The sequence below is a fragment of the Rutidosis leptorrhynchoides genome, chromosome 1 (assembly GCF_046630445.1).
Source record: "Rutidosis leptorrhynchoides isolate AG116_Rl617_1_P2 chromosome 1, CSIRO_AGI_Rlap_v1, whole genome shotgun sequence".
Taxonomy (NCBI): Eukaryota; Viridiplantae; Streptophyta; class Magnoliopsida; order Asterales; family Asteraceae; genus Rutidosis; species Rutidosis leptorrhynchoides.
In genome coordinates, this window is record NC_092333.1 from 63,823,940 (window position 1) to 63,896,028 (window position 72,089).

The 72,089-nt window shown below is 31.8% G+C and overlaps 2 protein-coding genes, 1 long non-coding RNA gene and 1 other non-coding gene across 4 annotated transcripts; 3 read left to right on the top strand and 1 right to left on the bottom strand.

Annotated features, from left to right (window-relative positions):
• Positions 1-432: 432 nt before the first annotated feature.
• Positions 433-31,168, bottom strand: LOC139860906 (uncharacterized). Its single transcript, XM_071849363.1, has 4 exons — positions 30,935-31,168; positions 1,678-1,765; positions 1,516-1,604; positions 433-1,082 (listed from the first exon to the last, which is right to left on the bottom strand). Exons 1-4 carry the CDS (start codon positions 31,038-31,040, stop codon positions 769-771), a joined length of 597 nt encoding a protein of 198 aa, XP_071705464.1. The 5' UTR covers positions 31,041-31,168; the 3' UTR covers positions 433-768.
• A 788-nt stretch (positions 31,169-31,956) lies between these two features.
• Positions 31,957-33,368, top strand: LOC139860922 (uncharacterized). Its single transcript, XR_011763552.1, has 3 exons — positions 31,957-32,179; positions 32,897-32,958; positions 33,125-33,368. It is a non-coding gene; the product is annotated as an uncharacterized lncRNA (long non-coding RNA).
• Positions 33,369-38,792: 5,424 nt separating this feature from the next.
• LOC139876673 (uncharacterized) lies at positions 38,793-39,353 on the top strand. The gene is made up of 2 exons (XM_071864071.1): positions 38,793-39,027; positions 39,217-39,353. The coding sequence occupies exons 1-2, from the start codon at positions 38,793-38,795 to the stop codon at positions 39,351-39,353; spliced, it is 372 nt and encodes a 123-aa protein (XP_071720172.1).
• A 17,228-nt stretch (positions 39,354-56,581) lies between these two features.
• Positions 56,582-56,688, top strand: LOC139887096 (small nucleolar RNA R71). Its single transcript, XR_011772942.1, has one exon. It is a non-coding gene; the product is annotated as a small nucleolar RNA R71 (small nucleolar RNA).
• Positions 56,689-72,089: the final 15,401 nt, after the last annotated feature.

The following is a 72,089-nucleotide window of genomic DNA, read 5'->3' on the forward strand; positions in this document are numbered from 1 at the left end:
TTTGCTATAATTCGGTGTCGCTTTTCTCAACAGTATTAACCATCCATGTTTTGCGGAACCCATTTTGGACAGAAAATCAACATAAGCACATACTGTCAACCAGACCTATGTAGACCAAGTCAGTTGTGCTAACCTAACCTATTGCTAGTAGCTTGATGACATATTTTTTTTCTTTTAAAACTAACATAAAGATACATCAGTAGGATATTAGAGCTACTGTTGTACCCATTTAGAGATAGAGCTGTAAGTTACATTATTTCAGCATTAATAAACCTTATAGTATTATCATTATTCATTATCATGTTATGTCTAGTGACTTGATAGTGGCGTGTTGTTTTGACTTGTTTTGTTTCGGGGTGTAGTACTCTGCTGTATCCGCTGTGCTTAACTTGTATTATTCTTTTATTATTTTTTAATAATATTCATCGGGGTAACCCATTACCCAAAAAACTTATTCATTATCATAATTACAACTTACAAGAATGATTATATTACAATTACAATACTAATAATTAACATAATTACAAGGAATGTTATGTATGGATGGTGTTGCTGTTATTTTCCCACGAGAACTTGTTCGCCTGTGTACACTACAATGAGGCTGGGTACTTTGTGAACTCCATTTGTCCACACTAATGACGCTCGTTCTATTGTGTAATGATTCAATTTTTTCCCCAGACAGTCACCTCAAATTCTTTCTTTTGGTTAACTGCCGAGAACTGTAGAACACTTAGATTAACTCTAATTTGAAGCTTCGAGTCGGTTCTTTCAACAGAGGCAACATAGGTTAACTTTGGTGGACCCACATTGATCACGTTCCTCGGGAAAGACACGGAAAACGAATATTTGGTATATGTTATCTGAATTGCGAGTATAGTTGATCTCTCTAAAATTCAACCTCAACGGGAAAGTAGTAGCATTTGCGGCTCCTGCAGTTCGTGATATGTTGCACCATATTTGTAAGTAGTCTTCAACAGATATCTCATAAACAAGGCCTGGATCTGTTGCCTTTGTGGGATCTATCTGCCCAGACCCAAATGAAAACTCGGCTTCAGACTTACAACCGTCACTGAATGCCCATACTATCACATACAAAATGAAACTTGCTTATCAGATTTGACTAATAAATGAAGTATCTTGATATGAAATTACCCAAAAAAAGACATCATTTTTTTTTCTTTCTGTTTCAATAGTTTATTACTGAATAAATGTTGCAATATCTGAAAATTATTTTCTTAGACATTTCAAAGAATCCTAGTCAGTCTATTCTCACAAATTTTATGTGGAAACTGTCGAAAAATCCACCAAAGTTACAACTAAACCTTAAGTTGCGAACGTATAAGCTTTATCTCGTGACCATTTGCACAAATCTATAAGTGATAATTAAATTCATACACAAGTTTTGTGTCAACCCCAAAGCATATCAAAGACGAGTTTCATTATAAATAACACAATAATAAAGTAACAAAACAACCAACATGCAATAATAAACCTTAATTACATTACAAAACATACTTGCCAACTTGGAATGTTCTTCGTAAGATTTGCAACAAAGTCGTTGAAGCTTCTTTTGTAGCTCCTTACGAGTGATTTTTTTTGCAAATGTAAATGATTTTTACATATTAGTAAAACCGAAAAAAATTTGGTGCACATTTTGAAATTCAAATCGTAGCACACCTGGGATGAACAATTTGTTTTATAATGTCAGCGTGATAGAGTGACGGTGAGTATCCGCCTTCAGGGATCCTATATAAACAATATAAACCTACAAAAGTGAAATATGCTGCTGCCGGTTAGCTCTTATATACTCCATAATATACTATATTGGGTACAGGATATGGCCCATACAATATTGACGCCTATACAAATATACAATATTGATTTGTGTGTCATTTTAACATAAGTACTCGTATCACTTTCTGCTATGGGATCTCTACTAATAGAGGCGGAGCCACATAATGTTTTCTGGTAGCCTGTTCCCCCATTCAACCTAGCAGCCCAACCCAACATCAAGTAAATTTCGGATCTTATTTAAGTATAACCAGCCCAAGTTATATAGCGACACCAGCTGTCCAGCTCAGCCATAGAGTGACACCAACCCAAGCCCAATATATATATATATATATATATATATATATATATATATATATATATATATATATATATATATATATATATATATATATATATATATATATATATGATGTTATGCGAGGTGTATATAAAATAGCTTTATTTTTACAACTAAATACTATTAAATACGATACAATTTTACACAAGATATTTATTTATTTATAGAATGGATATACTTAAACCTTGCTACAACACTTATAGGCAGTGTACCTAATCGTACAGTAGTGTAGTTTTTAGTAAGTCCGGTTCGTTCCACAGGAAAAATCTTTAAACAAAGCTTAACGCTATATTAGTTTTAATTTATAAAAATACAAATATATATAAGTAATATTATTATTATAAAGGGGGTTTTTACCGTTTAATGACCGGTTTGTCGATTTTAAAACTTAGTCGCAGATAAAACCTAATGTAAAATATTAAAAATAAATATAACTTAATTTAAAGCGTAAAGTAAATAACGATAATGAAATTGCGATAAATAAAAGTGCAATTAAATATAAAATAAAGGAAATTAAATATGAAATAAAATAATTATGCTTATTTAAACTTCCGTAATCATGATGTTTGACGTGTTGATTTTAGTTTTATGCCCATGGGTTAATTGTCCTTTGTCCTGGATTATTTAATATGTCCGTCTGGTTTTTGTCCATAACAGTCCATCAGTCATAAATATAAAGTGCGAGTGTCCTCGTCAAATTATCCTTATACCCGAAGTTAAATATTCCAACTAATTGGGGACTTAAACTGTAACAAGATTTTAATACTTTGTTTAATAATTATACCAGGTTATCCACTGCGTGTAACTCAAGGTTTTAATACTTTGTTATCAATTATGCCAAGTGTCCTTGTACATAATTTCACCCCTGTTTTAATAATTCCATAGACTATTAATCCATTCCCGTGTCCGGTTAAATGAACGATTATTCGTACATATAAATATCCCGCCCATCGTGTCCGATCGAGTGTATATGGTTATTTATAGGGACGTCCAATTATAAATCTTTATATTAAAATTAACAAACTATCATTTATTTAAACAAATATAAAACCCATTAATAGCCCATAGTCTAATTTCCACAAGTGTCATTCTTTTGTCCAAACCCCAATTATGGTATAAAGCCCAATTACCCAAATTTAAATATTTTTAGCCCAACATCATGATTACTTCGGATTAAATAAGCATAATAATAACTTAGCTACGAGACATTAATGTAAAAAGGTTGAACATAACTTACAATGATTAAAAATAGCGTAGCGTTACACGGACAGAATTTCGACTTACACCCTTACAACATTCGCTAACATACCCTTATTATTAGAAATTAAAATTAAAATTAAAATATAAATATAAATATAAATATAAATATAAATATAAATATATATATATATAAATATAAATATATATATATATATATATATATATATATATATATATATATATATATATATATATATATATATATATATATATATATATATACGTTTACATATAGATAGAGAGATTTAGGATATTTAAAACGGATCAAATGCGTTGGCTTTTATAGGCAGTTTCAGAATTTGGGGCTCCGCGAGTCGCGGCCCCTTTGCTCTTAGAACTCCGCGAGTCGCGGAGAGATCGGATCCAGCTCACACCTTTTGGATCTTTGTTTGCCGACGGATTTTAATAATATAAATATATAATTTATATAATTAATTATATATTATATTTATATACATAATTAATTTGTAACTTTCGGTCCGTTGCGTCGAGCGTTGAGAGTTGACTCATGTCCCGGTTCCGGATTTTCGAACGTCCTTGCGTACAATTTAATATCTTGTACTTTGCGTTTTGAATCTTGTACTCTTGTAATTTCGAGACGTTTCTTATCAATAATTGGAACCTCTTTGATTGTATTTTGTACTTTTGAGCTTTTTGGTCGTTTGCGTCTTCAATTCGTCGAATCTGTCTTTTGTCTTCACCTTTTATTATTTAAACGAATATCACTTGTAAATAGAACAATTGCAACTAAAAGCTTGTCTTTCTTGAGGGATACTGCTATGAAATATATGTTCGTTTTTAACATTATCAAATATTTCCACACTTGAGCGTTGCTTGTCCTCAAGCAATATAGTCTTGAAATACTAGAATCACTTCTTTATTCTTCACACTTTGTACATCAGTGATTTCTTTACAGCGGTATAAACAATGGTAATAACGATGTGGTATAGAGTCTCACATGACTTATGAAAATTTAGATCCATTAAGGAAATTGGATCTTTATGAAAACATTTGATCTTTTGAAAATTAAATCTAGCTTTTACCCTAGATAAGTTTTCTGGAATAACCATTCACCGGTGTTTGCAAAATATTTTTGTGGGTTTGGTGGGTTTCAGATTTGAAAATTTTAGCTCAAAACTTGTGGTTTTGTGTCACCGACTTGCTAACCTTGTATTGGGAAAGCAACACGTCCAGTATACTTGCTCCGTATATTACCTTTCGGCAAACTACCGTCCGGTTGTAAAGGAAAGCGTTGAAAGGCAATGTCCCCTGACATGCTTTTAATTATGGTCTATAACGTGTCGGACGCAATTACTATCCTTTGTAGGAGCAATAGTAAAGCTCACCCTTATGGTTTTTCGGTCTGGCACAAGGTCCTGTCTTTGACCATGCTATGCAACCACCGTTCTTACGGTTGACACCCGATTTGGTTCAGGTGACCTAATGAATTCCAGGTGAATTCCTAGGATTTTACGTTCAATGGTAATGAACGCATTGAAAATAGGTTTTCAGAAAACAAATCGGTTTTAATTTTATCAAAATATTTTCTCGTTCAAGCTCGAGTTTAGATATCATCGAATTCCATGAGTTTGAATTCTCAATCTCTAAGGTCAATCTCTAGGATTGAGTAATATCAGTCTTAAAAGCTGATTTTTGATCTTTTAAGGAGATTATCCTTTCTGGGGATCTGATTCATTAGTCTTATCCAGCTAATTTGCACGGCGTCCTCCCCATTTTACAAGACAGATCCTCTCATGGTTAGGATAAGTCTGACCACTTGGTGACCCTGTTTGAGGCTGAGGTCCGTGGATTTCCTGCTGATTTTAGATATGACTTTTCTAGATTTTTCGTCAACCTACAGCTGGTCTGGACGACAACTTCATGACCTAAATCAAGAAGCGCGTTTCTTTTTCGGAAGACTTTACTTCCTTTAAATGATAGAATTGATTCATCGTGTAGATCCATCTTTCTTTCAGTAAATCGGGTAAAACTTTTTAGTTTAGTCCAAAGCAAAAGTATTTTCAGTTATTTGTTACAGAAATATGTGACATATGTTTAAAATAACTTGGTAAATTTTCCCACACTTGGCTTTTATTTTCCTTTTTATTGTCCTCTATTCCATTTTAAATGAATTCTAACATTTTGGTTTGTTTCTCAATTTATGTCCTTTCCGAGGTAACAATAATTTCGGTGTTAACACCTAGTTTTATCGTTCATAAATATGTATAAACATGATTTTGAGTTCATTTAATTGAAAATTTTGAAAATTTTTACTAGAATTGGGTAGTCAGTATATAAGACTAGGGCTGTTCTTTATTATCAGAGATCACTAGATTCTAATACAACTACTGCTTTACTAGTATTTCTAATGGTAACCAAATTTTTACTAGAATTGGGTAGTCAGTATATAAGACTATGGCTGTTCTTTATTATCAGAGAGCACTAGATTCTAATACAACTACTGCTTCACTAGTATTTCTAATGGTAACCAAGTGTATAAAGTAAAAATTTTAAATTCCGAAAGAATTTAACCCCTTCCCACACTTAAGATCTAGCAATGCCCTCATTTGCAAGAAATCAGTAACAATTTAAATTATTGAGGGTGATTAGCGTAGAAAAATGATTAAATTTTACCAAAGTTTCCAAACATATTGTTGTTTGTGTTGAATGATAAATGGTGCACATCATTTGTTCATTCCGTCTTGTTGTTACATCACATTTATTTTTCATCTTGTCGTCAAAATTAGTAGCTTTTGCTGAACTTAATGCCAGTCTTTAAAAATGCGTTGTTTTACCCTGTTGTGTACATAAGATAAACTGCAAACATATATACATATTTTTGAAGTTTGGTATATTACCCCACATTCAAAAATTATTAAAATCTAATAATAAAAGTTAGAAAATTATAAAAACTATTACAATATCAACATAAGTGCTAAATGTAGTAACATTACAAAAATAAAATAAATAAAACTAAATAAACTAGGGTTGTTATTGATACCAGTAGGGGTTCCATGCATAACCGTATGTATTATAAAATGCTTCAGCTGGGTTATAAGTAGGATACGGTGGTTGGATTTCTATAGACCAGGGAGGAAATACAGGCTTTGGAGTAGGAATATAGTTTATACCTACATGTTGGCAATGAGCTATGATGTGATTTTGATGAACTTGCCAATCTTCAAATGCTCGATGTCTAGCATTTTCATACTCTTGTGAAGCTATAAACCTTTGCATTTCTGTCATTTCATTTCCCCCTCCCACATTGTTGGAAGCTTCAACGAGCCCAACACACCCACTATAGAGGACCTAGACTATACTAGACTCACTACACCAACACTTTGACGTTGGTTAGCCTTTAATTTTATAAATCCTTAGTGCACAATGTACTTAGGCGGCAGAGCCGACCATATAATAAGAACAACAAAAGTGCACTAAGAACTTAAACACAAACTAAGGCTTGATCGGGAAACTTAACAAAAACACTTATATTAAATTACAATTACAATATTACTTACAAGCTTTCTCTTCTCTACTTTCGCTAACTCACACTCTTCTTCTCTTCTTCACAACTCACTTCTTATTTCACTCTCGCAACTTCACACCTTACACAAATGAATCACCCACCTATATTTATACTACTCCATGGAAGTTTCTAGAAACTAGATATTTCCATGGATATATATAAATATCTAGATATTTTTATACATATAAATATCTAGATATTTCTTACACACATAAATATCTAGATTTTTCCTTACATTTTAATATCTAGATATTTTTCATATACATATTAATATCTAGATATTTTACCCATATACATTAACTAATTCCATATTATTCTAAATTTGCATTGTATTTTAACACTCCCCCTCAATGCAAATTTTCTTCCAACGATGTCTTGCAGACCATTCCAAGTGCTTCTCTGAATTTTGTAAACTTCGGTTTACTTAGGCTCTTGGTGAATATATCTGCAACCTGTTCATCTGTCTTTGTTGGCATCATCTTGATCTCCCCTTCAAGGATCTTCTCGCGAACATAGTGATAGTGCACTTCTATATGTTTTGTTCTCGCATGAAAGACTGGATTTTCTGCTAGACGTATAGCTGATAAGTTATCGCAGAAAAGCTTTACTTGATAATCTGTTGATTGATGAAGATCTTCCATTAGCTGCTTCAACCAAGTAATTTCTTGTGTTGCTGATGCTGCCGATCGATATTCTGCTTCGGTGCTTGATAAGGATACAGTTGGTTGTCTCTTGCTGCACCATGATATTACTCCCGATCCAAGACTAAACATGTATCCAGTTGTTGATCGTCGTGTATCATAGTCTCCAGCATAATCGGCGTCATAATATCCAGTCACGTGACATTCTTTTGTTCTCTTGTATAAAATACCAAAGTTAATAGTGCCTTTAACATACCTTAAGATGCGTCGTACAACATCAAGGTGAGGCTTCTTCGGATTGCTCATGTATCGACTAACCACTCCAACTGCATAAGATATGTCTGGCCGGTTTAGTGTGAGATAAATAAGACTTCCGACCATCTTTCGATACATGGTAACATCTTGAAGACTTTTTCCTTCATCTGCTCGTAGTTTTGTATTCGGATCCATCGGAGTTGAGATAGGTTTGCAATTAAGCATTCCGTACTTTTGTAAAAGATCTCGCGCATATTTCTGTTGTCCCAGAAATAATCCTTCTCTTTTCTGCTCTATTTCGAGTCCAAGAAAATGTTTGAGTTCTCCAAGCTCCTTTATATGAAATCTGATAGACAGATTCTCTCTTGTTCTTTGGATCTCCTCATAGTGATCTCCCGTGATGATTAAGTCATCCACATATACTAGCACTATGGCTAGTTTTCCTTGATCTTGTTTCACAAATAAACTAGAATCTGAAGTAGCAACTGTGAAACCACTTTGTACTAAGAACTCGCCAATCTTCCCGTACCAAGCTCTTGGAGCCTGCTTCAAGCTGTATAGTGCTTTCTTTAATTTGCAGACATGGTCAGGATGTGACTTGTTCTCAAAGCCTCTTGGTTGCTCCATATAAATTTCTTTGTCAAGTTCTCCATGTAAGAAAGCGTTCTTGACATCCATCTGCCACAGCTTCCAAGATTTGCTAGCGGCTAAAGCTAGTAGAGCTCGAATTGTTGTGATCTTCGCCACTGGACTAAACGTTTCTTCATAATCCAGCCCATATTGTTGAGAAAAACCTCTAGCAACAAGTCGAGCTTTATACCTTTCAATGGAGCCATCTGATCGAGTCTTCACCTTGTAAACCCATTTACAAGATATTGGTTTTACATCTTTTGGCTTTGGAACTAAACTCCATGTCTGGTTTTCTTTTAGTGCATTAATTTCTTCTTCCATCGCTTTCTGCCATTCTTGACTTTGTGCTGCTTCTTCATAAGTGGAAGGCTCAATAGGTATTGATTCATCCACATGAGCAGCATTGGCATACCTCGGATTAGGTTGCCTCGGCCTTGTTGATCTCCGTAATTCTTGCACATGCTCCTCGGCATCCATTTGGCTTGGACGAACCTCTTCGAATGTAGATTGATGTACCCCAGTTTTCCATGGACTCGTTTCCTTAGAGTACGATCCATCTCCTTCTTTAATTGGATCCGCTATGTGCTCTTTATGTTCTTCTTTCTCTTCTGGAACTTCTTCTAATCCATGAGATTCTGGAAGCTCTATCTTTTGAGGTGACCACCATGAAGAAGCTTCATCAAATACCACATTTCTTGAAGTATGACACTTCCCAGTATTTGGATCACAACATCTCCATCCTTTTCTTGATTCATAATAACCGACAAAAATGCACTGAATTGCCTTCTTATCAAATTTGCTTCGTAGATGATCTGGTACGAAGACGTAGCATACACATCCAAAAACCTTGAGATGCTTGACGGTTGGCTTGATCTTCCATAATCTTTCATATGGTGAAATATATCCCAACTTTGTTTGTGGGAGTCTGTTAATCACGTATGAAGCCGTCCTCATACATTCGGCCCAAAATTTTCCTGGTACATTCTTACCATGAAGCATACTTCGACAGGTTTCAGCAAGATGACGATTCTTACGTTCTGCCACTCCATTCTGTTGTGGAGTATTAGGGCAAGTTAATTGCCTTATGATCTTGTGCTTCTTAAGATAGATATTGAACTCGGTTGATAAATATTCTCCTCCATTATCTGTGCGTAAGCATCGAATCTTAGTATTGAGCTCACTTTCTACCTTGTTCTTGAACTCTTTAAACTTCAGAAAAGTCTCCGACTTCTCGATCATAAAGTAAACCCACACATATCTTGAGAAGTCATCAATGAATGTCACCATATATTTCATACCTCCAAGTGATGTTTGTTTCACTGGGCCGAAAACATCTGAGTGTATGAGCTCTAGTGGTGTCTTGGACTGATGCGCTGACTCCTTGAATGGCAATTGGTGAGCTTTGCCAAATTGACATCCAGCACATATTGTATCTGTTCGGATATCAATTTGAGGAAGCCCATTTACTATGCGTTTTACCATCATCTCCTTTAACTTGTTGTAGCCCACATGCCCAAGACGTTCATGCCAAAGATCAGCCGTCTCATTCTTTCGAGTCTTATCCACATATGCTGTTTCAGCAGATAGTACATAGACCGACTCTATTCTTCTTCCTTGCATAATTGGATTGCCAACCACCTTCACTCTCTTGAATACGGACACATCTTCTAGTCCAAAGAGCACATAGTTCCCTTCTGCTGTCAATTGTGGTACTGACAGTAAATTCTTCTTTAGGCCAGGGACAAGATACACCTTCTCGAGTTGGAGCTTATGAGAGCCTCCTTCATTTAAAATTATTGTCTTTCCAATGTGAGAAATAGATAACCTTGAATTGTCGGCTGTCAACGACTCTCTTTCCTTTGTAATCCTCCATTTCTTGCAGCTTTGTCCCATCGTTGGTCATATGATTTGAGCACCCAGAATCGATGATCCAATCATCTTTGTAGTTTATTTTTGACTTTAAAGTTGTTGTAAGAGCTTAATCATCTATGTCAGCTTCAACAAAGAGTCCAGCTTCTGCATCCCATGTTTCTACATTAATGGTTGCTTCGAATGTGACATCTTTCTTCTCATCTCTTGCAGCGGCCACATTTCCTTCGAAAGTTCGCCTTCTGGGGAATCTACAATCTCGAACAAAATGACCCTTCTTGCCACAATTGAAGCATTCACCATTCTTTCTCTTATCATTTTGCCCGTATTGTTGGCGATGATCTCTTCTTCCTTGTTGAGCTCCCCGAGCTCCCCCTGAAGTGTTGCCTTTTGACTTTGGGTGACTCTTCCATCTATATGTCTGACTTTCTTTCATCGCATCTTGTCTTCGAGATGTTGCTTTCTTCTTATTAGTGAAGAGTGCATCTTCTCCGTCTTTTATGGTTACTTCATTCATCTGCTTGGCTAATGCCTCTTGATTAGCCAATAAATTCTCCAGCTCTATTAATGATGGTTGAGTAGGCCATCCTCTCACAGCGGCTATAAATCCATTATACTCGGACCTTAAGCCGTGGATGATAATTCTCTTCATCCTTGCATCACTCACTTTCTCTTCAGGAGCAAGTTGAGATATCTCACGACAAATAGATTTCACCTTGGTGAAATACAGAGAAATAGATAGACTTCCTTGTGAGATACCTGCGAGCTCATTTTCCAAGAGCTGGAGGCGTGCTTCATTCTTCTTTGAAAATAACTTTTCAAAAGTTTCCCAAGCTGCCTTTGGTGTTTTCTCGTCACGGATGTGCTCCAATAGATCCTCCTCGATTGTAGTCTTCAATATAAATAAAGCCTTCCCGGCCTTGATGTTCCATTTTCTCAAGGCTTCGGCATTTTCTTTCGGTGGAGGCGTTGTGTCACTGCCAGCAACTATTTCCCATAAATCCTGTCCTTGTAGGTAGGATTCTATACAAGTCCGCCAATAACCATAGTTGTGGTTATTGAGACTCTTGATACCACTGCTCGTACTTGCAAGATCTGCCATCATGACGTTCAACGTCTAATAAGCTTGGTCCCTGACCGATGAGCTTTCACAGTTCCTAACTGTGCTCCGACAGAATCTCCCTTAGAGCCTTGGTGAAAACAAGTCGATGTAAACGTCCAACGTTTACCGATTTCCTCCACTAGAAATGATCCCGAACGACCCGCTCTGATACCAGTTGTTGGAAGCTTCAACGAGCCCAACACACCCACTATAGAGGACCTAGACTATACTAGACTCACTACACCAACACTTTGACGTTGGTTAGCCTTTAATTTTATAAATCCTTAGTGCACAATGTACTTAGGCGACAGTGTCGACCATATATCTTTAGGCGGTATAACCGACCATGTATTACTTAGGCGGCAGAGCCGACCATATAATAAGAACAACAAAAGTGCACTAAGAACTTAAACACAAACTAAGGCTTGATCGGGAAACTTAACAAAAACACTTATATTAAATTACAATTACAATATTACTTACAAGCTTTCTCTTCTCTACTTTCGCTAACTCACACTCTTCTTCTCTTCTTCACAACTCACTTCTTATTTCACTCTCACAACTTCACACCTTACACAAATGAATCACCCACCTATATTTATACTACTCCATGGAAGTTTCTAGAAACTAGATATTTCCATGGATATATATAAATATCTAGATATTTTTATACATATAAATATCGAGATATTTCTTACACACATAAATATCTAGATTTTTCCTTACATTTTAATATCTAGATATTTTTCATATACATATTAATATCTAGATATTTTACCCATATACATTAACTAATTCCATATTATTCTAAATTTGCATTGTATTTTAACACACATTACCTGGCTGTTGATTTCTTTCAACCTGTGGATGTCTTTCATTATATTGTACTGCGGCGTTATTTCGCCTCTTCAAAACCTTAGCACCATGATATACATTTAAACCAATTGTATCGTGGGGTTCTGGTTCTTCGATTAATAATCCCCCCGACTTATATTCACATCGAGATACTCAGCAATTAATGTAATAAATATACCACCTCCTATTATACTGTGCGGTCTCATCCCCCTAACCATAGCCGATAAATAATAACCCACACAATAAAGTATACTTACAGCGCTTTGTGGGTCTCGAATACACATGTGGTAAAATAAATCTTGTTCATTTACCTTTTCCTTAATTTTACCTCGTTGTGTAATCGAGTTCGCTAGAAACCTGTGAATTACTCTTAACTCAGCTCTATCTATATTCGTATAAGAGTAATTTCCCCTTTTAAATCGGTGATGGCTAGTCATTTGACTCCATACACCATGCGTATCAAAATTTTCATCAATCTTCCTACCATTTAATATCAACCCTTGACAATCGGCAGATGCTAGCTCCTCAGGCGTATATATACGTAAGGCCTGAGCCATGTCTAGTAGAGACATGTGGCGCATCGAACCTCCTAAAAAAAAATCTAATAAAAGTTCGATCGGTTAAAGTAGCTACCCGATCATTTATTTCTATACTACACAATAATTCTTCACACCATACTTTATCAATAATTCTTCACACCATATTTGAGTTGAATGCTTATGAACTTGGCGAATATTTTCGTATATGCTTATTTGAAAAAGTGTAGATTTGATAAAAATATGAAAATAAGCATAAGTTTGATATAAACTGAACATGTCATTGTAATTATTTTGATTGATGATTTTGCTGACGCTAATGCATATTTGGATGCACAAAAATTGTGTTTGATGTGCTTTGCAGACTGAAATGGGCGAATCTTCATCCCAAGCTCGCATTGCTCCTCCTGAGAATGCGGAACAACAGGATGTTGATAACTATTACAAACAAGATATACCTCATCCAGTTATGACATTTTCAGATATGCACGTGGAAGATTTGCACCCGAACTTGAGATTAGACAGACGTTGGATAGATTATCCAAAATACCAAAGGAGCTTGCACACTCTTCATTCTAAAGCTGTTGAAGTACCTAGGGTAATAGAATGGGAACCGTTAAAAGCTGTAGGATTGGCCGAACGGATTAGAGAATTACTTACACATAGGTATGGTAATTCTACTTTTAACAATTGGGTACGATTATTCAACATGCGTAGACCTGTATATAAAGTATGGTGTGAAGAATAATTGTGTAGTATAGAAATAAATGATCGGGTAGCTACTTTAACCGATCGAACTTTTATTAGATTTTTGTTAGGAGGTTCGATGCGCCACATGTCTCTACTAGACATGGCTCAGGCCTTACGTATATATACGCCTGAGGAGCTAGCATCTGCCGATTGTCAAGGGTTGATATTAAATGGTAGGAAGATTGATGAAAATTTTGATACACATGGTGTATGGAGTCAAATGACTAGCCATCACCAATTTAAAGGGAGAAATTACTCTTATACGGATATAGATAGAGCTGAGTTAAGAGTAATTCACAGGTTTCTAGCGAACTCGATTACACAGCGAGGTAAAAATAAGGAAAAGGTAAATGAGCAAGATTTATTTTACCACATGTGTATGTGTATTCGAGACCCACAAAGCGCTGTAAGTATACCTTATTGTATGGGTTATTATTTATCGGCTATGGTTAGGGGGATGAGACCGCACAGTATAATAAGAGGTGGTATATTTATTACATTAATTGCTGAGTATCTCGATGTGGATATAAGTCGGGGGGATTATTAATCGAAGAACCAGAACCCCACGATACAATTGGTTTAAATGTATATCATGGTGCTAAGGTTTTGAAGAGGCGAAATAACGCCGCAGTACAATATAATGGAAGACATCCACAGGTTGAAAGAAATCAACAGCCAGGTAATGTGGGAGGGGAAAATGAAATGACAGAAATGCAAAGGTTTATAGCTTCACAAGAGTATGAAAATGCTAGACATCGAGCATTTGAAGATTGGCAAGTTCATCAAAATCACATCATAGCTCATTGCCAACATGTAGGTAGAAACTATATTCCTACTCCAAAGCCTGTATTTCCTCCCTGGTCTATAGAAATCCAACCACCGTATCCTACTTATAACCCTGCTGAAGCATTTTATAACACATACGGTTATGCATAGAACCCCTACTGGTATCAGTAACAACCCTAGTTTATTTAATTTTATTTATTTTATTTTTGTAATGTTACTACATTTAGCACTTATGTTGATATTGTAATAGTTTTTATAATTTTCTAACTTTTATTATTAGATTTTAATAATTTTTGAATGTGGGGTAATATACCAAACTTCAAAAATATGTATATATGTTTGCAATTTATCTTATGTACACAACAGGGTAAAACAACGCATTTCAAAGACTGGCATTAAGTTCAGCAAAAGCTACTAATTTTGACGACAAGATGAAAAATAAATGTGATGTAACAACAAGACGGAATGAACAAATGATGTGCACCATTTATCATTCAACACAAACAACAATATGTTTGGAAACTTTGATAAAATTTAATCATTTTTCTACGCTAATCACCCTCAATAATTTAAATTGTTACTGATTTCTTGCAAATGAGGGCATTGCAAGATGTTAAGTGTGGGAAGGGGTTAAATTCTTTCGGATTTTAAAATTTTTACTTTATACACTTGGTTACCATTAGAAATATTAGTCAAGCAGTAGTTGTATTAGAATCTAGTGCTCTCTGATAATAAAGAACAGCCCTAGTCTTATATACTGACTACCCAATTCTAGTAAAATTTTTCAAAATTTTCAATTAAATGAACTCAAAATCATGTTTATACATATTTATGAACGATAAAATTAGGTGCTAACACCGAAATTATTGTTACCTCGGAAAGGACATAAATTGAGAAACAAACCAAAATGTTAGAATTCATTTAAAATGAAATAGAGGACAATAAAAAGGAAAATAAAAGCCAAGTGTGGGAAAATTTACCAAGTTATTTTAAACATATGTCACATATTTCTGTAACAAATAACTGAAAATACTTTTGCTTTGGACTAACTAAAAAGTTTTACCCGATTTACTGAAAGAAAGATGGATCTACACGATGAATCAATTCAATCATTTAAAGGAAGTAAAGTCTTCCGAAAAAGAAACACGCTTCTTGATTTAGGTCATGAAGTTGTCGTCCAGACCAGCTGTAGGTTGACGAAAAATCTAGAAAAGTCATCTCTAAAATCAGCAGGAAATCCACGGACCTCAGCATCAAACAGGGTCACCAAGTGGTCAGACTTATCCTAACCATGAGAGGATCTGTCTTGTAAAATAGGGAGGACGCCGTGCAAATTAGCTGGATAAGACTAATGAATCAGATTCCCAGAAAGGATAATCTCCTTAAAAGATCAAAAATCAGCTTTTAAGACTGATATTACTCAATCCTAGAGATTGACCTTAAAGATTGAGAATTCAAACTCATGGAATTCGATATCTAAACTCGAGCTTGAACGAGAAAATATTTTGATCAAATTAAAACCGATTTATTTTCTGAAAACCTATTTTCAATGCGTTCATTACCATTGAACGTAAAATCCTAGGAATTCACCTGGAATTCATTAGGTCACCTGAACCAAATCGGGTGTCAACCGTAAGAACGGTGGTTGCATAGCATGGTCAAAGACAGGACCTTGTGCCAGACCGAAAAACCATAAGGGTGAGCTTTACTATTGCTCCTACAAAGGATAGTAATTGCGTCCGACACGTTATAGACCATAATTAAAAGCATATCAGGGGACATTGCCTTTCAACGCTTTCCTTTACAACCGGACGGTAGTTTGCCGAAAGGTAATATATGGAGCAAGTATACTGGACGTGTTGCTTTCCCAATACAAGGTTAGCAAGTAGGTGACACAAAACCACAAGTTTTGAGCTAAAATTTTCAAATCTGAAACCCACCAAACCCACAAAAATATTTTGCAAACACCGGTGAATGGTTATTCCAGAAAACTTATCTAGGGTAAAAGCTAGATTTAATTTTCAAAAGATCAAATGTTTTCATAAAGATCCAATTTCCTTAATGGATCTAAATTTTCATAAGTCATGTGAGACTCTAAACCACATCGCTACTACCATTGTTTATACCGCCGTAAAGAAATCACTGATGTACAAAGTGTGAAGAATAAAGAAGTGATTCTAGTATTTCAAGACTATATTGCTTGAGGACAAGCAACGCTCAAGTGTGGGAATATTTGATAATGTTAAAAACGAACATATATTTCATAGCAGTATCCCTCAAGAAAGACAAGCTTTTAGTTGCAATTGTTCTATTTACAAGTAATATTCGTTTAAATAATAAAAGGTGAAGACAAAAGACAGATTCGACGAATTGAAGACGCAAACGACCAAAAAGCTCAAATGTACAAAATACAATCAAAGAGGTTCCAATTATTGATAAGAAACGTCTCGAAATTACAAGAGTACAAGATTCAAAACGCAAAGTACAAGATATTAAATTGTACGCAAGGACGTTCGAAAATCCGGAACCGGGACATGAGTCAACTCTCAACGCTCGACGCAACGGACCGAAAGTTACAAATTAATTATGTATATAAATATAATATAATATATAATTAATTATATAAATTATATATTTATATTATATTTATATTATTAAAATCCGTCGGCAAACAAAGATCCAAAAGGTGTGAGCTGGATCCGATCTCTCCACGACTCGCGGAGCCCCAAATTCTGAAACTGCCTATAAAAGCCAACGCATTTGATCCGTTTTAAATATCCTAAATCTCTCTATCTATATGTAAACGTATATATATATATATTTAAATTTTAATTTTAATTTTAATTTTAAATTTTAATTTCTAATAATAAGGGTATGTTAGCGAATGTTGTAAGGGTGTAAGTCGAAATTATGTCTGTGTAACGCTACGCTATTTTTAATCATTGTAAGTTATGTTCAACCTTTTTACATTAATGCCTCGTAGCTAAGTTATTATTATACTTATTTAATCCGAAGTAATCATGATGTTGGGCTAAAAATATTTAAATTTGGGTAATTGGGCTTTATACCATAATTGGTGTTTGGACAAAAGAACGACACTTGTGAAAATTAGACCATGGGCTATTAATGGGCTTTATATTTGTTTAACTAAATGATAGTTTGTTAATTTTAATATAAAGATTTATAATTGGACGTCCCTATAAATAACCATATACACTCGATCGGACACGATGGGCGGGATATTTATATGTACGAATAATCGTTCATTTAACCGAACACGGGAATGGATTAATAGTCTATGGAATTATTAAAACAGGGGTGAAATTATGTACAAGACACTTGGCATAATTGATAACAAAGTATTAAAACCTTGGGTTACACGCAGTCGATAACCTGGTGTAATTATTAAACAAAGTATTAAAATCTTGTTACAGTTTAAGTCCCCAATTAGTTGGAATATTTAATTTCGGGTATAAGGATAATTTGACGAGGACACTCGCACTTTATATTTATGACTGATGGACTGTTATGGACAAAAACCAGACGGACATATTAAATAATCCAGGACAAAGGACAATTAATCCATGGGCATAAAACTAAAATCAACACGTCAAACATCATGATTACGGAAGTTTAAATAAGCATAATTATTTTATTTCATATTTAATTTCCTTTATTTTATATTTAATTGCACTTTTATTTATCGCACTTTTATTTATTGTTATTGTATTTAATTGCACTTTTAATTATCGTACTTTTTAATTATTGCAAGTTTATTTTATCGCACTTTTATTTATCGCAATTTTATTATCGTTATTTACTTTACGCTTTAAATTAAGTTATATTTATTTTTAATATTTTACATTAGATTTTAACTGCGACTAAGTTTTAAAATCGACAAACCGGTCATTAAACGGTAAAAACCCCCCCTTTATAATAATAATATTACTTATATATATATTTGTATTTTTAGAAATTAAAACTAATATAGCGTTAAGCTTTGTTTAAAGATTTTCCCTGTGGAACGAACCGGACTTACTAAAAACTACACTACTGTACGATTAGGTACACTGTCTATAAGTGTTGTAGCAAGGTTTAAGTATATCCATTCTATAAATAAATAAATATCTTGTGTAAAATTGTATCGTATTTAATAGTATTTAGTTGTAAAAATAAAGCTATTTTATATACACCTCGCATAACATCAAGTATTTTCGGATTAAATGGTGTTTAGGTGTAGAAATTTACCGTTTTCCTTGAGTAATTCCTTGATAGCATCCTTCTCAACATGATTTTGTGAAAGATTTGATGAAAAATGGTGAAAAAATACGATTTTTGTGTGTGTTTTTGGGTGTATTTTCGCATTTTTTGAGTTTGGTTGTGTGTAAACTGATCTGTTCGTCTATTTATATATTTTTTTCTGGAATTTGCAGACTCCGTGAGTTGCGGTACTTACCTCTTTCAAACTCCGAGAGTCGCGGCTCTCTTTTTTTTTTTATAATCCTTAACTTATAAAACAAATATAAAATAAATTTAAAATTTTGTTTTCCTTGGTTTTTAGGACGAGGTCGTTTCGGAACGGTGTCCTAGGCCGTCCCTCGGCAAAATTTTAAATTTTGTCATTCTTTAAGCGTCGTTTTAAAAGCAAAGATTTTTGAGTTTTTTAATTTTTTTTTTTTTTTGCATACATTAAGTCAATAAGATTAAAAATAATGATAATAAAATTTCTCGTCCCGCCCTCGGGTAAAGCAATTTCAGCTCAACGGCCTAGTCTTCAACTTACGACGAATTTTAAAATATCATATTTTTAACTTAATGAAATAAAGTAAATTTTTATTTTTAAATTCACACAAACTTAAATTTAAAATGCATAAAATTCAAAATTAATATTAAATATTAAAAATTAAAAATGCATTATATCATTGATATTTTTATACATTAATTTTATAAACTTATATTGAATATTAATTTATAAAATATTTAAAAACTTAAAGATATTTATTTAAAAAGATTTATAATATTAATTTAATATTTATATATTAATTTCAAAATAAGGTAAAAATAAAATTAAAAATCTTTTTGGTCTTTTATCCCACTTTAATTAATCAAATATTATCAAAAATATACGCCCCTCTTTTCGGTAAAGTAATTTCGGTTCATTGACCTAATTTAACTCATGACGAATTTTTGAAATATTTTGGGTTGATTGATTAAAGATATTTATACCTTAAGAATAAACGTTAAATTTCGCAGTGATGTAATAAATTTTTGAATGATATCAATAATTTCGGTCGCAAGACCTAATTTTATAGAATACCAATTTAATACTTTATAGCGAACAAATTAGCGTTTATTATCAAAAGGTTAAAAATAAAAATAAAAATAAAAACTGTACAGACTTACCTGTGAGATAGTATTCTTAGTGATATGCTCTAGCCCACTCATAAGATAGTCGGACTAATTGATTTTCCACGGCTACATAGGCGTAACCTCGAGCATTCAGTGTTTTTTCTTCTAAACATATGAACGGTCCATCTCTGCATAAAGTAACAAATTCGGTGTTTGAATAGGTTTGATTATTTGAACATTTACCTTCGTGTGATCATTTTCCGCATTTGTGACATTTTTCAAGGTGTCGTGCTCTTCTTTTCGCTGCGGATTTTGATTTTCCTTTACCAAATTTTAATTTATTATTTTCGCATCTGGATTCTTTTCTTACTCCGTCCAATTTTTCTCTGATTACTGATACCAGTTCACTCGGAAGTGTGTCATTATTACGTTTAGTAATCAAAGCGTGTAGCATTAGACCATGGTTTAGTTCACAGGAAGTCTTCATTTCGTAAAAACCTAAAAAAAATAAAAATTCAGAATGGGGGGAGAAGACTAGTTCTTTAGGGTCTACTAGGGAAAGACCATTCGGGTTCCATTTTCGAGAACTACACGAAAACAGAAAATCTAACTCTAACAGAAATACATATTATCTTTTAAAGACTTGATTCTCCCCACACTTAGTTAGCTGTGGTATCGAAATTGTGATTAACTTCATTGTCAATTTCCATCGGACTATCTATGTAATGTTCAACTCTGTGACCATTAACCTTAAATTCAATCCCATTTGAATTTATTAATTCTACTGTTCCGAATGGGAAAACTCTTTTGACTATGAATGGTCCAGACCATCTTGATTTCAATTTTCCAGGAAATAGCTTGAATCGTGAATTGAAAAGAAGAACTCTGTCTCCTTCTTTAAATTCTTTTGAACTTCTGATTCTTTTATCATGCCATTTCTTCGTTCTTTCCTTATAGATTAACGAATTTTCGTATGCTTTTTGTCTTAATTCTTCTAATTCGTTTAGTTGACTTAACCGTAGACGTCCAGCTTCATGTAAGTCAAGATTACATGTCTTCAAAGCCCAAAATGCTTTGCGTTCAATTTCTACTGGAAGATGACATGCTTTTCCATAAACGAGTCTAAAAGGTGTGCTTCCAATTGGAGTTTTGTAGGCTGTTCTAAAAGCCCAGAGTGCATCCTCCAACTTAATGGACCATTCCTTCAGATTTGATCCTACGGTTTTCTCTAAAATACGTTTTAAAGCTCGGTTGATATTTTCAACTTGTCCACTTGTCTGTGGATGATATGCGGTGGAGATTTTATGAGTTACTCCATATCTTTTAAGAACTTTCTCAAGTTGATTATTACAAAAATGAGTTCCCCGATCACTTATTAAAGCTTTCGGTGTTCCAAACCTTGCATAAAGACGTTTTAAAAAGTTGACTACAACTCGTGCATCGTTAGTTGGGAGAGCTTGTGCTTCCGCCCATTTAGATACATAATCAATGGCAACGAGAATGTAAAGATTATTATGAGATTTTGGAAATGGACCCATAAAGTCAATACCCCAAATGTCAAATACTTCACATACTTGAATGACATTTTGTGGCATTTCATCACGTTGACTTATTTTTCCGGCCCTTTGACAAGCATCACAGGATTTGCAAAGAAGGTGTGCGTCTTTGTAAATTGTAGGCCAATAGAATCCAGTATCGTAAACTTTTCTTTCTGTGAGTTGAGGCCCATAATGCCCTCTTGTTGGTCCTGTGTGACAATGGTTTAAGATTTTACTAGCTTCATCTCCGAATACACATCGGCGTATTATTCCATCGGGACAACTTTTAAACAAATGTGGATCTTCCCAGAAATAGTGTTTTATATCACTAAAGAATTTCTTTCGTTTTTGGTACGATAATCCTTTTTCAAGGAATCCACATACTAAGTAGTTTGCATAGTCTGCAAACCATGGAATTTCATTATAATCTATCTTCAATAGATATTCATCAGGAAAGTTGTCTTGTATAGCCGATTCATTTAGAACTTCTAATTCAGGATTTTCAAGACGAGAAAGATGATCAGCGGCGAGATTTTCTGCTCCTCTTTTATCTCGGATTTCAATATCAAACTCTTGTAAGAGTAAGATCCAACGGATTAATCGTGGTTTGGCATCTTGTTTCGAAAATAGGTATCTAAGAGCAGAATGGTCGGTATAGACCACCGTTTTAGCTAGAACGAGATATGATCGAAATTTGTCAAAAGCAAAGACAATAGCAAGGAGTTCTTTTTCAGTAGTTGTGTAATTCGTTTGTGCTCCTTGTAACGTCTTACTAGCATAATATATAGGTTGAAATCGTTTTTCAATCCTTTGTCCTAAAACGGCTCCCATTGCAAAATCACTTGCATCGCACATTAGTTCAAACGGTAGATTCCAATTTGGAGTTATCATGATCGGCGCATTAGTGAGTTTCTCTTTAAGAATATTAAAAGATTTGATACATTCATCTGAAAAGATGAATGGAGCATCCTTTTCTAGGAGTTTATTCATAGGAGTGGCAATTTTAGAAAAATCTTTTATGAAACGTCGGTAAAAACCGGCATGCCCTAGAAAACTCCTAACTCCTCTAACATTGGTGGGATGTGGAAGTTTAGCAATTACATCTACTTTAGCTCTATCCACTTCAATTCCTTCCTTTGAGATTTTATGACCAAGAACGATGCCTTCTTTAACCATGAAATGGCATTTCTCCCAATTAACAACTAGATTTGATTGTTCGTATCTAATAAGCATTCGTTCAAGATTAGCTAGACATGTTTCAAAAGTATCACCGAAGACTGAAAAGTCATCCATGAAAACTTCCATGCATTCTTCTATCATGTCATGAAAAATCGCCATCATGCACCTTTGAAAGGTTGCAGGGGCATTGCAAAATCCAAATGGCATGCGTTTGTAAGCAAAAGTACCATAAGGGCATGTGAATGTGGTTTTCTCTTGGTCTTCGGGTGCTATTGGAATTTGAAAATATCCGGAAAAACCATCAAGAAAACAATAGTAACTATTTCCGGCTAATCTTTCCAACATTTGATCAATAAAAGGTAAGGGAAAGTGATCTTTTCTGGTGGCGTCATTTAATTTTCTATAATCAATACAAACACGCCATCATGTTACAGTCCTAGTAGGAATAAGCTCATTTTTTTCATTTGTGATGACAGTCATGCCACCCTTCTTAGGTACGCATTGAACTGGGCTTACCCATGGACTATCAGAAATTGGATAAATTAAACCTGCATCTAGCAGATTAATAATTTCTTTCTCAACAACATCTTGCATATAAGGATTTAGTCTTAGTTGGCGTTGCACATACGTTTTATGACCTTCTTCCATAAGGAATTTATGTATGCAATACGAAGGACTTATTCCTTTAATATCATGAATCTTCCATGCAATAGCTGGTTTATGAGCTTTCAACACAGAAATGAGTTGTGATTTCTCATTTTCAGTAAGAGAAGACGATATTATTACAGGCAATTCAGATTCACCATGTAAATAAGCGTATTCCAAATGGTTTGGAAGTGGCTTTAACTCTAATGTCGGAAGTTCTTCTATCGATGATTTATATCGATATCTGTCTTCTTCTTTTAGCATTTGAATTTCTTCTGTTGTTGGTTCATATCCATTAGCCATTAGTGTAGCTAACATTTCAGTTTCATCAATTGGTTCAGTTCCTTCTCCTAAAGAACATTCTCCTGTTCCTTGTAATTCTGGAAATTCTTCTAATAATTCTGCATGTGAATCTATAGTTTGAATATAATAGCATGTATCATCTGCAGATTGCGGTTGTTGCATTGCTCTATCAACTGAAAAGGTAACACTCTCATCCTCTATACTTAGGGTCAGTTTCTTACCGAACACGTCTATCATTTCTTTAGCCGTGTGTAAGAATGGTCTTCCTAATATGAGAGGAACTTGAGAATCTTCTTCCATATCCAGAACAACAAAATCTACTGGAAATACTAAAGTACCAACTTTAACTAGCATGTTCTCCATTATCCCTCTAGGATATTTTATTGATCGATCGGCTAGTTGTATGCTTATTCTTGTTGGTTTCAATTCTCCAAGGTCTGGTTTAGTGTATAGTGAATATGGCATTAAATTTATACTAGCACCTAAGTCTGTCAATGCTTCTATTGAACTAAGACTACCAAGAAAACATGGAATTGTGAAACTTCCTGGATCAGATAATTTTTCTGGTATCTAATTCAACAGCACTGCAGAACAATTAGCATTCATAGTTACGGCCGAGAGTTCTTCCATTTTCTTTCTATTTGAGATTAGATCTTTCAAGAATTTAGCATATCTAGGTATTCCTGAAATTACATCAATGAAAGAAAGATTTACATTTATCTGTTTAAACATATCCAAGAATTTGGATTGCTCGGCTTTAAGTTTCTCTTTTTTCATTTTACTCGGGTAAGGAAGTGGTGGTTGGTATGGTTTAACATAAGGTTTAGCCTTAACTGTGTTATCTTCATTAACCTTTTCAACTACCGGTTCTTTTTCCTTATCTTGTTCAGGTTGTTGTTCTTGTGGAGTAGGAATAGCTTCATCAGAAATTACAGGTATTTCAGGTGGTTTAAGTGTTGTACCACTTCTTGTGGTAATGGCTTTAGTTGTTTCATTCTGGGGGTTAGCATTTGTATCACTAGGTAAACTTCCCGATTTTCTTTCACCTATTAACCTTGCTAGGTTACTTACTTCTTGTTCTAAATTTTGAATAGAAGCTTGTTGATTTCTAAATGCTTGAGCATTTTGTTCATTGGTTTGTTTCTGAGATGTGAAAAACTGCGTTTGAGTTTCAACTAGCTTCGTCATCATATCTTCTAAATTCGGCTTTTTATCATCGGTTTGTGGTGGTTTGTTTTGAAAATTAGGTCTTTGCTGATTGTAAGTATTATTGGATACTTGTTGATTGTTTGGACCTTGTTGGTTGTTGTATGGAACATTTCGGTTATAATTCTGGTTTTGATTGTAAATCGGTCTTGTCGGTTGATAATTATTTCCAGGCCTTTGGTTTATGTATGAAATATTCTCTCTTTGTTCCATTGTTAGTTTAATACTGAGACAATCTTTTGTCAAATGTGGTCCTCCACACTACTCAAAACTAATTCGTATTGAGTGGATATCTTTAGTCATCTTTTCCATTCGTCTCTCGACAGTATCTATCTTTGCGAAAATGGAATCTAAGTCATGGCTAGAATCGGCTCTAGCTGCTTTAGATGATCTAACGATATCTTTTTCTTGGTTCCACTCATGTGAGTGGGAAGCAGTGTTATCAATAATTTTGTAAGCATCAGTTTCTGTTTTCTTCATAATAGAACCACCAGCTGCTATATCGATGTCTTTCCTTGTAGTGATGTCGCATCCTTGGTAGAATATTTGTACTATTTGACAGGTGTCTAAACCATGTTGCGGACATCCTCTTAATAACTTTCCAAATCTTGTCTACGCCTCATATAGAGTTTCATTTGGCTTCTGTGTGAACGTAACAATTTCTCCTTGAAGTCTTACAGCTTTAGATGCCGGAAAGAATTGTTTAAGAAATTTTTCAACTAAAACATCCCATGTATCAATCGCCCCTTTAGGTAACGATTCCAACCAATCTTTGGCTTCTCCCTTTAAAGTCCAGGGAAATAACATGAGATATATCTGTTCATCCTCAACTTCTCTTATTTTAAATAGTGTGCAGATCCTATTAAAGGTACGAAGATGTTCATTTGGATCTTCCTTCGGCGCACCACTAAATTGGCATTGATTAGTCACCATATGTAGAATTTGTCCTTTGATTTCATAATCTGGCGCATTAATGTCAGGATGAGAAATTGCGTGACCTTGGCCAGTGCGTTTAGCTCTCATTCGATCTTCCATACTTAGAGGTTCCAGATTTTCCATGATCGAATTGTTGAATCTGAATCACTAGAGGATTCTGATTTAATGGTTCGTTCCTCAACAATCTCTGTTTGAATGATTGGTGGTTCCGGAGGAAAGATTAGTGGTTCAGGATCTATGAATTGTCCCTGAATATTCTCCGGATTCTCAATTGTGAGATCGGGTTCAAAAAATGGATTATCGGAAATTTGAATTGGAGTAACTGGTCGACTGGATGACGATTCTAAAGGAAAATCAACGGCGATAGGTGGTGAACGTACAAAAGGTGGTGAACGTACAAAAGGTGGTGAACGTCTTGCTCGGTGCATTCACTGAATATCCTATTAGTTTTTAAAAGGAAAGAAAAATTATATAAGTTATCCAATTAATAGACTTTTCTGATTTTGCCCACGTTTCGAATAGCCAAAAGATGCAGCAGAGGGGCAGGATTCGTTTGGTCTCAATATAATTGAGTACTGTTTGGCTCCAATAACCCGGTCCACGTACAAATCCAACTATTACTACGAACCAAGAAATTTTGATGTCTATTAATTTAACCACTTAAAATAAATTTTCGTAATTTTAAGAAGTTTTAGATAAGAAATAGAGAAAATTCTAAGTCCTAAAAACTAGAAGAGCGAGAAATAAGAAAGAAAAAGAGCGCGTCGGAAAAGGTCGAAAAAGAAAAGGGTTGAAAAAAAAAGGCGTCGAAAAATAAGAAAGAAAAAGAGTGATTTATAAAACTTAAAAACACTCGACTAACCCAACCTTATTATTATCACTAACTTAAAATTAAAATTGCAAATTGAGATTACTAATTGGAGTGATAATTGATACATAGGTAAAAAGGCGTCGAAAAATAAAAATAAGAAAGTAGCGTGTTGAAACTTAAAAAGGAACTAAAAACTAAGAATTAAAAGTTGCGTCTAAAAATATTAAAGCTTACAAGTAAAACTATATCCCAAATGGCAATATCTTAAAAAGGAACTAAAAACTTAGAACGGCGTCGCAAAATTCTAAAGCACCTAGATCTTAGTCCAAAGAAAAAGCACTTAAGGGATTTTACGGCAAAGCCTAAAAATCTAGAAATAAAATTAACTATGGCAAAAACTATATCTTAAAACTAAATACGAACGAAAAATACAAATATTACGCTAAAAACAAATAAAAAGGGACAAAAAATAAAAATAAACTAAAAGTTGTAAAAATTACAATTTTTATAAAAATATTATTTTTATATTATTTATTTAATAAAACTATTAATTTTATAACTTATTTAAACTAATTAAACAAAATAATAATAAAAACTAATTACTAATTAAATTAATACACTAACTTAATTAGGGTTATAATAAAAAAATAATAATAATAATTACTCCGTATTTAATGCTGTTAGGGTTTCTGTGTGACCTGTCTGGGCGGCTCCGCGAGTCATGGTGAACCCAGTTCAATACCTCCGCAAGTCGCGGAGATTGCAGGTTCAAAAGAGACAGGTCAAGTTTCGACAGATTCAGTTTTTATTATATTTTTTTTATATTTTTCTGTTTTATATTTTCTGTTTTAATAATTAACTAAAATATTTATATAAATTAAATAAAAACTTATGTTTTAAAAATAAAAATAAAAATAGAAATACTTTATAATTTTATAAAAATCTTAAAAATAGATTTTTATATATATTTTTTCAGTTTTTAATTTTTTATATTTTTTTAATATTTAAAAAGTATATATTTTACAAAAACTAATTAAAACTTAATAAAAAATTTTTTTATGTGTGTGGCGTTTCGCTTCGGCGTTCCCCGGCAGCGGCGCCAAAAATACTTGATGTTATGCGAGGTGTATATAAAATAGCTTTATTTTTACAACTAAATACTATTAAATACGATACAATTTTACACAAGATATTTATTTATTTATAGAATGGATATACTTAAACCTTGCTACAACACTTATAGGCAGTGTACCTAATCGTACAGTAGTGTAGTTTTTAGTAAGTCCGGTTCGTTCCACAAGGAAAATCTTTAAACAAAGCTTAACGCTATATTAGTTTTAATTTATAAAAATACAAATATATATAAGTAATATTATTATTATAAAGGGGGTTTTTACCGTTTAATGACCGGTTTGTCGATTTTAAAACTTAGTCGCAGTTAAAACCTAATGTAAAATATTAAAAATAAATATAACTTAATTTAAAGCGTAAAGTAAATAACGATAATGAAATTGCGATAAATAAAAGTGCAATTAAATATAAAATAAAGGAAATTAAATATGAAATAAAATAATTATGCTTATTTAAACTTCCGTAATCATGATGTTTGACGTGTTGATTTTAGTTTTATGCCCATGGGTTAATTGTCCTTTGTCCTGGATTATTTAATATGTCTGTCTGGTTTTTGTCCATAACAGTCCATCAGTCATAAATATAAAGTGCGAGTGTCCTCGTCAAATTACCCTTATACCCGAAGTTAAATATTCCAACTAATTGGGGACTTAAACTGTAACAAGATTTTAATACGTTGTTTAATAATTACACCAGGTTATCGACTGCGTGTAACCTAAGGTTTTAATACTTTGTTATCAATTATGCCAAGTGTCCTTGTACATAATTTCACCCCTGTTTTAATAATTCCATAGACTATTAATCCATTCCCGTGTCCGGTTAAATGAACGATTATTCGTACATATAAATATCCCGCCCATCGTGTCCGATCGAGTGTATATGGTTATTTATAGGGACGTCCAATTATAAATCTTTATATTAAAATTAATAAACTATCATTTATTAAACAAATATAAAGCCCATTAATAGCCCATAGTCTAATTTTCACAAATGTCGTTCTTTTGTCCAAACCCCAATTATGATATAAAGCCCAATTACCCAAATTTAAATATTTTTAGCCAATCATGATTACTTCGGATTAAATAAGCATAATAATAACTTAGCTACAAGACATTAATGTAAAAAGGTTGAACATAACTTACAATGATTAAAAATAGTGTAGCGTTACACGGACAGAATTTCGACTTACACCCTTACAACATTCGCTAACATACCCTTATTATTAGAAATTAAAATTAAAATTAAAATTAAAATTAAATATATATATATATATATATATATATATATATATATATATATATATATATATATATATATATATATATATATATATATATATATATATATATATATATATATATATATATATATATATATATATATATACGTTTACATATAGATAGAGAGATTTAGGATATTTAAAACGGATCAAATGCGTTGGCTTTTATAGGCAGTTTCAGAATTTGGGGCTCCGCGAGTCGTAGCCCCTTTGGTCTTAGAACTCCGCGAGTCGCGGAGAGATCGGATCCAGCTCACAGCTTTTGGATCTTTGTTTGCCGACGGATTTTAATAATATAAATATAATATAAATATATAATTTATATAATTAATTATATATTATATTATATTATATTATATTTATATACATAATTAATTTGTAACTTTCGGTCCGTTGCGTCGAGCGTTGAGAGTTCATGTCCCGGTTCCGGATTTTCGAACGTCCTTGCGTACAATTTAATATCTTGTAGTTTGCGTTTTGAATCTTGTACTCTTGTAATTTCGAGACGTTTCTTATCAATAATTGGAACCTCTTTGATTGTATTTTGTACTTTTGAGCTTTTTGGTCGTTTGCGTCTTCAATTCGTCGAATCTGTCTTTTGTCTTCACCTTTTATTATTTAAACGAATATCACTTGTAAATAGAACAATTGCAACTAAAAGCTTGTCTTTCTTGAGGGATAATGCTATGAAATATATGTTCGTTTTTAGCATTATATAATTATATATATATATATATATATATATATATATATATATATATATATATATATATATATATATATATATATATGGTGAGGATCCATGGAGAACCAAAGGTAGTAGAGAACCCACGGAACTCGTGCAGATTGAGTCAATCTCCTGCAGATTGACAATTTTTTTTTTTGCAGATTGACTTTATTTTTTCTGTGCAGATATGACTTTTTTTTTGTGCAGATTGACTTTTTTTGCAGTTTTTTTTTTGCATATTGACTTTTTTTCCCTGTGAAGATTGACTTATTTTGTGCAGATTGAGTCAATTTTCGTGCAGGTTGATTTTTTTTTCTGTGCAGATTGACTTTTTTAGTGTAGATTGAGTCAATCTGCGTTCAGATTGACTTTTTCTGAGGTTTTTTTTTTTTTTTTTGTAGATTGACTTTTATTTTGTGCAGATTGACTTTTATTTGGTTACGTCCCCATTGATCATGCTCATATATATATATATATATATATATATATATATATATATATATATATATATATATATATATATATATATATATATATATATATATATATATATATATATATATATATATATAGAGAGAGAGAAACGATCGGTTGTTTTCGATTTTGGCTTTTAGATTTCATTCTTATCAACATTCTTAAACAATTGTTTTCAATCCGTCTTTGAGATTTTCATGATTATCGATCTATCAAGTTTGCATTCCTAAATTTCATTTATCATTATACACAATCTAATATATTAACCTTAAGAATTTTTAAGTTTTATGCTTAATTTATCTCAATAATTATAGTTCATAATAAATACTCAGTATGTTTTATGTTATGTATTTGTAAATTTTACTCAATTTCCATTTGTAATATAGAGTTGCAAGGCACGATACAAAGCTTTGTAATTTTTTTTAGAAAATCTATTATTAAAATTTGATAACTTTTACGGAATACTACCTTTAGATAAACAAAAAAAAAATAGTATAATATTTTAACGATTATATATAAATCCAAATGTTTATTATTGCTATTACTATTGCTATTCTACGCCTATTATACTCTTCATATTTCTGTAGTTCTATGTATATAACATTTTTTTTTTTGGCAAAAAAAAAAAAGAAATTAAATATATGAATCCTTTCATCAAAAAGATGAAGGATAAAAGTTACAAAACCCAGGGAGTATAAAAAAACCCCTATTAAACATAACAAAAAGATACATCTTGTAGCATACTGGACTAAACAACAGCTCTTGATACCCTAGTATGGTACCTTTTTTTTTACATGATACTTTAAGAAGAAAGTTTTTTGTTTTTTTAGAGTTTATCATTTTAACCTGTAAAATCTTACTTTAATGTATCAAACTCTTAAACATCACAACGAACGTTTGTAATGAACAAGAATTAAACAAACAACAAACTCAAATTATAGTAAGAAATTTCAAAATCAACAAAAAGAAAATAAATACTCAATATATGCATATTTTTAAGACGTTATATTAATACCTGTTTTAAAGTTCAAGAGCACGTCATAATTGATTGCTATTATAACTGAATGATGTTGGATCATATACCATTGAAGATTTACTTTATGGATCTTTATATATCTCATGTTTATAGGAGTAAGATTGCAGTAGAGACAATCAAAGTTGAAACTAAAAATGAAAAGTGTTGCACTAAATGGTTAAAGGTAAGAGGTTATAAAGTGAAAATTTAGGATGGATGATTTGGTTTGTGATATAGAATGTGAAAATTTAAGATGTTGATTTGGTAGGTGATATATAAAGTGAAAATTTAAGAGGTGAAAGATGAAAGATGAAGGTGAAACTTAAAGTGAAAATGAGAATTGTTGTACAAGTAGATAACAATAATAGAGATGGTATGGGACCTACTAAAAATTATTGTAGTCAATGGTCAAATCTGTGTGTTGTGTCACTGGGGGACTCACTGAAAATGAGAATTTGTGATACACAAAAGATGTCGTTCAGTCTTCTTAAAAAGATGTGTTTAATACTTTAATGGTGTTTTAACTAAAAATGAAAAAAATTATGTTATACTCCCTATATATATATATATATATATATATATATATATATATATATATATATATATATATATATATATATAGATTTTTCTTACGAGTATTATTTTAGTTATTAAGTTACTATTAGGACGAACGAGCGGGGAGATGTTATGCGAGTTGTTATGAAAAACGATTTTATATCCTCTATATTACTAATCCGGTAGACTAATTCCACGTGTCAACCAGACAGTCCACCAGAGCATTTATCTGTTTTCTCATTCATCGTACAATTAAAATTATTTTCCCTCTAATTTTCACGGGCTGCCACGTGTCTCAAGTAATTAACCTCTAAATACACCTTAATAAAAAATAAATAAAAAAAAAGCCAGGTTAATCGGTCGTTCTCTTCCACAACAAAAATACGAAACCCTAATTTGTAAACTGAATCAATGATCAATAACAATTAATTAATGGATATCGTCTGCTAATTGTTTTCCGATTTACTTTCAACACCCGATACTCCAAATTGATCGCAAATCGTTTGCCAGATTTTGTTCAATTTATTCCCAAATTACGATACCCAAAAACGAAAAATTGAAGTTCAAAAGTTCGTGGAGTTCAAGATGATATCTTTTAATTTAATTACAATAGAATCAAAAAACGAATAATTGGTATTCAAGATTTAATCACTATTTCTTCTGTTCAGCGACTGAACCACTTCATGGCTGGTATGCTTTTAATCTTTTTCGTATTTGTTTTATGTTTACCAGTTATAATTTTTTAATTTTCTAAATGTTTTGTGTTAATCAGTTACTTGCTATGGTGGTTCAATACAATAATTATTCACGTATTATTAGTCCATCTGATTATTCATGTTTTTGATAATGTGAAATGTGATTAAGGATATGCAAATGATTAATTTTTTTTTTTTTTTGTGATTTTATTGTTATATTTGAATATTTCGTAATTAAAGGTTAGAAAAAAATGTTATTCCTATCAAATATTTGAATATCAAATTCGTTATGTGTTTGGTATTTTTTTTTTTACAATAATGATTTATAAACGGAAATAAAATCAGTTACGATTAGGATAAACTTATTTTGAATTTCAAATCCCAATTACAGTTGTGTTTCCGCGTTTTCCATGTCTCCAGAATTCCGAAAAAAATTAGATTTTATCAACTGAATCCCTATTAATTAGCAATCATGTGTTACTCTCCTAATTTTAGTGTCGACAGTTTTCTTTTTTTGCATATATATATCCTTCGAACCCTACTAAGTTTCTCACAATTTTACAAATCGAGTTTCACGTTAATACTCTCACATTCTCATTCTCATTCTCAATAGTCCACAATAACATGACTACCAACTTGCAATTGATTAAGGCACTCAGCCCAAAAAAACCATTTGTAAACATCTGGGTTAAACTGCTATATATGGAGACAGTTACAATCAAGAATTTTGATCAAGGCAGATCTTTTCTGGACTTAATTGTATGCGATGATGAGGTATTCATCATTTATTTTACAACTAAAGGTTAAACAAATACGTAGTATAATTCTATAACTTTGTCTTGCACCATCATAAGCATTATATGCTGATATATATGTTTATTTCTCTTGAACTGAGTATATTCCCATTTAGTTTACAAGATTTTTATCATCTTCGCATCAGGGTGAACGTATTGGTGTAACTATCAAACATATTTTGAAGCCAAAATATGAGAATGTTTTGAAAGAACAAAATCATTACATACTAAAAAGTGCATTTGTCAACAATAATCCATTTAAAGGAAGGACCACACATTGGACCCATGATTCAAAGCTGATGATCAATGACAAAAAGGTTGTCATGCCACTAGAAACAAATGACTGAAATGGTCATCATGGTTTCAAATTTCTGCCTTTTGCTGATCTACTACCTGATAAAATAAGTCAAGGAAAAACTGCAGGTACTAATATTGTTAGGATGAATTTTTGACCTACCATAAATTTCATTTAACACTTATGTATACTTTATTTGTACTTTTTTTTTCCAGATTTGATTGGAATGGTTGTAAAATACAGCGAAGACAAAAAATATGGTGATGGTTGAATAAACGTTTCTAATGAACTATACAATATAAACGAATGAGTCCCCGTGCAACGCACGGGCTCATAAATCTAGTATTATATAATAAGCATAGTTTCGGTAGTAAAAATGATCCGTGCATTGCTACTGAAATCGTTTACAACAAATATAGTTCTGTTATACAAATTAAGCAATGTTGCGATAGTTTATAATTAAATTTACATATCTAATATTGACACAAACCTTTAACAATTGAAAATTTCTTTAACAATTGAAAATTTTTGTCAAAGGAAAAGATATAAAAGTGCATGCATATTTCTAACACATGCGTTTCTCTCTCATCTCTTTTCTTTTTCTATTTTCTTTTTTTCCTATTCACAACTTCTAACAATTTTCATTTTCATTTTCATTTTCATTTTCAATAAGTATATCAGGCTCCTCCAATGAATAGTAAGCCGAGCCCTGAGCCGATGAGCAGTAAACTGAGCCGTACCACTGAGCCGATGAACAGTACCCGGAGCCGATGAACGGTATTTTGTTTAATATTTTTTCCCCTTTTTTATTCGTGTTTTGGCCAACGAAGTGGCAGACCTTTTTTCTAGTTCTTAAAACAATTGGTACTCTGTATCCAGGGGCGGAGGGAGAGGGGGTCAAGTGGGGTCAGCCGCCCCCGACGATTTCAAAATTTTAGTGTAAATTTTTTCGGTTTTTCGATTTTGCCCCAGGTGAAAAAAATTTTTGCCCCAAACCCTTCATATTTTGCCCCAAAACCTTCATATTTTACCCTAAAACCTTCGTATTTTGCTCAAAAGCCTCTAAATTTTGCTCAAAAAACTCTATATTTTGTCAAAAAAAAAAAATTCCTTACGTTTTAAATTTTTTTTTGCCCCCGGTGAAAATTTTTTCTGGATCCGCCACTGTCTGTATCTCTAAAAAACTATCATGGTCTATTATGCATGGTCAAAACAAATAGACCAAATGACTCAAACCTTAAAAAAACGACGGATTTGAAACAACCGTCTAGCGAGCACTGCTCAATTATAATTATCATATGAAAATAATTCCTTACAACAGAAATATTAATAAAAGATGCAAAACATATAAAAGTAACAATACCACAAATTTTAATTTCAACCGATCGATTACAATACATTCAATCCAAGTCCATAATTCGCACACGTTTTCTTGTTATGACCACTTTGGCGGCAATTCGGCAAATCACACATCTACTCAACTGATCTGGATCACGATTATCCATCTTTGCGAGTCTTCTTTTTCACTTCTCAGCAAAACTACTAGTCTCATAGATAACAACATTTGGTGGAGGTTGTATACTTGTATGCTTGGGCCAGCCATATAAATATCTTTATAGTTAAGAATAAATTTGTGAAATTACATAGCAGATTAACTAAACTATTCTATGTTATAAATAATTAACTAGTTCATTGACCCGTAAATTCACGGGTTTGACTAATAATCTACATTATAATTTTAGTGTCATTGACCCGTTAATTAATATTTATTACACCGTATTTGGTTAAAAATTTAAATATTTATAATATATATAGTTTATTATAAAATGTTTATACTATTTGTGACTCTAGATGGAATATCTCGTGGTACACAACCATACTAATGTATAGCATTATGCTTGATTACATAATATTTCCTTTGTGCATATTTGTGTTAAGACATTTGGTTTAAGTGACTCTAACTCTACAACAGATATACACACATGAAAGTAGGGGATAATAACTACTATTCAGAACCAATTCTTATCCCTAACATATGCATTTAATTATGGTCAAGGTTTTTTCCATTATATATTATATATCTGATATCTGATTCATAATAGTATTGTTTAAAAATATTTGTACCAAAAATTATATAAAGAAAACAAATTGCATATCTTAAGCAAAATTCTCACATACTACAGTATCAAAGTATTAACGCTCCAACAAATTGACCAAATCAAAACATTGAATTTTTTTTTATATTAGTACTTAGAACATACACCATCACCACCATTACCACATTATTAGTGTAACAGGCTCAATACTTGTATAGTATATGTCTATGTACATATTATCACATACAAAAATATTATAAAGCTAAAGTAACACACACCCTTGTGGCCACAACTTAAAACATACAACTTACACCCAGTAAGCTTTTATATGTGCATAAATACTTTTGCTAGCTTGCAAAGCCATAAAACCCAATTAGTCCAATAAATTGTTACCGTTGGACACAAAGTAGTTCCTGAAAAAAGAAAAAAATAATAGGCATTCAGAACTTCATTTTCATTATACACCTTATTCTAATAGCAATAGTGACAAATTCAGTTTCAAAAACATCAAATCAAGATTTAATAAACAACCTCTATGCAAGCAGCAAAAAAAAAAGAAAAAAAGAAAAGAAAAGAAACTGAAAGTATCTATAGTGTCAAGCAATATATAGTTGGCAAAAGAACTAAGTGTAACTTAGAGTCATTGATAGTATAATGATTTAGGTTACCTGAAGGTGCACCAAAAGTAACTCATTAAATGCGTTTCATGAACTCAACCTTAACTTCAGCATGCTTATACACTTTTTTATATAATGGTTGATATCCTAGACCAAAATTCATCCTTGAAATTACTTAGAATAACTCATTGCATCAGAATATCGGATAAACATTAATCATACATAAGGCGCCTACCCTCAACATTATACAAATTATATCACGATTTAGCATTACTTTAATACTAAGCTTTATTTTTTATAGATCCAAGTAATCAAACGCAAGGCACTTCTAATTAATCGCTACTATGATTTACTTAATCTACTACTATTAAACACACACAATGTTGTCATTAGCATATTAGCATATTGACATTTGATATATATATATATATACACATAACAGAGTCATAACAGAGTCTATGTATACAAAATTAGTAGGCGAAAAAGATATGCAGTCATAATTTGAACAACGTATAATAGTTTAAATATACAAAATAACATAAATCCATACAAAACAGAATCCATGTATAACCCATATTTTACTATTATCCAGTTAACTAACAAATTAGTTATGACAACATAAATCTTAAATCACTTGACTTGTTTATTAGTAAATGAGTCAAGATACCTGGAACTATATAAACTTAAACACTTTTCAACTTAAAAAAATCGCCAAACTTTTCATTGCCTGCACTCACCATCATAATTTACATCAAACACCACATAAATAACAATTGAAACTTAAGATGAATTAATCAAAATTTATTGAAGAGAAACCCTAAAATAAACCACTGAAACCATACACTAACAAAACTGAATTTGAAACTCACAGCTTTCATTTCCATATCAGTGCTGAATCCTACAAAGGCCATATCACCTTTAACCATAACATTACATAAGAAAGTTATATAAAGTAAGATATTCATAGTCAATGTAAACAAAAAAAAAAACATTTTAAATTACCTTGAATATTTCCTTACGATTCTGATTCTTAATCTACAAAAATCTACTTAAGAAAACAAAATCGACAGAGTTTAAAACCCTAATTGCAATCAATAGAGTTTAATTAAAACGTCACCTGATGTGTGAAGATCTCGCCTTCCAAGCTATGAAAAACACCTTCAATTATAAAATGAATTGGTTAAAACCCTAACTTAGTTTCAAAATTAAAACGTCACCTGATAAGAAAATTGGAAAAGATTAGTTGATTTTGATGAAAATTTCTTTGTTGAACACTTTGTATAACGAACCAGAGTTTACAATATTACCTTCTGAATCGGGAGACATCTTGATTTAATACCGCATTCTAATTGAATCTGAAACAAAATTATACCGTCAAGAATACATCAAGATGTAGAAAGCAACAAAAACCTTAAAGACATAAAAGAAGCACTCACATAATGACTTACAAATGGTACCTGAATGAATATTTTCTAGTGGTACAATTCGAATGAAGAATAAGTGATTGGAGAAAGAATAAAACTAATGAAGTTGTTCATCTACCTCTAAATCGAGTTTACATAGTAATAAACAGTTGTAGAAAGCTTCTCCTAGAAGCTGTTTATAATCAAAATTAAATAAAAAAATAAAAATAGAGGTGTACTCTGTAAGCTTCGTGAAGTTATTTTAAATTCTAATTCAATTCAATACTATTATTAAATTATTAAAAGCATGACATCATCAGATTTATTTTTAAAGGCATGTTACAACTTCGAAAGAACATGTTACAACTCTTAAAAGCAAACGATGACCTGAGCGTAAACTCCCTATTATATAAGATATAAATAGATAAATAGATTGAGGTATATGAATTTTGCTGATCACATTTAATATATATTTGTTCTTTTATTCGCTGAAAAAACAAAACTGTCTGCAAATGAATTCCGCGGGCTTTTAAAGCTAAAATTCCTTTGAAGTAATAAAATACGGAATAAGATCTAATTAGCTAAATGGGATACAGATAAATACGTAGTACAGTAGTACGTAGTAGATGGTTAAATTCATTTAAAAAGAAAGAGAAGAAAGTACGCGAGAATAAAAACAAAATAGGAGAGATAGGATGCGAATAGGAATAGGATTTAAAAAGATACACACTTTTTTACATGCAAATAAAAATTAGCACAAAATGGTAATTGGCTCCAATAATAGAGATGGTAGGTTTCATTGTGGGACCTACTAAAAATTATTGTAGTCAATGATCAAATCCATGTGTTTTGTTATGGGGGATCCACTGGAAATTTTGTGATACATAAAAGATGTCATTCATCTTCTTAAAAAAATCTGTTGAATGTTTTTAAGTAAAAATGATGAAATGATGTTATACTCCATATATATAGATTCTTATAACGAGTATTATTTTAGTTATTAAGTTATTATTAGGACAAACGAGCGGAGAGATGTCATGCGAGTTGCTATAGAAAACGATTTATATTAATATAGTTTCAATAGTAAAAATGATTTGTACATTACGATTGAAAATCGTTTACAATCATATATAGTTTCACTATACACATTAACATTGCCAGTTATTGAAGTGTGGTGTCAATTGACACCAATGAAAAAAAAATTTAGAACATTTAATTGAATAGATTTACACATTAGAAATTTGTATTTTTAAAATTTGACCCAACCCTTTTAGAGCTTAAGGAAACAAATTTAAGCGGCTAAGAACATTGGATCAATTACATAAAAAAGCCTACGATTCAAACTATTTAAAGTAGACTTCGAAAAAGCCTACGATTCTGTTAATTGGGAATATATTTTATTTATGCTTTCGTCTCTTGATTTTGGTGATAAGTGGTGTTCTTGGATTAAGGGTTGCCCGTTCTTAGCTAAGACTTCGGTTTTGGTTAATGGTAGCCCGTCTCGTGAGTTTACGCTTAAAAGGGGTTTGAGACAGGGTGACCCGTTGAGTCCTTATTTATTCATCACTGTTATGGAAGGCATTCACCTTGCTTTCGATCGAGCTATGGATATCGGTTTTATTCGCAGGATTAAAATTGGTATGAATGACATTCATTTATCTCATTTTATTTATGCCGATGATGTCATTATTTTTTCAGATTAGAGAGCTATTGAATTGAATCGAATCCTTTTAATTTTGGAAATTTTTCACCGAGTTTCCGGATTAAAATTAAATGTGTCTAAGTCCCATGTTTTCGGTATTGGTGTGGAGGATCATGAGATTTCAGATTTGGCCACGGTTGCGGGGGCTCGGATGGGTACGTTTCCTACTACGTATCTTGGTATTCCTATAGGCTCGAACATGAACAAAATCGCTAATTGGGACTCTTTATGTGATAAGCTGCGATCAAAACTATCCACTTGAAAAGCGAGTCTGATTTCATCGGGAGGTAGATTAACTTTGTAAAGTCGGTTATGGGAAGTCTCGGGATTTATTTCATGTCTTTATTTAAATGTCCCGAGACTATTCTTAAACATCTTGAATCGATTCGGGCTAGATCCTTTTAGGGTGGTAACACATCTTCAAAAAAATTGCCATGGGTTAAGTGGGATAAAATTCTTGCTCCTTTCGATAAAGGTGGACTTAATGTCGGGAGTCTTAAAGCTTTAAACCTTGCTCTTCTTTGTAAGTGGAGATGGAGATACTTATCTAAACCGAATGACATGTGGGTAAAGGTAATTAAATCATTAAATCCTTACATGGCGATTTTTTTGAAAAGACGATGTTCACGAGTAATAGTATTTGGAATAATATTGTTACGTGTTGTTTTAAATGTTCCCATAATAATTTGTTATCGGTTGATACGTTTAAAATGGTCGTTGGGAATGGTTCTTTGATTAATTTTTGGCATGATTTATGGATTGGTAGTGAGCCTCTTTCGTCACGTTTCAATAGACTTTATCACTTAGATTCCGAACCGAACGGATCTATTGCTAGTAAAGTCGAAAACGGTTCTTGGAAGTTCAAATGGGTGCGTGATATATCTGTTGGCCGATCTAACCAGCAGCTCACGGTTCTCTTGGGGGTGTTCGGTACGCTTATGCTTAACAGTAACATTGATGCATGGTCGTGTAGTATTACCAAGGATGGTAATATTACTGTTAAAGAAGCTAGGGAACGAATAGATCGTAATCTTCTACCTTCGTCTCAGTTTGGTACGGCATGGTTTAAATTCATCCCACGTAAAGTTAATATTTTTTATGGCGTTTCCGTTTAGATTGTATTCCTGTTCGTTGGAACCTATCCGCGAAAGGAATAGATATTGATTCTATCGTTTGCCCTGTGTGCAACAATGGTGTCGAAACCCGGGATCATTTATTTTTTATTGCATTGTGGCTTGAGAAATTTGGCATTATATTTAGGGTTGGCTTGGTTGCGGTATGCCTTTTTGTTCTTCATGGGATTCATTCGTAGTATGGCTAGAAGGCGTAAGGTTACCTACAACGTCTAAGAATCGAATTGTTGCTGTGACAACCCGGAAATTTCCGACCAAATTTAATCTTAATCTTATTATGATCTCGACACGATAAGCAAAGTCTACAATGTTGAGTCTCAAAAATTTTGAACTGTTTACATAGATTCATTTATACCTTTGACTATTCTCGACGATTCACGAACCATTGTTGTAAATAAAAATAAATGTAAATAAATATAGATAATTGATGTTATGCGAGGTGTATACGAAATAGTTATATTTTTATGGCAAAATACTATTAAATATGCTACAATTTTACACAAGTTATTTATTTATTTATAGAATGGGATATACCTAAACCTTGATACACAACTTATAGGCAGTGTACCTAATCGTAGAGTAGTGTAGTTCTTAATAAGTTCGGTTCGTTCCACAGGGATACAACTAAATTTAACGCTATATTTATTTTAAACTATATTTGTGTATATATATATATATATATATATATATAAGTAGTATTATTATTATTATAAAAGGGGGTTTTTACCGTTTAATGACCGGTTTGTCGATTTTATGTCTTAAGTCGCAATTAAAACCTAATGTAAAATATTAAATATACAAATGACTTAATTTAAAGCGTAAAGTAAATAATGATAATAAAAGTGCGATAAATAAAATGACGATACATAAAATTGCGATAATTAAAAGTACGATAATTAAAGGTGCGATGAGATATAAAATAAAGGAATTATGCTTATTTAAACTTCTGTAATCATGATGTTTGACGTTTTGATTTTAATTTATTACCATGGGTTAATTGTCCTTTGTCCTGGATTATTCGATATGTCCATCTGGTTTTTGTCCATAACAGTCCATCAGTCATAAATATAAAGTGCGAGTGTCCTCGCCAAATTATCCTTATACTCGAAGTCAAATATTCCAACTAATTGGGGACTTAAACTGTAACAAGGTTTTAATACATTGTTAATGATTACACCAGGTTATCGACTGTGTGCAATCCAAGGTTTTAATACTCTATTAACAATTACACCAAGTGTCCTTGTATGTAATCCACTCCTGTTTTAATGAGTCCATTGACTATTAATCCATCCCAGTGTCCGGTTAAATGAACGATTATTAGTATTTATAAATATCCCGCCCATCGTATCCGATCGAGTGTATGTGGTTATTTATAATTACCTCAAATTGTAAATCTCTATATTAAATTAACGAACTATCATTCAGTTAAACAAATATAAAGCCCATTAATAGCCCATAGTCCAATTTCCACAAGTGTCATTCTTTTGTCCAAACTCCAATTATGGTACAAAGTCCAATAACCCCGTCTTTAATATTTAACACAACATCACGATTACTTCGATTTAAATAAGCATAATAATAACTTAGCTACAAGACATTAATTTAAAAAGGTTGAACATAACTTACAATGATTATTAATAGTGTAGCGTTACACAGACAGAATTTTGACTTACAAACTTAAAACATTCACCAACATAACCTTATTATTATTAAACTTTAAATTAAAATTAAAATTATATATATATATATATATATATATATATATATATATATATATATATATATATCGTATATGATATGAGAAAGGAAAAGAAAAAGGTGTAATGAATCGATCAGAATGCGTGGCCTTTTATAGGCCCACTTTGAACTGTTGAGCTCCGCGAGTGCGGAGGTTTTCTTCATCACAGCTCCGCGAGTGCGGAGGTATGGATTCCAGCTCATCTCTTTGAGTTAAACGTGGGCTGCTTATAAATATAATATATAATAATATATATAATTAATTATATATTATATTATATTCTTGTGCATAGTTGACTTGTAATTTTTGGTCCGTTGCGTCACGCGCTGAAAGTTGGTTCATGTCTCGGTTCCAGATTTTCGAACGCCTTTTCGTACGATTTAATATCTTGTACTTTGCGTTTCACGACTTGTACTCTTGTAATTTTTAGATGTTTCTCATCAATAATTTGAACAACTTGGATTGTACTTTGTACTTTTTAGCTTTTTGGTCATTTACGTCTTCAATTCGTCGAATCTGTCTTTTGTCTTCACCTTTTATTATTTAAACGAATATCACTTGTAAATTGAATAATTGCAACTAAAAGCTTGTCTTTCTTGAAGGATAATGCTATGAAATATATGTTTGTTTTTAGCATTCTCAAATATTCCCACACTTGAGCGTTGCTTGTCCTCAACCAAATATAGAACTTGGATAAAAACATACTTGAGTCACATCTTTATTCTTCACACTTTGTACATAAGTGATTTTGATACGGCGGTATGAACAATGATAGCAACGTTGTGGTTTACAGTCCCACATGACTATGAAAATTTAGATCCTTTAAGGAAATTGGATCTTTCTGAAAACTTTTGATCTTTTGAAAATTCAATCTAGCTTTTACCCTAGATAAGTTTTCCGGAATAACCCTTCACCGGTGTTTACAAATTGTTTTTGTGAGTTTTGTGGGTTTCAGATTTGAAAATTTTAGCTTAAAACTTGCGGTTTTGTGTCACCCACTTGCTAGCCTTATATTAGGAAAGCAACACGTCCAGTATACTTGCTCCGTATATTATCTTTCGGTAAACTACCGTCCGGTTGTAAAGGAAAGCGTTGAACAAGCAACTGTTAAGGCAATGTCCCGTGACATGCAGATAATTATGGTCGAAAGCGTGTCAGATGCAATTACTATCCTTTGTAGGAGCAATAGTAAAGATCACCCTATAGTTTTTCGGTCTGGCACAAGGTCCTGTCTTCGACCATGTTATGCAACCACCTTTCTTACGGTTGACACCCGATTTGGTTCAGGTGACCTAATGAATTCCGGTGAATTCTTAGGATTTTACGTTCAATGGTAATGAACGTATTGAAAATAGGGTTTCAGAAAACAAATCGGTTTATAATTTGATCAAAATGTTTTTTCGTTCAAGCTCGAGTTTAGATATCATCGAATTCCATGAGTTTGTAATTCTCAATCTTTAAGGTCAATCTCGAGGATTGAGTAATATCAGTCTTAAAAGCTGATTTTTGATCTTTAAGGAGATTATCCTTTCTGGGGATCTGATTCATTAGTCTTATAAGCTAATTTGCATGGTGCCCCCCAATTGTACGAGACAGATCCTCTCATGGTTAGGATATGTCTGACCACTTGGCGACCCTGTTTGATGCTGAGGTCCGTGGATTTTCAGCTGATTTTCGAAAAAACTTTTCAAGATTTTTCATAGACTCTACAACTGGTCTGGACGACAACTTCCTAACCTAAATCAAGAAGCGCGTGTCTTTTTCTCGAAAGACTTTACTTCCTTTTAAATCAAGTGGTACATTTCTTTCAAATATATTATAAAAAAATCGGGTAAAACTGATTAAATCGTTCAAAACAAAAGTATCTTTAATTATTTGTACAAAAATATGTGATATATGTTCTAAATAACTTGGTAAATTTTTCCCACACTTGGCTTTTATTTTCCTTTCTTTGCCTTTTTATTCTCCTCTATTCCATTTTAAATGAATTCAAGCGTTTTGAGTTGTTTCTCAATTTATGTCCTTTTTGAGGTAACAATAATTTCGGTGTTAACACCTAGTTTTATCGTTCATAAATATGTATAAACATGATTTTGAGTTCATTTATTTGAAAATTTTTAAAAATTTTACTGGAAGTGGGTAGTCAGTATATAAGACTAGGGATGTTCTTTATTATCAGAGAGCACTAGATTCTAATACAACTACTGCGTTACTAGTATTTTTAATGGTAACCAAGTGTCTAAATTAAAATTTTTAAAAATTCAAAAGAATTTAACCCCTTCCCACACTTAAGATCTTGCAATGCCCTCATTTGCAAGAAATCAGTAACAATTTAAATTATTGAAGGTAATTAGCGTAAAAAAACAATTAAAATTTTACCAAACTTTCCAAATATATTGGCGTTTGTTTTGAATGATAAATGGTGCACTTCATTTGTTCATTCTGTCTATTGTTATTTCACATATATTTTGCATCTTATCGTCAAAATTAGTTGCTTTTGCTGAACTTAATGCCAGTCTTTGAAAATGCGCTGTTTTACCCTGTTTTGTACATGAGATAAACTACAAACATACACACACATATATATATATATATATATATATATATATATATATATATATATATATATATATATATATATATACATATATATATATATATATATATATATATATATATATTTGAAGTTGGGTATATCACCCCATATTCAAAAATTATTAAAATCTAATAATAAAAGTAAGAAAATTATAAAAACTATTATAGTATCAAAAAAAGTATTAAAAGTATACAATTACAACTTACCAAATAAATAAAAATAGGCATAAAAGAAAATTAGGGTTGATGAGGATGGTTCCAGTAGGGATTCCATTCATAGCCGTAAGTGCTGTAGAATGCTTGAGCTGGGTCATATGTAGGGTACGGTGGTTGGGTCTGTATAGTCCAGGGAGGAAATACGGGCATTGGAGTAGGAATGTAGTTTGTATTTATGTATGCACAATGACTTATGATTTGGCTTTGATGATACTGCCAATCTTGAAATGCTCGTTGTCTAGCCATTACATACTCATGTTGAGCCATAAAAATTTGCATTTCTGTCATCTGATTCCCCTCCCTCATTACCTTGCTGCTGATCTCTTTCGACCTGTGGATGATTGCCATCATATGGTGCTGCAAGGTTATGTCGTTTCTTTAAAACCTTAGCACCATGATATACTTTCAAACCAATTGTATCATGGGGTTCTGGTGCTGCAATTATTAATCCCCCTGACTTTTATCAACACCGAGATACTCAACAATTAAAGTAACAAAGATACCACCTCCTATTATACTATTAGGCCGTATACCCCTAACCATAGCCGATAAATAATAACCCACACAATAAGGTATACTCACAGTGCTCTGTGGATCTCGAATACACATGAGATAAAATAAATCATTCTCATTTACCTTCTCTTTGTTCCTACCTCGCTGTGTAATCGAGTTTGCTAAGAACCTATGGATTACTCTTAGCTCAGCTCTATCAATATCAGTATAAGAGTAATTCCCCCCACGAAATCGGTTATGGCTAGTCATTCTACTCCATATTCCATTAATATCAAAATTTTCATCAACCATCCTACCATTAACTATCAACCTTTGACAATCAGTAGATGCTAGTTCCTCAGGCGTATATATACACAAAGCCTAAGCCATGTCTAGTAGAGACATATGGCGCATCACACCTTCTAATAAAAATCTAATAAAACTCCGATCGGTTAAGGTAGCTACCCGATCATTTATTTCAACACTATATAATAATTCCACACACCATTCTCTATATACACGCCTACGTATAGTGAATAAACGTTCCCAATCATTAAAAGTAGAATTACCATACCTTTGTGTAAGTAATTCTCTGATTGGATCGGCCAATCCCACTGTTTCTAATGGTTCCCAATCTATTACCCTGGGTACTTCAACATCATTAGACTGAAGGGTGTGTAAGTTCCTTTGATATTTTGGATATTCTATCCAAAATCTGTCAAACCTCAAGTTTGGGTGTAAATCTGCCTCATGGATATTTGAAAATGAAATGACTTGATGAGGTATATTTTATTTGTATTGGTTGTTAATATCCTGTTCCTCTGCATTTTCAGGAGGAGCATTGCGAGCCTAAGATGCGGATGAAGATTCACCCCTTTCAGTCTGCAAAACACATTAAACACAAATTTTGTGCATTCAAATATGCATTAGTGTTAGCAGAATCATAAATCAAAACAATCATAATGACATGTTTAATCCATATTAAACTTTATACACATTTTCACAATATTAACAATTCTACACTTTTACAAATAAACATATATGGAAATGTATACAATGTTTCTTAGCATTCATCTTCTAAATCATGTCAAAAATAATCATTATAGCAATTAAACGAGTTCCAAATGGCATTCATATCAATTAAATCGTGTTCATGCATTTTTGACTCAAAAAGTCCACTTTAATACTCAAAAATCATGTTTAGGATCAAAGTTTTGATCATTTAGCAACCTAAACATGTTACACTACTTAATTAAGCATGAACCATCAACAAAATTCGGCCATAACTCGTTTATATCAAAAAGCCCCAATTTTGCTCAAGAACACAAACCCTAGATTACTCAAAATTTGAAGTTTAAGGCTTCTAATCATGTTAAATAGCATCAATCTAGGTTATACAAGCATAATATACAAACAATTTAAGCACAATTAAGCTAGAAATCATCAAAATCAAATTAGGTATAATTTTGCTCAAGAACACTAAAAATCTGAATTAAAGAGTGTTTGTGTGTAGAAATTACCGATTTCCTTGAAAAACTTCTTGGCAAGTATCTCCTCATCGTGATTTTTAGCAAAAAATTTGATGATTAACGGTGAAAAATCGTGATTTTGAGAGGTGTTTGTGTGTGTTTTTCGCAGAAAAAAATGTGTTTGTGTGTGGACTGGTCTGTCTCGACCAGATATATCCTGGTCTGGTTTTTAGAACCTCCGCGAGTGCGGATGTGGGTACCACAAAATCTCCGCGAGTGTGGATTTTCCTTTTTTTTATATATAAAATCTTTAATAATAAAACAATTAATTAAATTTAAAATTTTGTTTTCCTTTTTATTTAGGACGAGGTTGTTTCAGTACGTTTACTTAGTCCGTCCCTCAACAAAATTTTAAAATTTGTCATTTTAAAGCGATTGTTTTAAAAGCAAAGATTTTTGAGTTTTTAAATGTTTTTGGCATACTTTAATTCAATAAGATTAAAAATAATGATAACAAAATTTCTCGTTCCGCCCTTGGGTAAAGCAATTTCGGTTTAACGACCTAGTTTTCAACTTACGACGAATTTTAGAAATTATATTTTTAACTTAATGAAATAAAGTACATTTTTTTAAATTCACACCAAACTTAAATTTAAAATGCATAAAATTAAAAATTCATATTAATATCATTAATATTTTTATACATTAATTTTACAAACTTATATTGAAAATATTAATTTTTAAAATATTTAAAAACTTAAATATATTGAATTAAAAAGATTTACATTATTAATTTAACATTTATATATTAATTTTAAAAACAAGGTAAAAATAAAATTAAAAATCTTTTTGGTCTTTTATCCCACTTTAATCAATCAAATATTATTAAAAATATACGCCCCTCTTTTGGGTAAAGTAATTTCGGCTATTTTACCTAGTTTTACTCCTGACGAATTTTTAAAATATTTTGGATTGATTGATTAAAGATATTTATACCTTATGAATAAACGGTAAATTTCGCAGTGATGTAATAAATTTTTGTATGATATCAATAATTTCGGTTTCGCATACCTAATTTTATTGAATATCAATTTAATACTTTATACCGAACGATTCAGCGTTTATTATCAAAAGGTTAAAAGCAATAAAATAAAATAAAATAAAAATTGTAATACTTACCTATGAGAAAGAATTCTCAGAGACCTACTTTAGCCGACTCATAGGAGAGTCGTGTGATTTGGTTCTCCATAGCTACGTAAGCGTAACCTCGATTCTTCAATAACTTTTCTTCTAAACATATGAACGGTCCTTCTCTGCATAGAGTAACAAATTCGGTATTTGAATATGTTTGATTGTTCGAACATTTACCTGCGTGTGACCATTTTCCACATTTATGACATCTTTCAAGGTGTCGTGCTCTTCTTTTTATTGTGGATTTTGATTTCCTTTACCAAAATGTGTTTTATGATGATCTTTCGTGAGTTCTTTCCTCACTTCGTCCATTTTGCCTCTTATGAATGATGCCACTTCACTCGGGAGTGTGTCATTATTACGTTTAGTAATCAAAGCGTGTAGTAGTAGACCATGGTTCAAATTAAAGGAATTCTTCATCTCGTAAAACCTAAAAGAAATAAAAATTCAGAATGGGGGAGAAGACTAGTTCTTTAGGGTCTGCTAGGGAAAGACCATTCGGATTCCATTTTCGAAAACTACACGAAAACAGAATATCTAATTCTAACAGAAATTCATATTACCCTTAAATGATTCGAATCTTCCCACACTTAGTTAACTGTGGTGTCGAAATTGTGATTAACTTCATCTTCAACTTCCATTGGATTATCTATGTAATGTTTAACTCTGTGACCATTAACCTTAAATTCGATCCCATTTGAATTTATCAACTCTATTGTTCCGTACGGTAAAACTCTTTTGACTATGAATGGTCCAGACTATCTTGATTTCAATTTTCCAGGAAATAACTTGAATCGTGAATTGAAAAGAAGAACTCTGTCTCCTTCCTTAAATTCTTTTGAAATTCTGATTCTTTTATCATGCCATTTCTTCGTTCTTTCCTTATAGATTAACGAATTTTCATATGCTTCATGTCTTAATTCTTCTAATTAGTTTAGTTGACTTAATCGTAGACGTCCAGCTTCATGCAAATCAAGATTACATGTCTTCAAAGCCCAAAATGCTTTGTACTCAATTTCTACTGGAAGGTGACATGCTTTTCCGTAAACGAGTTTAAAAGGTGTGGTTCCAATTGGAGTTTTGTAAGCTATACTAAAAGCCCAGAGTGCATCCTCCAATTTCATGGACCATTCCTTCGGATTTGATCCTATGGTTTTCTCTAGAATACTTTTTAAAGCTCGGTTGGTATTTTTAACTTGTCCACTTGTTTGTGGATGATAAGCGGTTGAGATTTTATGAGTTACTCTGTAGTGACCCGAACTTTTCCATGTTTATATATATATTAAATGAAATTGTTATTTTACATGATTAAGTGTTTCCAACATGTTAAGCAATCAAACTTGTTAAGACTTGATTAATTGAAATAGGTTTCATATAGACAATTGACCACCCAAGTTGACCGGTGATTCACGAACGTTAGAACTTGTAAAAACTATATGATGACATATATATGGATATATATATATAGTTAACATGATATTATGATAAGTAAACATATCATTAAGTATATTAACAATGAACTACATATGTAAAAGCAAGACTACTAACTTAATGATTTTGAAACGAGACATATATGTAACGATTATCGTTGTAACGACATTTAATGTATATATATCATATTAAGAGATATTCATACATCATATTATCATGATAATATAATAATTTAAAATCTCATATGATATTATAAACATTGGGCTAACAACATTTAACAAGATCGTTAACCTAAAGGTTTCAAAACAACACTTACATGTAACGACTAACGATGACTTAACGACTCAGTTAAAATGTATATACATGTTGTGTTTTAATATGTATTCATACACTTTTGAAAGACTTCAAGACACTTATCAAAATACTTCTACTTAACAAAAATTCTTACAATTACATCCTCGTTCAGTTTCATCAACAATTCTACTCGTATGCACTCGTATTTGTACTCGTACAATACACAGCTTTTAGATGTATGTACTATTGGTATATATACTCCAATGATTAGCTCTTAGCAGCCTATGTGAGTCACCTAACACATGTGGGAACCATCATTTGGTAACTAGCATGAAATATCTCATAAAATTACAAAAATATGAGTAATCATTCATGACTTATTTACATGAAAACAAAATTACATATCCTTTATATCTAATCCATACACCAACGACCAAAAATACCTACAAACACTTTCATTCTTCAATTTTCTTCATCTAATTGATCTCTCTCAAGTTCTATCTTCAAGTTCTAAGTGTTCTTCATAAATTCCAAAAGTTCTAGTTTCATAAAATCAAGAATACTTCCAAGATTGCAAGTTTACTTCCAAGTTTTCTAAATCCATTCCAAGTAATCATCCAAGATCAAGAAACCTTTGTTACTTATAGTAGGTTATCTTTCTAATACAAGGTAATAATCATATTCAAACTTTAATTCAATTTCTATAACTATAACAATCTTATTTCGAGTGGAAATCTTACTTGAAATTGTTTTCGTGTCATGATTCTGCTTCAAGAACTTTCAAGCCATCCAAGGATCCTTTGAAGCTAGATCCATTTTTCTCATTTCCAGTAGGTTTATCCAAGGAACTTGAGGTAGTAATGATGTTCATAACATCATTCTATTCATACATATAAAGCTATCTTATTCGAAGGTTTAAACTTGTAATCACTAGAACATAGTTTAGTTAATTCTAAACTTGTTCGCAAATAAAAGTTAATTCTTCTAACTTGACTTTTAAAATCAACTAAACATATGTTCTATATCTATATGATATGCTAACTTAATGATTTAAAACCTGAAAACACGAAAAACACCGTAAAACCGGATTTACGCCGTCGTAGTAACACCGCGGGCTGTTTTGGGTTAGTTAATTAAAAACTATGATAAACTTTGATTTAAAAGTTGTTATTCTGGGAAAATGATTTTTATTATGAACATGAAACTATATCCAAAAATTATGGTTAAACTCAAAGTGGAAGTATGTTTTCTAAAATGGTCATCTAGACGTCGTTCTTTCGACTGAAATGACTACCTTTACAAAAACGACTTGTAACTTATTTTTCCGACTATAAACCTATACTTTTTCTGTTAGATTCATAAAATAGAGTTCAATATGAAACCATTGCAATTTGATTCACTCAAAACGGATTTAAAATGAAGAAGTTATGGGTAAAACAAGATTGGATAATTTTTCTCATTTTAGCTACGTGAAAATTGATAACAAATCTATTCCAACCATAACTTAATCAACTTGTATTGTATATTATGTAATCTTGAGATACCATAGACACGTATACAATGTTTTGACCTATCATGTCGATACATCTATATATATTTCGGAACAACCATAGACACTCTATATGTGAATGTTGGAGTTAGCTATACAGGGTTGAGGTTGATTCCAAAATATATATAGTTTGAGTTGTGATCAATACTGAGATACGTATACACTGGGTCATGGATTGATTCAAGATAATATTTATCGATTTATTTCTGTACATCTAACTGTGGACAACTAGTTGTAGGTTACTAACGAGGACAGCTGACTTAATAAACTTAAAATATCAAAATGTATTAAAAGTGTTGTAAATATATTTTGAACATACTTTGATATATATGTATATATTGTTATAGGTTCGTGAATCAATCAGTGGCCAAGTCTTACTTCCCGACGAAGTAAAAATCTGTGAAAGTGAGTTATAGTCCCACTTTTAAAATCTAATATTTTTGGGATGAGAATACATGCAGGTTTTATAAATGATTTACAAAATAGACACAAGTACGTGAAACTACATTCTATGATTGAATTATCGAAATCGAATATGCCCCTTTTTATTAAGTCTGGTAATCTAAGAATTAGGGAACAGACACCCTAATTGACGCGAATCCTAAAGATAGATCTATTGGGCCCAACAAGCCCCATCCAAAGTACTGGATGCTTTAGTACTTCGAAATTTATATCATATCCAAAGGGTGTCCCGGAATGATGGGGATATTCTTATATATGCATCTTGTTAATGTCGGTTACCAGGTGTTCACCATATGAATGATTTTTATCTCTATGTAAGGGATGTGTATTGAAATATGAAATCTTATGGTCTATTGTTACGATTTGATATATATAGGTTAAACCTATAACTCACCAACATTTTTTGTTGACGTTTTAAGCATGTTTATTCTCAGGTGATTATTAAGAGCTTCTGCTGTCGCATACTTAAATAAGGACAAGATTTGGAGTCCATGCTTGTATGATATTGTGTAAAAATTGCATTCAAGAAACTTATTTCGTTGTAACATATTTGTATTGTAAACCATTATGTAATGGTCGTGTGTGAACAGGATATTTTAGATTATCATTATTTGATAATCTACGTAAAGCTTTTTAAACCTTTATTTATGAAATAAAGGTTATGGTTGTTTTAAAAAATGAATGCAGTCTTTGAAAAACGTCTCATATAGAGGTCAAAATCTCGCAACGAAATCAATTAATATGGAACGTTTTTAATCAATAAGAACGGGACATTTCATACTCCATATCTTTTGAGAACTTTCTCAAGTTGATTATTACAAAAATGAGTACCCCGATCACTTATTAAAGCTTTCGGTGTTCCGAACCTAGCAAAAAGACATTTTAAGAAGTTGACTACAACTCGTGCATCGTTAGTTGGGAGAGCTTGTGCTTCCGCCTATTTAGATACATAATCAATGGCAACGAGAATGTAGAGATTATTATGAGATTTTGGAAATGGACTAATAAAGTCAATACCCCAAATATCAAATACTTCACATACTTGAATGACATTTTGTGGCATTTCATCACGTTGACTTATTTTTCCGGCCCTTTGACAAGCATCACAGGTTTTACAAAGAAGGTGCGCGTCTTTGAAAATTGTAGGCCAATAGAATCCAGCGTCATAGACTTTTCTTGCGGTAAGTTGAGGCCCATAATGCCCTCCTGTTGGTCCTGTGTGACAATGGTTTAAGATTTGACTAGCTTCATCCCCGAATACACATCGGCGGATTATTCCATCAGGACAACTTTTAAACAAATGTGGATCTTCCCAAAAATAGTGTTTTATATCACTAAAGAATTTCTTTCGTTTTTGGTATGACAACCCTTTTTCAAGGAATCCACATACTAAGTAGTTTGCATAGTCTGCAAACCATGGAATTTCATTATAATCGATCTTTAATATATATTCATCAGGAAAGTTATCTTGTATGGCTGATTTATTTAGAACTTCTAATTCAGGATTTTCAAGACGAGAAAGATGATCAGCGGCGAGATTTTCTGCTCCCTTTTTGTCTCGGATTTCAATATCGAACTCTTGTAAGAGTAAGATCCAACGGATTAATCGTGGTTTGGCATCTTGTTTTGAAAATAGGTATCTAAGAGCAGAATGGTCAGTATAGACCACCGTTTTAGCTAGAACGAGATATGAATGAAATTTGTCAAAAGCAAAGATAATAGCAAGGAGTTCTTTTTCAATAGTTGTGTAATTCGTTTGTGCTCCTTGTAATGTCTTACTAGCATAATAAATAGGTTGAAATCGCTTTTCAATCCTTTGTCCTAAAACGGCTCCCATTGCAAAATCACTTGCATCGCACATGAGTTCAAATGGTAGATTCCAATTTGGAGTTATCATGATCGGCGCATTAGTAAGTTTTTCTTTAAGAATATTAAAAGATTTGATGCATTCATTTAAAAAGATGAATGGAGAATCCTTTTCAAGGAGTTTATTCATAGGAGTGACAATTTTAGAAAAATCTTTTATGAAACGTCGGTAAAAACCGGCATGCCCTAGAAAACTCCTAACTCCTCTAACATTGGTGGGATGTGGAAGTTTAGCAATTACATCTACTTTAGCTCTATCCATTTCAATTCCTTCCTTTGAAATTTTATGACCAAGAATGATGCCTTCTTTAACCTTGAAATGGCATTTCTCCCAATTAAGAACTAGATTTGATTGCTCGCATCTAATAAGCATTCGTTCAAGATTAACTAGACATGTTTCAAAAGTATCACCGAAGACTGAAAAGTACTCCATAAAAACTTCCATGCATTCTTCTATCATGTCGTGAAAAATTGCCATCATGCACCTTTGAAAGGTTGCAAGGGCGTTGCAAAGTCCAAATGGCATGCGTTTGTAAGCAAAAGTACCATAAGGGCACGTGAACATGGTTTTCTCTTGGTCCTCGGGTGCGATTGGAATTTGAAAGTATCCGGAGAAACCGTCAAGAAAACAATAGTAACTGTTTCCGGCTAACCTTTCCAACATTTGATCAATGAAAGGTATAGGAAAGTGATCTTTTCTGGTGGCGTCATTTAATTTTCTATAATCAATACAAACACGCCATCCCGTTACAGTCCTAGTAGGAATAAGCTCATTTTATTCATTTGTGATGACAGTCATGCCACCCTTCTTAGGTACGCATTAAACTGGGCTTACCCATAGACTATCAGAGATTGGATAAATTAAACCTGCATCTAGCAGTTTAATAATTTCTTTCTTAACAACATCTTGCATATTTGGATTTAGTCTTCGTTGGCATTGCACATAGGTTTTATGACCTTCTTCCATAAGGATTTTATGTGTGCAATACGAAGGACTTATTCCTTCAATGTCATGAATCTTCAATGCAATAGCTGGTTTATGAGCTTTTAGCACAGAAATGAGTTGAGATTTTTCATTTTCTGTAAGAGAAGACGATATTATTACAGGTAAATCAGATTCCCCATGTAAATAAGCGTATTCCAAATGGTTTGGAAGTGGCTTTAACTCTAATGTCGGTGGTTCTTCTATCGATGATTTATATCGATATCTGTCTTCCTCTTTTAGCATTTGAATTTCTTCTATTGTTGGTTCGTATTCATTAGCCATAAGTATAGCTAACATTTCTGCTTCATCAATTGGTTCAGTTCCTTCTCCTAAAGAACATTCTCCTGTTCCTTGTAATTATGAAAATTCTTCTAACAATTCTGCATGTGAATCTATAGTTTGAATGTAATAACATGTATCATCTGCAGATTGCGGTTGTTGCATGACTCTATCAACAGAAAAGGTAACACTCTCGTCCTCTATACTTAGGGTCAATTTCTTACCAAACACGTCAATTATTGCTTTAGCCGTATTTAAGAATGGTCTTCCTAATATGAGAGGAACTCGCGAATATTCTTCCATGTCCAGAATAACAAAATCTACTGGAAATACTAAAGTACCAACTTTAACTAGCATGTTTTCCATTATCCCTCTAGGATATTTTACTGATCGATCTGCTAGTTGTATACTTATTCATGTTGGTTTTAATTCTCCAAGGTCTAGTTTAGCGTATAGTGAATACGGCATTAAATTTATACTAGCACCTAAATCTGCCAATGCTTCTATTGAACTAAGACTACCCAGAAAACATGGAATTGTGAAACTTTCTGGATCTGAAAGTTTTTCTGGTAGCTTATTCAATAGTACTGCAGAACAATTGGCATTCATTGTAACAGCTGAGAGTTCTTCCATTTTCTTTCTATTTGTGATTAGATCTTTCAAGAATTTGGTATACATAGGCATTCCTGAAATCACATTAATGAAAGGAAGATTTACATCTATTTGTTTAAACATATTCAAGAATTTAGATTGCTCGGCCTCAAGTCTTTCTTTTCTCATTTTACTTGGGTAAGGAAGTGGTGGTTGGTATGGTTTAACATAAAGTTTAGCCTTAATTGTGTTATCTTCATTAACCTTTTCAACTACCGGTTCTTTTTCCTTTTCTTGATCAGATTGTGGTTCTTGTGGAGTAGGGATAGAGTCCTCAGAAATTACAGGTATTTTCGGTGGTTTAAGTGTAATACCACTTCTTGTGGTAATGACTTTAGCTGTTTCATTCCGGGGGTTAGCATTTGTATCGCTAGGTAAACTTTCCGGTTTTCTTTCACCTATCAACCTTGCTAGGTTACTTACTTGTTGGTCCAGATTTTGGATTGAAGCCTGTTGATTTCGAAATGCTTGAGCATTTTGTTCATTGGTTTGTTTCTGAGATGTGAAAAACTGAGTTTGAGATTCAACTAGCTTTGACACCATGTCTTCTAAATTTGGCTTTTTATCATCGGTTTGTGGTGGATTTATTTTGAAAAATAGGTCTTTGCTGGTTGTAAGTATTGTTAGATACTTGTTGATTGCTAGGACCTTGTTGGTTGTTGTATGGAACATTTCGGTTATAATTCTGTTTTTGATTGTAGTTTGGTCTTGGCAGTTGATAATTATTCTGATAATTATTTCCAGGCCTTTGGTTCATGTATGAAACATTCTCTCTTTGTTCCATTTTTTGTTCAATACTGAGACAGTCTTTTGTCAAATGTGGTCCTCCACATTGCTCACAACTAATTCGTATTGCGTGAATATCCTTAGTCATCTTTTCCATTCATCTCTCGAAAGCATCTAGCATTGCGGAAATGGAATCAAAGTCATGGCTAGAATCGGCTCTAGCCGCTTTAGATGATCTAACGATGTATTTTTCTTGATACCACTCATGTGAGTGGAAAGCAGTGTTATCAATAATTTTGTAAGCTTCAGTTGCGGTTTTCTTCATAAAGGAATCACCAGCTACTATGTCGATGTCTTTTCGTGTAGTAATATCACATCCTTGGTAGAATATTTGTACTATTTGATAAGTGTCTAAACCATGTTGAGGACATCCTCTCAACAACTTTCCGAATCTTGTCCACGCCTCACATAGAGTTTCATTTGGCTTCTGTGTGAACGTAACAATTTCTCCTTGAAGTCTCACGGCTTTAGATGTCGGAAAGAATTGTTTAAGAAAATTTTCAACTAAGACATCCCATGTATCAATTGCCCCTTCAGGTAATGATTCTAACCAATCTTTGGCTTCTCCCTTTAAAGTCCAGGGAAATAACATGAGATATATCTGTTCATCCTCAACTTCTCTGATTTTGAATAGAGTACAGATCCTATTAAAGGTACGAAGATGTTCATTTGGATCTTCCTTCGACGCATCAATAAATTGGCATTAATTAGTTACCATGTGTAGGATTTTTCCTTTGATTTCATAATCTGGTGCATTAATGTCTGGTTGAGTAATTGCATGACCTTGGCCAGTGCGTTTAGCTCTCATTCGATCTTCCATACTTAGAGCTCCCAGATTTTCCATGATTGAAATTGTTGAATCTGAATCACTAAAGGATTCTGACTTAATAGTTTCTTCCTCGACAATCTCTGGATGAGTGATTTGTGGTTCAGGAGGAATGATTAGTGGTTCAGGATCTCTGAATTGTCCCTGAATATCCTCCGGGTTCTCAATTGTGAGGTCGGGTTCAAAAAATGGATTATCAGAAATTTGAATTGGAGTACTTGGTCGACTAGATGACGATTCTAAAGAGAAATCAACGGCGACAATGTTGGCTAGATGTCTTGACCGAGTTATAGGTGGTGAACGTATGAAAGGTGGTGAACGTTTTGCTCGGTGCATTCACTGAATATCCTATTAGTTATAAAAATAAAAATTATTAAAGCTATCAAATTAATAGACTTTTCTGATTTTGCTCACGTTTTGAATAGCCAATAGATGCAGCAGGTAGCAGGACCCTTTAAATCGGAAGCCCACAACTCGCCACTAATAAATCCAACTATTACTACGAACCAGAAAATTTTGGATGTCTATCAATTTTAACCACTTAAAATAATTTTCGTCGAAATTTAAAGAAAATAAAGAAAATTCTATGTCCTAAAAACTAGAGCGTCGAGAAATAAGAAAGAAAAAGTGCGTCGAAAAATAAGAGGTCGAAAAATAAGCGTCGAAAAATAAAGATAGCGCGTCGAAACTTAAAAAGTACTAAAATTTATAAACAGCATCGCAAAATTCTAAAGCACCTAAATCTTAGTCTTAAAGAAAAAGTACAAAAGGGATTTTACGGCAAAGCCTAAAAATCTAGAAATATAAAATAACTACGGCAAAATACTAATCTTAAAACTAATTACGAACGATAAATATATAAATTATGAATTAACGATTAAAAAGATACGAAATATAGAAATAAAACTTAAAGTTATAAAAATACTTTTTTTTAAATATTATTTTTATATTATGATTTTATAAAAGTATTAATTTATATAATTAATAATAATAAAAACACTTAATATTACAAATAAAATTAAAACTAAATTAAATATATGAATTAACTAAAACCCTAAGTAGGTTAAATATTAATAATAATAAAATTATTAACCCTAAACTGTAATTAATGCGTACTTGGTTTGCTGCCAGAGCAGGCTCCGCGAGTGCGGATGTCTACTGCCCAAAAACTCCGCGAGTGCGGAGGATGCAGATTCTGATGAGCTACAGGCTCAAATTACACAGGTTCAGTTTTTTTTTTTTTTACTTTTTTACTTTTAATTTTTTTATTTTCTATTTTTATTTTAAATAAAACTTATATTAAAAATTACTTATTAGTTTTTTTATAACTTTTCACAATAAATAAAAATATAAACTTTTTAATAAACTTAAAAATATAGATATAGATTTTCTTTTTTCTTTTTTTATGTTTATATATTTTTGTTTTTAATATTTAAAACTTATTTTTTTACAAAAATAGATTAAAACTTAATAAAAATCTTTTTTTTATATGGCTTTTCGCTTCAGCTATTTAGTGCTCCCCGGCAGCGATGAAAGGACCCGTTCATATACATTATAAACGATTCACAATAGTTGATTACATTGCGAGGTATTTGACCTCTGTATGATACATTTTACAAACATTGCATTCGTTTTTAAAAGACAATCTTTCTTTACATCGAAAATTGACAGGCATGCATACCATTTCATAATATCTACTATTCAACTATAAATTGATTTAATAATAATCTTTGATGAACTCAATGACTCGAATGCAACGTTCTTCGAAATATGCTATGAAATACTCCAAGTAATATCTTTAAAATGAGCAAATGCAGAGCGGAAGATTTCTTTAACACCTGAGAATAAACATGCTTTAAAGTGTCAACCAAAAGGTTGGTGAGTTCATTAGTTTATCATAATCATTTATTTCCATCATTTTAATAGACCACAAGAATTTCATTTCCAGTTCTCATAAATATACGTCCCATGCATAGAGACAAAAATAATCATTCATATGGTGAACACCTGGTAACCGACATTAACTAGATACATATAAGAATATCCCCTATCATTCCGGGATCCTCTTTCGGACATGATATAAATTTCGAAGTACAAAAGCATCCGGTACTTTGGATGGGGTTTGTTAGGCCCAATAGATCTATCTTTAGGATTCACGTCAATTAGGGTGTCTGTTCCCTAATTCTTAGATTACCAGACTTTAATAAAAAGGGGCATATTCGATTCCGATAATTTAACCATAGAATGTAGTTTCAATTACTTGTGTCTATATTGTCAAACATTTATAAAGCAGCGCATGTATTCTCAGTCCCAAAAATATATATTGCAAAAGCATTTAAAAAGGGAGCAAATGAAACTCATGCATATAATTAATGTAAAACAGTTACTAAAGCATTTGCATGTATTCTCAGCCCCAAAAATGTAAAGAGTAAAAGGGGATCAATGAAACTCACCATACTTATTTCGTAGTAAAAATACATATAACGTCATTGAGCAAGTGCAAGGTTGGCCTCAGATTCACGAACCTAAATTAATTATATATATTTATGTGTTGGTCAATATTTGTCTAACAAATTAGGTCAAGTCATAGTGTACCACAATCCTAATGCTCGAGACTAGTATGCAAAAGTCAACAAAAGTAAATTTGACTCAAAATAATTTCCAAAAATCTATACATGATTAATATATAGTTTAAATATCGTCATTTTATATTTTTAAATATTTTTAAAAGATTTATTAGAGTAACTAATATAATTTATTTATTAATAAATAAAATTTTATATTAAATTTATATAATAAAATATACTTTTATATATATTAAGTAATAAAATTTATAGGGTTCATTTAATATCATAAAGATAATATGATATGTATTATTAAAGTAAGTTATTACACGTAGTAAAATATGTTTGTATTACATATTTATTTGATTAAATAATATCTATAATGATAGTAAGTAAAAGTTGTATTATTTTGTAATAATAATTATTATTATAAAAATATCAATATTTATAATTACTAAGATGACATTATGATAAAACGATAATTCTAATTATGATAACTTTAATATTTACGATAATTTTTAATATTATCTTTAAAATAATAATTCTATTTAAAATAATAATAATAATGATATTTTATAGTAACAATGACATTTTTATTAAAATAACAATTTTTGTTAAAATGATAGTTTTAATACTAACGATACTTTTAATAATAATAGTAATGATAAAAATAATAAGAAACATAATTTTATCTAAATCAATATCTTATAATATTTTAATTTCATCATGATACTCTTACTCATTATTTCCTAATCATTTCATTTAATAGCTTTTAATCGTCTTTTATATCGTGTTCATAATAATGATAATAATAGTAATCAAAATAATTAGGTGTTACAAATATTTATTTTATTTACACTAATATTAATAATGATAGTTACTATAACATTATTAACGATAATACTAATAATTATCTTAATGATAATACAGTAATAATAATAATAACAATAACAATAACTATTTTTAAATAATGATATATATATTAATAATGATAATAATAATAATAATAATAATACCAATAATAATAATAATAATAATAATAATAATAATAATAATAATAATAATAATAATAATAATAATAATAATAATAATAATAATAATAATAATAATTGGATAATAATAATAATACTAATTATAACTTTAACGATAATAACGATAGTAATAATAATAAAAATAACAATTTTTAATGATAAATTCTTTTATTAATAAAGATAATAATAATAATAATAATAATAATAATAATAATAATAATAATAATAATTAATAATAATAATAATAATAATAATAATAATAATAATAATAAGATAAAACTAGGCGACAATAATAACGACGATAATAATAATCATTTTTAATAATAATACAAAAATTCGATGGACTATAACTTCAAATCCGTTCATCGAAATCATTCGATATGTAAATGAAAAGTTCTTAATTTTTCGCTAGCTTTCCAACGACATGCATATCTTATACCTTATCTCAGTTGCATATATAACTAATTCAGGATTTAACATAACCTAACTAAAGGCAATATTAAAAGTACAAACATGCATAATCCTATATACTCGAGCACTAGTCAGGGATACACTATTAGTATGTAAAAGTTAAATTATGAGTATTCACGTATCAATATTGAGATTCAATATTGCAGGAAAGGTACGTAGACGCAACGGAGATGATAAACACTAGTTTGACTCACGAGCAATACTCCCGAACCATACCCATAACCTTCATAGCTATAACCCATAATTTCCTTAGCTCTATCCCGCTCGAAAAACAATTTCAAAATCACTCGGATATCACTCCGTCGCAATATTTTATGTATACTAATAATATCTTGAAACAATACGGAGTAAATATATATATGTAAATCGATTGAGAGAGTTTAGAGAAAAATATTTTCAAGTTTCTATGAAATAATGAAACCTATTGAATTCTATTTATAATAGATTTTTGAATTATTAAAGTGAATTATTAAAGTATGAATTATTAAAGTGAATTATTAAAGTATGAATTATTAAAGTGAATTATTAAAGTATGAATTATTAAAGTGAATTATTAAAGTATGAATTATTAAAGTGAATTATTAAAGTATGAATTATTAAAGTGAATTATTAAAGTTAAAGTAAAGTAAAAATAAAGTAAAGGTAAAGTTTAAGTATAGTAAAAGTATAAAACTATGTACGTATAATACGCGTATAAATATATATAATATTAATTTAAATCGTTATATATATTTAATATAAATATCGTTATCTTTATCATACTGGTTAAGTAATGAGTTGTCAAAAGTGGTTCTAGATATTTATAAAAGTTATATATGTTTTAATAATAATGTTCTTTTTAAACTGAAAACATTTTTGTACGTTTGAAACTAAATCAAATAAATATGATAATTTTGTTTTCCAAAACTAAATATATTTAAGAATCATTTTGTTTAAAGGTTAAAATAATGGAAATCGTTATATCATAAAACGTTTTAGAAAAGTAGAATCATATATATTCATAATAGATTTCAAGTTTTTAAATTACAGTATGTTGGTGAAGCATGCGATAAAGTTCAAAGGTTAAATAAATGTATGAAATTATTTTAATAAAAAATGTCGAGTTACTTAACTTGTCGATATCCAACATCTAAGTTATTTACACTCCACGTTCTTACCTATAAATCACTTTACCATTTTCCGAATATTGTCAAAAAGAATAGATTTCTTAAATCACAGTGGACCTCATAACATAGACCCGTAATCATATCACAATGTATCTGATAAATCAATCATTTGATATTATCTTCTAATTCCATCGATAAACATATTGAAACAAATACGTTCATGTAAAGTATTATACGTTTAATACTTTATTAATATTCTCAAGTAATAATATATATATACACATATATATACATATTTATTTATATATAACGGTCCGTGAATCGTCGAAATTTGGTCGAGGTTATAATGAATGTATGAACACAATTTAAAATTCTTGAGATTTAACTTAACAAACTTTGCTTATCGTGTCGGAATAATATAAAGATAAAGTTTAAATTTGGTTGAAAATTTCCGGGTTGTCACAAGCGACGCCAAAAATACTTGATGTTATGCGAGGTGTATACGAAATAGTTATATTTTTATTGCGAAATACTATTAAATATGCAACATTTTTACATAAGTTATTTATTTATTTATAGAATGGGATATACCTAAACCTTGCTACAACACTTATAGGCTATGTACCTAATCGTAGAGTAGTGTAGTTTTTAGTAAGTCCGGTTCGTTCTACAGGGATACAACTAAATTTAACGCTATATTTATTTTAAACTAAATTTGTATAAATATATATATAAGTAGTATTATTATTATTATTATTATAAAAGGGGGTTTTCACCATTTAATGACCGGTTTGTCGATTTTATGTCTTAAGTCGCAATTAAAACCTAATGTAAAATATTAAATATACAAATGACTTAATTTAAAGCGTAAAGTAAATAATGATAATAAAAGTGCGATAATTTAAAGTGCGATAAATAAAATGACGATAAATAAAATTGCGATAATTAAAAGTACGATAATTAAAGGTGCGATGAGATATAAAATAAAGGAATTATGCTTATTTAAACTTCCATAATCATGATGTTTGACGTGTTGATTTTAATTTATTACCATGGGTTAATTGTCCTTTGTCCTGGATTATTCGATATGTCCATCTGGTTGTTGTCCATAACAGTCCATCAGTCATAAATATAAAGTGTGAGTGTCCTCGTCAAATTATCCTTATACCCGAAGTCAAATATTCCAACTAATTGGGGACTTAAACTGTAATAAGATTTTAATACATTGTTAATGATTACACCAGGTTATCGACTGTGTGCAATCCAAGGTTTTAATACTTTATTAACAATTACACCAAGTGTCTTTGTATGTAATCCACTCCTGTTTTAATGAGTCCATTGACTATTAATCCATCCCAGTGTCCGGTTAAATGAATGATTATTAGTATTTATAAATATCCCGCCCATCGTATCTGATCGAGTGTATGTGGTTATTTATAATTACCTCAAATTGTAAATCTCTATATTAAATTAACGAACTATCATTCAGTTAAACAAATATAAAGCCCATTAATAGCCCATAGTCTAATTTCCATAAGTGTCGGTCTTTTGTCCAAACCCCAATTATGGTACAAAGCCCAATAACCCCATCTTTAATATTTAGCATAACATCACGATTACTTCGATTTAAATAAGAATAATAATAACTTAGCTACAAGACATAAATTTAAAAAGGTTGAATGTAACTTACAATGATTATTAATAGCGTAGCGTTACACGGACAGAGTTTCGACTTACAAACTTAAAACATTCGCCAACATAACCTTATTATTATTAAACTTTAAATTAAAATTAAAATTAAAATTATAAATATATATATATCGTATATGATATGAGAAAGGAAAAGAAAAAGGTGTAATGAATCGATCAGAATGCGCGGCCTTTTATAGGCCCACTTTGAACTGTTGAGCTCCGCGAGTGCGGAGATTTTCTTCATCACAGCTCCGCGAGTGCGAAGGTATGGATTCCAGCTTATCTCTTTGAGTTAAACGTGGGCTGCTTGTAAATATAATATATAATAATATATATAATTAATTATATATTATATTATATTCTTGTGCATAGTTGACTTGTAATTTTTGGTCCGTTGCGTCGCGTGCTGAAAGTTGGTTCATGTCTCGGTTCCGGATTTTCGAACGCCTTTTCGTACGATTTAATATCTTGTACTCTGCGTTTCACGACTTGTATTCTTATAATTTTTAGACGTTTCTCATCAATAATTTGAACCACTTGGATTGTACTTTGTACTTTTTAGCTTTTTGGTCATTTGCGTCTTCAATTCATCGAATTTGTCTTTTGTCTTCACCTTTTATTATTTAAACGAATATCACTTGTAAATTGAACAATTGCAACTAAAAGCTTGTCTTTCTTGAAGGATAATGCTATGAAATATATGTTTGTTTTTAGCATTATCAATAATAATTGAAAGTAATAAAATACAATTTAAACAATAAAATCAAGTATGTAAAATAAGGTACAAAATAATTAAGTGTAATTTAAAAGGAATCTATATACATATGATTTCTATAATTAATATTGTATGTATATTATAATATATATAAATATATAAATATTAAAACATGTTATATATAAAAAAAGACATATGTACTTTTAATATATTAAATATAATTCAAATTTAAATAAAGTGTTATATAAATGTTACTATTATTATCTTCATTTTTATTATTAATATTAATATTAATATTATTAATTGTATTAGTAATATTATATTTATATATATATATATATATATATATATATATATATATATATATATATATATATATATATATATACAAAAATTGAAACATTTAACTTGTTATTATTAGTATTATCATTAAGAATCATTTATATATATATATATATATATATATATATATATATATATATATATATATATATATATATATATATATTAATATTATCATTATAAAAAATAATACAATTTAATAATATCATTATTTATAATATTATTATAAACATTATTATAACTATTATTATTATTACCTTAAATATTATTATTATGATAATTATTAAAATTCAGTATTAATATACTATTATTATATTTCAGTATTATTATTATTTAGAATTATTATTAATATTATTTATTTGTATATATAAAAACCGAATATACAAAGATTTGGAATCAAAATTTGTTTCCTGTAATCGTCACCTTGTTTTTGATTTTTAGAATTCGTACCAATCACCAATTCAATCAACAGAACACTCCAAAAATCAGTTAGCCATCGATCTCATACGAATTTTTTTTATTATTTTCTGTCTATTAAAAGAAAAAGGGAACGAACCAATTCAATTATATAATTCAATCTATCATTCACGTTTTGTTAACAAAATCCTTTAGATTTCTTCACCCTCAATATCAATATACAACCGTCTGATTTATTATATCTGTTGAAGCATTTTTTTTAAAACAAGTCGTCAACCTATGTTTGTACACCATTTTACAAAAAGCTCGATTTTAAATCGTTTACCAAAATGTAAAAATGCAGATAGGTTAGGAATCCTCTAGTGAATGTTTCTGCAAAGTTTCATCCATCAATTTCTAATATCGAGTAAGAATTTTTAGGTCAAAGCTTGATTTCAAAAAGTCAAACATTCTGTTCTTGATAAAAATTCGTATTCGTTTTTGAGTCTATGAAGAAATTGATAACTGAGAAAGTTTTTAAAAGTTATTTGAAACACAATTCATGTTATAACCTTTATCTATAACCTTATAATTTGCAAAATCAATTTTTTTTTTAAGAATACAGCGACGAGCAGTAAGCAGCCTTTTATTTTAATATTTTTTTTGAAATTTAATAAAACAAATAATTGGTGTTAGCTGATATAATCAATTAAAATATCGAATTTATGATGTTGAGATTGAAATCTAGTGTGGGCCGATTGTACTATATGAAGAAGAAGATGAAATACATGAATTCGAGTTATAAAAATTTGGAAGAGTATTAATTCAGAAAAACAAACATGGAGGGATGGTTATGGGATGTGTTGGTTAATCAGGTGGTCGCGGGTTCAAGCCTGACTGGTGGCCGTTTTTTTTTTAAACCTATTCTTTGAGGTAGAATTATTATCACCTTTATTATTATTATTATTATTATTATTATTATTATTATTATTATTATTATTATTATTATTATTATTATTATTATTACTATTATTATTATTATTATTATTATTAGTATTGTTGCTATTATTATTATATATCATTTATTATTATTATGATTATTATTATTATTATTGTTATTATTATTATTAATTAGTATTATCATTCAATGTAATTATTATCATTAACTTAGTTATTATTAATAGAATAAGTATTATTATTATTATTATTATTATTATTATTATTATTATTATTATTATTATTATTATTATTATTATTATTATTATTATTATTATTATTATTATGATTTTAAGGAGATTGAGCATGTTAATAAAGTAAATGTATAATAAAAGATGATATGATTGAGATTAGGAAATTGGAAATAATTATATGAATACATGTAAAAATTATGATTATGACTACAAACTAATATTATAGGAAAACTATAGTCATAAGTTTATAAATTAAACACGAAAATTATGATTATTATGACTATGAATATAAAGGTTTTAATAATACAGTTAAGATATCAAATATAGAAATTTTTGATATAAATATTATTATGAAAATGATTAAAAGGAATTATTAAAACTATTACAAATATTGTTATCATAGTTATTATAATACAACTCAGTATCATTATTATTATTAATATCATTAATTTCATTAATATCATTATCATCACTTTTATCATTATTATTACCAATATTAGTATTATCATAATTATTAATTTCACAAACAAATGATTTTCATATAAAAATATATTTAATATATATAACTTAACTATATTTATATTTTTATATATAAAATGGAATTATTTAATTAAATAATGAAATATATAAGTTATTAATATAAAAACCATATCAATAATAATAATATATATATTTGTTCGATTACAAGTATATGTTTTAATATATACATGAATGATATAGGTTCGTGAATTCGAGGCCAACCTTGCACTTGTTCAATGCCATTATATGCATAATTACTACGAAATACAGTATTGTGAGTTTCATTTGCTCCCCTTTTTAAATGCTTTTGAAATATATATTTTTGGGACTGAGAATACATGCGCTGCTTTGTAAATGTTTTACGAAATAGACACAAGTAATCGAAACTACATTCTATGGTTGGATTATTAAACCAAATATCACCCCTTTTAGCTTGGTAACCTAAGAATTAGGCAGACGAGAGGTTCTGTTCCTAATTGACGCGAATCCTAAAGATAGATCTATTGGTCCTAACAACCCCCATTCAGGTTATGGATGGCTTTAGTACTTCGAGGTTTATATTATACAGACGAGAGGTTCTGTTTGGAGATATTCTATGCATTAAAGTTAATGTCGGTTACCAGGTGTTCAATTCATATGGATGATTTTACCTTAATGCAGACGAAAGGATTCTGCTTGGGGATTATGTTTATAAAATGAAAATCTTGTGGTCTATTAAAATTATGGAAATGAATGATTATGATAAACCTATGAACTCACCAACCTTTTGGTTGACACTTTAAAGCATGTTTATTCTCAGGTATGAAAGAAATCTTCCGCTGTGCATTTGCTCATTTTAGAGATATTACTTGGAGTCATTCATGACATATTTCAAAAGACGTTGCATTCGAGTCATTGAGTTCATCACGAATATTATTAAGTCAATTATAGTTGGATATATTATGAAATGGTATGCATATTGTCAACTTTCGATGTAATGAAAGTTTGTCTTTTAAAAATGAATGCAATGTTTGTAAAATGTATAATATAGAGGTCAAATACCTCGCGATGTAACCAAATGTGATGTATTCGTCCAGATGGATTAGGACGGGTCGTTATTTATAGGTCAGATCATGTTGAGATTGAGAGAAAAGATAAGATATAGTGAGATTCGGTATATAGGAAGACGACTCGGTATGAGAGAGAATCGGTACAAATTAAATTCCACAGCTTCTAGAACTCAGTTACAATACAATGGCTATCTAATTAGGACTACATAGGTTCCTTATATAGCCCTCTTCTAAGGAACCTTCATTTAAGCTTAATTCACATTAACACTATACAACTTCGGGGTCCTAACAATCTCCCCCTTAGTGTTAAATGTGAACTTTACAATATAATCCTATCGAAAACTAAAGGAACTTTGTTCCACTGAAGTGAACTTTAGATTTGAATCCCTTGAGATTCTCATATCTTCGTATATTCACTCTTGTTTTGAGATGACTTTTCAATCTTGTGAGAATGTACTTGACAATTTCATTATCTTCAGTTAAATAGCAGTTATTGATCAGTCTCCATCTCATCTATTTGAAAGCATACATCAACGTTCTGTCTGAGTATCTTCTGAAATCGGAGACTCTGATGAAGATCTTTGTATAGTGAGAATTGACAAATGCAAACCCATAAGGACAGTCACTCACTTCAAGTAAGGACATATATCTTAGCTCTTCAATCACTTGATTTGGCGGTTTGATTCCGAGCTTTTTGTGTCCAGATTTCAATCCCATTTGAAAATCATGAACAGACATCCATCTCATCGAATCAAGAATAAACCTGTAGACTGCCTTCATTGCAGTAGCATGATAAGTTGTTGCAGATTCATTCAAGTTAATCAAATAATTGTAAATGAAAATAATGTCCTCCATCTTCAGTTTATCAAAATCCGCTTCTGAATACTGATAATCCTCATCATCCATTCTTGTAACATGAAACAATGGCATCTTCACTTCATCCTTATTAATCATCAAAATCTTATTTATGATTTTGATCTCTGAATTCTGCTAAATTTGAAGTTTCTCTTCATTCTTCAATTTAAATTTATTGCGAACACTCAGATAAGCTTTGAGATATTCTGGTTTCTTATGATATTTCCATGCACCCAGAACACTCATTGATGCAGAAAGGACAAGATTAGAATCACCATAGATTCTATATGCTTATTGTTCAATGAATGGTGAACGAAGAATCTTTTTCTCTTCATCCTCACTTAGTTGGTAATCAGCATCACGCTCAAGAACAATCTCTGCAGTTTGAAATGGAACATTCAAATCAGGAGGAGTCGTAGTATCTTCTTTGCCATTAGAGAAAATCTCCTTTTCGAAGTGTATTCCGAATTCATCAGTTGGAGATGTCAAGTTAACAAATTGATGATTATTGAATTCATTGGCGATACTCGATGACCCCTTCAAAATATCTTCAATGTTGTCAAAATTTTGATTGTTCTCTTGAGATGACTTATTCTCTGATTGATCAGCTGTATCCATAATCATTAACATCCCTGAGTCACCCTCTCTCTAACTTTTTGATTCATCTAGAAAACTTTCACACTGCTGGATTTCCTCAATTTCATCACTACCGGAATCAGAAATATCAACAACATCTTTATCCTTCTGTTGACTAGATGTACCAGCTTCATAACCACTGGACCGATGACCACTTTGTCTATTCTCCCCCTCATGAAGATTATCGGGATCGAAATCATCATGATCAGGCATGTGAATTGGTCCAGGTGACTTGTATGGAGAGAAAGGATACACTATCCTTGCTTGCTCAAGATAAATCATCATAGTCTCGCGAACTTCATCAAGATCAGTCCGTTTAACAAACTCAGTAAGATAGAGCTCCTCCAACTCATTATCAGAGAGATACTGTAATCCATATCTATTTGAAATCCGAGAAGGTGACCCAGTTGGTGAAACAACGGTGTAACCATGAACAAAAGCAGCATCAGCAGCATCTGTTGAAGGCGACGTCGATGGAAGTGTGTGAGTTGCCGTGAGGGTAGGTAAGGATGATTGTGCGGTATTATTCTTATATGTAGGGCTGTACATACTACTAGTCAGATTCGTGATATCCCCTTCTGATGGAGGTTGGGTAACAACCGGAGTTGTCACCGACGAAGTTTCTTTCGAAGCATCCGCCTCCATGACTTTAGTCTCATGGGACTCTGACAGAGTAGCAGAACTACCCGTCGGTTTAGCTCGCAGAGATATTGCTATCTCCGACTCCTGAAATCATTGATATACCATGAGGTGGTAAATCTCTTTCAGTTAAAGACACTTCCTCCAGACCCTGAGATTCAGAATCCGGAAGAGAAGTGGTTTAATCCAATGAATCACTTTCATGAATCAAGGGATCAGTCTGCTGGAAGTCTGATAAATATCCCGAAGGATTGTCATGTTGACTCATTTCCATAGGACGCGGCAGATCTTCCTCATCAAGATAAGCCGGACCTCGAGACCCTGTTGTACGTTGAGGCACAGGAGGATTTCCAACCGATACGCAGGGTGCCATTTCAAGACTTTTCGGCTCCCATTCGGCCGTTCTGGACTTCAATGATTGAGTTTCCTCAATCGATTGAGTCAACGCAGACTTTACTGTAGAGGAAAACTTTACTTCCTTAGATGCCGAAGCACCTTGCTTTGTAGGATTTATTATTAAGTCCTGTTTAGATTGGATGGGCTTAGTGGTCTTTTTACCATCCGTGCGTTTAGATCTCTTGCCTACCAAAACTTGCGCTTCATTTAGCGTAGGGCTTACTGTTATTATTGGATGTGATACGGAGATGGGTGAGGGTGACCTAATTGGTTCTAGGTCATGGTCCGTATCACCAACGGTAGTAGTAACTGTTTGGCGGACGATAGGTGTCGAAGTCCTAGATCTAGTTACTCGTTGGATTGGCGGAGTCTGAATCATCTCATCAGGTATATATCGAGTTCTCTTAGGAGAATGTTCAGGAGATGATTCAGATGCTGTTGCTGAAGTGTCGGTGTCACTGCTCACTTCGGGTGTTGTGGAAAGGGTTGGTTCAATCCTATTTGGACTAGGTTCCCTGATCCTCACGGGTTGAGCTTGGTGTGCTGCCCTAGATCATTTAAGGTTCACCCTAAGTGGAGGATTAGCTGGCCCGGGTGGTTGAACTACAGGTTCCTCTACAACCTCTGGGGCTGGAACCGCGACGGGTTTAACTTGTTCTTGTTGTACCGGGTTCAGAAGAGGTATTCCTACAGCTTCAAAATAAGAATGCATACGAGCTTCTTGGGGTTCAGCTAGCCTCACTAGCCAATTTGGAATCGGCGCAGTGAATTGATTATCAGATACCATCGGGGTATTCATCTTCAGCTCCGCAAATCGTTTCATCTGTAATCCATGTGTACCTGGTACAAATATATTTGCATTTCTGCAAGCATTTATAGCATCATGGATAAAGATACAGAAAAACCTTTTGCAAGGGATGTATGAACCCCTTGGCTTATCAACTTGAGCTTGAACCAAATCCCATATAAATTTTGCATAGTCAGGAGCTTCTACTCTTATGAAAGAGTAGAACAACTTCAGCATTGGCACAGTCAAGCTATCGGATCCACTCCTCGTCATCAGCAAGCATCGATTGATGATTGAGAAGATCACGTACCACCTTGAATGCAAATATTTCTTCTGAAACTTAGCTGGAGGAACATTGTGGGCTCCAACATAACCAAGATCAAAGACAGATGACATCATCTGTTGAGTAGCAGGAAAAGCAGGAGCATTCTGCACAACAGGAAGTCTGAATATCCTCCTGAAATCAGCTTTAGTGATACTCCTCCTCCCTTGAACTCCTCTTAGTTGAAATTCAAAACGAGCTTGTGTTCCCTCTGGATTTTCAGTAGTAGGTTGTGTAGCTTCCACAAACCTAATTGTTCTGTTAAGTAACTCCAGATCTGTTACAGCTACACTGACTGTAGAGTTTAGAGCAGGCCACAGAGTGT

What these genes read in the sequence shown, in the direction of transcription:
- LOC139860906 (XM_071849363.1), bottom strand. Translation starts at nt 31,040, where the DNA reads ATGAGATATATAAAGATCCATAAAGTAAATCTTCAATGGTATATGATC. An exon ending in AAACAAATTGTTCATCCCAG is followed by an intron (nt 1,605 to 1,677) that starts GTGTGCTACGAT and finishes AAAATCATTTAC; the next exon opens with ATTTGCAAAAAAAATCACTC. An exon ending in AGAACATTCCAAGTTGGCAA is followed by an intron (nt 1,083 to 1,515) that starts GTATGTTTTGTA and finishes TGTATGTGATAG; the next exon opens with TATGGGCATTCAGTGACGGT.
- LOC139876673 (XM_071864071.1), top strand. Translation starts at nt 38,793, where the DNA reads ATGCTTTCGTCTCTTGATTTTGGTGATAAGTGGTGTTCTTGGATTAAG. An exon ending in TATTCGCAGGATTAAAATTG is followed by an intron (nt 39,028 to 39,216) that starts GTATGAATGACA and finishes ATGAGATTTCAG; the next exon opens with ATTTGGCCACGGTTGCGGGG.